The 72,089-nt window shown below is 46.6% G+C and overlaps 1 protein-coding gene across 7 annotated transcripts; it reads left to right on the top strand.

Moving 5' to 3' along the window:
• Positions 1-15,992: 15,992 nt before the first annotated feature.
• LOC119229926 (plasma membrane calcium-transporting ATPase 1-like) lies at positions 15,993-71,443 on the top strand. Of its 7 annotated transcripts, none has more exons than XM_062563932.1 (22): positions 15,993-16,519; positions 33,780-34,183; positions 42,012-42,209; positions 42,302-42,559; positions 42,739-42,864; positions 43,399-43,524; positions 45,705-45,740; positions 50,756-50,929; positions 51,702-51,916; positions 52,041-52,283; positions 52,370-52,611; positions 52,698-52,935; positions 53,275-53,454; positions 53,555-53,642; positions 53,738-53,844; positions 55,303-55,494; positions 56,944-57,157; positions 57,236-57,447; positions 57,873-57,980; positions 59,228-59,410; positions 63,733-63,822; positions 66,253-71,443. In XM_062563932.1, the coding sequence occupies exons 2-22, from the start codon at positions 33,988-33,990 to the stop codon at positions 66,478-66,480; spliced, it is 3,654 nt and encodes a 1,217-aa protein (XP_062419916.1). In that variant the 5' UTR covers positions 15,993-16,519; positions 33,780-33,987; the 3' UTR covers positions 66,481-71,443. The 7 variants fall into 7 exon arrangements, with proteins under 7 accessions (XP_062419916.1, XP_062419914.1, XP_062419913.1 ...); XM_062563929.1 differs by having other exon boundaries at positions 15,994-16,519; positions 63,733-63,946; positions 66,253-66,392; XM_037490760.2 differs by lacking the exon at positions 63,733-63,822 and having other exon boundaries at positions 15,994-16,519.
• The last annotated feature ends 646 nt before the right edge of the window (positions 71,444-72,089 follow it).

Below are 72,089 nucleotides of genomic sequence, written 5' to 3'. Positions count from 1 at the left end.
CACACGGCCTGCTGTAAGTATGAAAAATATGTTTGGTTTTCTTTTTCATTTCAAGCAGCTCACAATAAAAGAACGTGTTGTGCGATGAGTTCAGGGTCCTTTAAACGAGCTTTAAATGTACCGCTTTACAGGCCCACTGTGCAGCATTCCCTATAGGCACATGTTAGCAGGAAGGGAATCGAATATTTATAACTGTTCTTATGTTTATATCTATATAAGGAGCAGGTCTTCTTCACTGACTCCAGAGAGAGAGACTTTCATGCTTTCACTTCACCCGAAGGCCTCGCAGCGAACACAAAAAGAAGAAGAAGAGTGATTATCTGCTCCCTGTGCCCTCCAGAGGCCGATCGATCATCAGATCAATGGCTTATTGGTTCTGAGATTGAGCTTAACGGTGGTGGAGGAAGTATTCACTTTTAAATACGTTATGTAATGCTCGACATCTCAAAACTTCATCCGTTAATGGTGGATTCATAGTCTTAAAAGTAAAAAATGGCAAAACAATTATAACTAGTTGTGTTAATGTTGTCAGATAATTGTGTAAGAATTGTCACTTAAAATTAGCTTGAAATTGCACTGTACAATACTGGAGGGAACACACTTATTCTACCACTTTGCTTCTCTCTGCATTCAAGGGAAATACATGAATGCCAATCAATAAAGAGAAGGTTTTATGTGACCTCGTCTCTCTGTTTGTAAACTCCATGCGTCCTCGCGCAGGGCGGCGTGGAGAGTTTTACATAAAGGTTTAAACTTTAATATATTCACAGCCAGAAGAAGAAGGAAAAGGGAAGGCATGCAGAGTAAGTATGTCTGGAAGGGCACTCGTGTCTTTTATGTGCCTTTTCTTCACCCCTCTCCCCCGTCCTCACCCCCTCAGCTCCCTTGATCTCTCTTTAGTCTCTCCTTCCTTCACAGAGAATCATTAAAGCTCAGATAAGACGGTTGGGCTGAATCAGAGGGAAGCTGTAGCTCCACGTTCTGCTGCTTCACCTCCTCTTTTCAACTCTCCCTCTTGCCTTCTCTTTTTTTTTTACCATCTCATTAACATTTACATTCGCTCTTCATCCTCCATCGCGCCGTCCCGGCTCTCTTCCTGCAGAAAGGCTGCGCAGGGCGATGAACCCAAGAAAAAAAACCTGCATTAATAACTGCTTTCATTTTTCTCTGGGCTTTGATCTGGAGGTTTTGTTTTTTCATGGTCCTAAGGAGAAGAATTAAACGTCATTTTGGAAAGTTGTGAAGATGTTCTGCACTGCGCCATTGTGTATTAGAAGGTGAGACAATAATAATCATTGATGGAATTTGGGGTGATTTGTTTTTGTTTTTTTTGTGTTATTTTTGTCTTTTCAAAATAAACTTCACAGGAAGCTACATAGGCACCAAGGGGATTTATACTTTTGGTACATAATTTTATCGTTCAAGAACAAATTGATGTTTGGGTTCAGATACGTACTCAAAATGGGATTCAGAGTTGCCGAGTCACCGGTCTGAAGGAGTCCTGAATCCATTTTATTTGGTTAACAGGGCGGGTCGACTCACCGGTCGATCCCTGAGAAAGAGCGCTCTCTTCCTCTCCTCTTTTCGCCATTCACGTGGTCCCCCAGGTTCTCTCTGACACGTTGCAGAACTGTTCCCCTTCCTCCTCATTCTCATCCCGCTTCCTGCTCTGTCCAGTCAGCTGTTGCTTTCTCTCTCTCTCTCTCGCCCGCCTATCTCCCCCCCCTGACAGGTAATCAATGAACAGGCCGCCGAGGGAGAAGAGGCCTCGGCTCCGGCTGCATGGATTTCCAATGCTACTGTCGACCCAGTATAGTGATGGAGGGGGGGGGGGTTGGCACTGAAGCGTGCCACAGAATACTAAACGTACCACTCTTTAGTGCTCAGACGCACCCTCGTGAGCGGTGGGTTGCGACAATGCGTGGGTCCAAGCTCAAAACTGTATAGCTATTTCATCTAAACTGATGTGTTATTCATATTTGTATTTAAAATGCTCTTTTCTATATTTCTGTTTCATAAATTTTGCAGTTCTGGCATTTGTGGACCCAAATAACACAACTTGACAAAAGACCTGATTCTGATAATGAATGTGATTTTTACAGAATTTAGGTTCCTTCAACAACTCATTTTGTCTGAGTTACTGGCTTTGTGTGTGTTGTCATGGATACCTATGAACTGATTAGCGTAGTTTGGTCAGATACAGACTAAGGTACTGTACTTAGGTACAGTCACAGGTACTTAGAAAAAATTACATGCCAGCCACCTAGACGAAAGACTTGATGTAATTCCGTTGAAAGAAACTTTCGTTCTATTTTTTTCAATAAAGAAATATTAATTTCTTATTTTGTTAATCTCGCTGCCTTGCGAGGTCGAGACGGGTCCTCCGGGGATTTCACATAAATCACATGCATGTTTCCGTTCATTTGAAAAATAATAAAAGCCATGATTGGTTCAGGCTGCGATGGTTTCAGCTGCTGGACACAGAATCAGCAGCTGCAGTCAATTTAGACTAATTAGTGAGCAGAGCAGAGCGTGAGCTGCAGCAGCAGCTCATTCGTCCTCTTCTCTGCCCCCGAATCTACAAAAGTGCTTTTCTTTGCAGCTAAAAGTGAGCACCTGACATTTAGAAAACCGATGTACCACCTTTTATCTGTTCTTTTGACCTGCCAGCTTCATGTAGCACTAACACCTGGATACTTGGTGTGATTTCTGTGTGAGCTGAAGGATTTGGTTGAGAGGTTATGGCCACAGCATTAACCTTGTTATTCATAGTACATCTAAGTCAGATTCATGTATTGTTTAACTGGCTTTCATCACTAGATAATATGAATCATTGATAATGTTAAAGCTTGATAATGCATGTGTTAGCTTGCACACTAGCTAGCTAGACACTTGGGCTATAAGCTCAATTTTATTTACAGTAAATAAAACAATAAAAATGTTATGGTTAAATTCTGTTTGTATGGATGAAAATGAGAGGAAAGATCCTCTTCCCACAAGATGTTATATTCAGTTCATAATAGGGCTGTCAAAAGATTTAAAAGGATTAACTAATTAATCGCACATTTTGAAATTACATACATCCCAGCAATGGAAATTCCCTCCATTACATTGTGAGTGTTTTTTGCATCCGTCCCATCCTTAACGTAGAAGCAACTAATATTTTAACTCTATTGGTAGTCTTTTTATTGTGCAGTTTTTAAGAAGAAAAAAAAAACATTCAGTGACCTCGTGAAGAAACCAAACTCATTGTTCCTCATGTGGACAACGTTATTGTGATTTGTTGTGCCACAGAGATTTAATGCCTCGCGTCACTGGACAGATGTGGCAGGAGGTGGATTGGTTGCCCCCCCCCTGAGACCTGAGTAAGAGAGCGAGGACACAAGGTCATCCTTCACTGCGTGTCAGTGGGCCTCGCGACGAGTTGCCTTTGGAAGTTGCTGATCGTCAGAAGATGCCGAGTCAGCTGCTGTTAGTGTTGCGGCGGTGCGCCGCTCCGGGCCTGCAGAGGCTGATGGAGGTTGAAAAGCTGTCTGGTGTGCAACGTGTCAACACCTCCGTCATATTCCTGCAAGTGCGATGAGCGACTCACGGCTCCATCACATGTGCCAGCCCCCCCCCCCGATGACATCACGCAGGTTGCGAACAACTACAGACTATAATTGGCCATGAGTCCTTGACAATTCATGACTCAATGATAAGCTACTCCGACCTTTCAAACAACAATATGGTGTAGTTTGCTCAGAGGAACATAGAGAAATGTGTAGTGCAAACAGTGATGGACCAAGCATTGACCCCCGTGGCGCCCCGGCACTAAAGATTCCACAACATTTGTCACAACAAAAGTTTTGCTTTCAAGAGACAAACAGTGAACGTTGTAATCTATCTTTGGTGTCATAATGTTGCTGTAATAAGCTCGGCCTCCTGTAGGAGACACCAGCAGGACCCGAGACCGAGAGCCCCGCTGCTGCTTCTCCTGACTCACAGCCCGGAGGAGATGTTTGTGTGAATGAGACCTTGTAAAGTGGGAACTGAATAGAATGCAGTCACACACATTTACACACACACGCACGCATGCACGCACGTTCTTCACAAACTTCCTCGCTGCTGCAGAGCGCAGATATGATTTCTCTATCGCTCCACTCTTCTGTCAGCTCCTCGGGCTGGAGATGGGTCTAGTGGGCGTTATTGATCGGAGGAGCTTCATCACCCACACTCGGCAACAAGCTCGGCAAAGGTCAACAAAGGTCACGGAGTCAGCTGTGAACCGTGAATACATTCTCACTTTATTGACTTTGACTCTTCTCTCCCAATGTTTCTAGCGGTCAGTTCAGATTTTAAAAATTATTCGTGGGCGTCGGCAGCACGTCAGAGAGGAAATGCTTTCAGTAGTATTGATGGATTACTGGTCAAAAGCTTGTTCAGCTACTACAATGTACAAACCCTTTTGACTTCATAACCCATCTGCAGTACTCGAGTCTACTTCAGTATGGAGATCCTCTAGAACCTTCTGGGTTTTCTTGTATTTTGACTTGGAATCCTTTATCCTCACTCAACCTTCATGGTTGTTCACCTCGGGACGCGGGTCCCTCTCTTTGGTGTTGTGACTTTGACCTGTCCCGGGCTCATTGTTTTTTTGTTTTTTTTTGCAATTTCCATTCCTATCAAATCTGTATTTTATACAAACACATAAATCCTGCCTAACAATTGGTTTTAAGGTCAGTAAAGACAAATAATATTTGACATTGAAACCTCCCAGGACATGATCTCGAGGGTGTCTTCGTCTGCCATAGATGTCAATACTGGAAATGAGACAGAAGCAGGTGTGTGTGTTCTGGCCACATGGGATTTTTGGGGGTGAGATCAGGTACCACTGGACATGATTCTAGTTTTTTTTTTTTTTTTACATGCTCTCTTCCATGAATTCAGACATATAAAAAAAAAAAAGCAAGACAACCGTCAACTCCCTGCTGTTTGAGCTCGGACTCTGAATTGATATAAGGGGTCTTGACGGCAGCTCTGCTTTGTTAAAACATCCAGAATAGTTTAAATACTCATTCCTTCTCTCTGCTGTTGCTTAAACGTTAAAAAAGAAAATGGGCCGTCGAGAAGAAAACATGTGGATGAAAAAAAAAACGTATTTATACGCCTATCCCAGATCCAACATATTAATTTATTCTTTTTTGAGGGGGGGGGTTGGAGCAGAGCTTTGATGAATTCATCAGCTGTGAACTCTGTGGGAGAACAGGAGACGTCTGGTGTAGCTGCGGGGCTGAAGAAGAAGAAGAAGAAGTAGACGCTGTCGGTAAACAAGCAGCCGGCGTCACCAGGCCCGGCTCCCGGGGCCCGCACACAGCAACCGGGTGGGAGCGTGTGGAAAGCGTAGAATAATTGTTTGTTTGCCCGGCTCCTCGCCACGATATCGAGGCGTAAAGGTACGACTCTGTCGTCACGTGAGAGTCTTTAACTTGTCGTGTGGTTGGTGTTAAAACACAACCACACAGATGTCAGATGATTGGCTACCAGATATAATTGTCTGTTTAAAGACCCGTAACTGGCAACTGGAAGGAGTGCACTGACTACTTCTAGTGGTTTTTATATACTGTTTGTTTGAGATTTTTCACTGAAAATAGTCGCAGCTGAAAACAAAACCATTAAAGCTGTGCGTGAGAATCTGGGGTTGTTTGTGTCACAGCCCAACTCACTACTGGGAAAGAGATGTTTCCTAACATTAACTTTAACTTTGAGCAGTTATTGAGTCCGGTTTGCCGGTGAGGTGTGCGGCTCATTACTCTGAAGGGGCACATTCAACCTGTGAATGAGCGACAGATTGGGAGGAATCTTTGGGTCAACGAACATTTAGGGACAAAAAAACAAATGAGCTGAGCGTCTGAGCGGTCATCAGTTAAACTGGGATCACAGGGCTCTTTCCATTTCTATTAAATGTGCACCGCAGTATTTTTACACAATATTCTCTGGATATTCTGGTCAAAGATACATTGACTGAATCCATCCAGAACAGTTGTGCACCTTTATTTAATAGTGAAAAGTGGTTATTAAATGAATTCCCCTTCAAAGCACATTCTCCTGCAGAACATTACCAGCACAAACACGACAGCGTTGTTGATCTGACAGGCGGAGGCTACAAGGCAAAGCACCAAGCAAAAAGAAATGAACGACAGCGGGTCAGAACCTGGATGAGCATTCCACGAAAAGAATAACGAGACACCAAAACACTGCACGTTGAGACAGGATTTTGCAAAGACTTGCATTTGATTGCATTACGTGTCATTTAGCGGACGCTTTCATCCAAAGCGACTTACAATAAGTGCATTTCAACCATAAGGATACAAACTTAAAAAGAACAAGAATCAAGACTGTTCATTTTCGTCAAATATGCCAATTTGCAACTAGCTATAGGTGAGAGCCATCGTAAGTTGAATTTAAGTGGTACAATTTGTTTTTTATTTTTCAGTCAAGGTCTATAGTCTGAAGAGGTGTGTTTAGTTGGCTCTCTGTCGTCCTGATTGACAGCACACCGGACAGTTGATATCGAATTCTAGTTGCATCAAAGGAAACTTTGGAGCTGCGATCCAAGCTTTTAATGTAAAATAAGAGCAGCGGGAAGCGACGCTTTGACCTCAGCTCCTGGATCATTTTTAACAGGGAAGTCCAAACTCATTTTTTGCTTCAGTTGCTATTGGTTACCTTAAACGTCTGTTTCTGAGCTTTTACACACATTTAACTTTAAAATGTTTAAAGCAGCTCGTGATCGAATCTGATCACTCCATCGGCTCCATCTAGCTGTCAGCAAAACCTTGTATCTCCACCCCGCCTCCTCCTTTAATAAAGCGCCACCTGAGGCCGTGTTCCACGCGGCCTCCAAGGTGACCTCTACAGCTCGCACAGAGGGTCTCATATGAACATTTAGTGGGTTGGAACATCATCTGACCTCCTTAATCAATAACAAGGGGAAAGAAAACATTTACAGGCCCCAACACCAAGTAGCTCCAGTTGAGTTAAATTTTGGTAATTAGGAATAATATGAACACACAATACCTTTGACGACGCATTCTGCAATTATTTAATATTTTGTATCAAAAGGTTTTGGGATCAGATCGCCTCTACCAGGTGCGGATGCCGCTTTTTATGGTCAGTTTTGTCTTTTCACTCGTCTTTATGTAACCGCACAGCTTTGTGTTGTTGCCATGGCGTCAATATCTGACACTCTGCTGCAGCGCCTACATGATTTAGGTGGCAGAGTCACATCTGAATCAAACACACTGTGTTTTTGTGTCACAGTGAGGGAGGAAAGAAACAGTGCTTAGATCGTGCATTTTAAATAGTACCACTTCCTTTGCATATTTGTATATAAGAAATACAAACACACACACACACACATGTTGTTTACATGACTTTCGGGGACATTTCATTAACTTCCACTGGTTTTCTTGAGACCTACCTGAACAGAAAAATCTAAATACGAGAGCCTGCAGATGAGCATGATGTGTCTCTTCCAACCCAGCGAGAAGTGTGGGTTTTTGGCTCAATACAATCAAACGTTGCCTGAGTCACTGTAATAAATGTGCAATGAATACAAATATTATAAGAAAAATAAACGGTTAAATTGTCCTCCAGGTTTGTTTCTTCCAAGGTGACCCTACACAACAAACAACAACAACAACAACCGTTCACAGCCCCATGTGGTTTCACTGCATCGGGTTGCCATGGTAACCTCTCGGGTCCAAGTTCACCGGCTGCCAGCCGTTGAGGGCAAGCATTTAAAAGTCTTCAAGGGCGGAGCAGTTTATTCACAGACCGGTCGGACGACCTCATCGATGATTTGGGGAATTTTATTTATTCAAGGCGCAGTTCTTCAATAAAATCGACTTGGTGGAAGGCAAAGTTTGGGTCCAAGCGAGGTCACAATGAAGCGTTTTGACATATTTCGACCTAGCATATTTTTACTGTACAAAACATTCTTTTACTTGATATTTCTTTCGTGTATATTCTGACTTTTTCAACCTAATATATTTTTAGGGCTGTCAGCATAAATGCATTAATCTTTGCGATTAATGTGGCCAAGATTATTTTAACGTAATTAATGTACCTTTGTTTACTTCCCGAAGTAAACCGGAAGCTGAACGGCCGCTAGCTGCAGTTAGATCGCAGAAAGCAAGAGGTTCGCTCAAGATGAAGAGAGCTTTTTGCTTTGGATGTAAAACAAAAGAAGTGTGCAACATACAGCGGAGAACTGTGCAGAGGAAGTCCTTCACGGGTCATTCAGAAGGGGGGTGAGTGGCAAACGGACCACTTAAAGCACCGCTATGCTAAGCTAGCTGCTAGGCTAAGCTAAATGGAAGAGCTGCTAGTTCAACATGCTCCACACCGTGGAATTCTGACCCAAGATGATCAAATGTGTGTAGTTTTGTGATAACGTGTATAAAATACACGTTTCCTAAAGTGATTGCTCATTACTTTTTTGATCTTTAGAAGAAAACAAACATAATAAATACCACATTGTAACAACAACATAATTCATTAATCAAGATTAATGAATTTCAAAATGTGCGATTAATTAGTTTAATCAGTTGATTTCTCTTTTTAATCAGTTGACAGCCCTCATTTTTAAACTTTTTTCCATGACATTTTTTATATTTTTATATATTTGTCACACTTTGACTGCATATTTAAAAACAATGTAATTGAAATATTTCAACATAAACATTTTGACCTAATATAAATCCAAAGTCCATAGCATCAAAGACCATGGTAGTATCTAAAGCCACCTTATACTTAAATGTTGAGGGTAAAAACATTGTTTCTTTGGAGTTAAGTTGAAATAAATTAAACGGACTGCCTTAAGATGGACCTACAGGATGGTGACATCATCGTGAGAGTCCCGAGTTTCACGTTACATAAAATATTCATTAAGAGAAAAACTGATAGAAAAAGAGATAACAAAGAGAAGATCCTCACAGAGGTGCTATCTATAGATCTCTGTAATGTCTCACATTAAAAGCAGCTGTAACAATAAAGCTCCTACAGCTCTCTTCTTCCTCTGTTGCTTTTTGTGGTTTTTCGGTGATCTTTTGTTTTTCTGCAGAAAAACCAGAAAACAACCAAAGTTTCAATCGTTACTGAGCGATCCCACCGTCGTAATGTATCGATGACAAACACGTAAGACGGGATCTCATTTCACTAAAAGAGCAGCTTCCATCCCAACACGTGTGCTGATGAATGCATCATGTTTTCTCCCTGTGTAATTAGAAAGGACCATCTGTGAGGAAGCGGAGATCGGCCCTGAAGTCACTCACATGTGAACCCACGGATTCTGACGTGATGAGCAACAAACCCGCAGAAAGCTTTGTGTTGCCATGGTTTCCCTCTATCAGCCGTCTCCTCCTATCGGGAGGAACGTAAACTTTCTCCTCGTGTTCCTGCTCTAACTCCCAGTCCCTTGGGGCTGACCTCATTGCTCAGGAAGATACACTAAAACCAAGTCTGGGGGGGGGGGGTTAACATTACAAAATGACTCAAAGCGTGTGTGTGTAGGTCAGCTGATTCTCTGTGTGGTTTTGTGCACAGAGACACACATTTTCTGTATTTTTGGTGTTTCTTTTAAATGAAACGTGGAGACGGATCAAAAGGTCTTCCTCGCATATGTTTCTGTCTCCCAGAGGCAGAAGGTACGAGTGAGGGCCTTGCCTTTGAGGACTATGAGCTTTTACCTTCTGGGGGAGGGGCCTGTTCTCTGTTGCTATGCTGTTTCCTCCTGACGCACAACTTTGATTCCAGTTCATCGCTCAGACCGAAGCTTTTTGAATTCACACTGTGGGAAGAAAGTGAGGAAGCGAGAACAGAACCTGAACAGTTGAACAGAGTGCAGGGTTGCTGCGTGTGTTTGTGTGTCCTCAGGTGTGTAACGCTCACACTGTTTGGGTTGTTAACTCTGTGTGTGTGTGTGTGTGTATGTGTTTGTGTGTCACTTGCTGCGTGGGTTGAATGTCAAATGAATACATCTCGTTGACATGTACAAAGTGTGTTTTCTTCTACTGTTGTGATATATGAGACTACATGGTCATTGTGTGAGTCTGTGCGTGTGTGTGTGTGTGTGGGAGCTGAGGTTGTGCGGCTGTGTGAAGTGAGCAATGGGGTGCAGCGCTGCAGCTGCTGTTTGCATGCTAATGCTGCGGCAGAGCTGGAGGACGTGGGAGAGGAGGGGAAAAGGCCAGAGCCCACCCACACACACACACACACACACACACACACACACACAGGCACGCAAAATCACAACCTGCGCTTCACACTTCTCCGGGTGCAGAATCAGAGAACAGCCTGGCTCTGTTGCTGCCTCATTGCGGAGCATCAGGAGGATCAAACCCACAGGATCCGCCGTCAGCCATCAATCATCCACCGGAGAGGAGAATTTAAGAGGCGTGATGCTTCAGTAAAAGTAGTAATTCGGTGTTAAAACACGGCAATTTGCAACATAGACTTGTAAATGGGAACGTAGCTTTAGTAAGACAGTGGTGGAGCAGGTGGAGGTGGGAGTCAGGTGACCGAGATCGACTGGAAGGCCACCTGGTGGACAGGTGGAGAACAGCTGTATAGAGACCGGCTGTGTTTCATTTTACAGTCGGATTTATAGGGCTGAAATAACGTGTCGATTCAATTCAATTCATTTTATTTTGTATAGCTCAAAAGCGCAAATTACAAATTTTACAATCTGTACACAGTCGAATTGACTCTTTTAACAATAAAAGCAGAAAAATGCTCTCACTGACCGACTCAATGAAAAACCTGACAAATACACTTGCTTCTTAAGGCAAGACAATCATTTATTCAGCCAAAAAAAATATTTTAAAAAACTACAAAAGAGAAAAGTTGAAAGATGAACTGTGTATGTTTTGTTGAAAAGTGCATCTCAGTTCACAGAGACGGAGGAGTGTTATTATGGGCTGTTTGAAGTGAAACCAGCTCCTCTTTTAGTTGAAACCCAGCGCCGCCGATGAAAGGTTAATGATGCAACCAGTGAGGAGTTCGACCCCCTCGGCCCCCCCCCCGGCCCCCCCAGGCAGTGGTAATGACGGGGTTGGACTGCATGTCAGGGACCACCTGCGGAGCTCCAGGCCGGGGGCGCCAGCCTCCCCCCCCCCGCTGCCCGGGGCGCGGACCTCTCTTCCTGGGAGTCGCCAGCTGCCTGCTGGAGCCGCGCCGCTAAGCATGATGGGAAGCTCGTCCAGCGGGTCACAGGGGTGGATGTTCGATGTGGAACAGCGTGACCTCGCATAGATTCAACCCTTTCGGTGGAGCGCGGAGGGTGTGATTGAATTGCAAAGATTTTAAATGTTTATGGTCACAATCAAAGTCATTTCTAATTCCAATGAGGCTCCGTTGACAGAACTCCCAGGGACATAAAAATGATGGGTATTTAAAAAAAAGAAACTGTAAGCCGTGACCGATGAGATAGTGCTGATATTGTTATTGGTTTTCTTTGGTGGTCCCCTCTGGAGCTGTAACGACTGAAAACAGGCAAGAATCCAAAACCACAACAGTGACAGCAGGTAGTAAAACAAATGTTTCTTCCAGCTCACAAAAAAAAGGGCTAAATCCAGGCAGGCGTCTCCCAAGCGGAAGAAGGATCGGCAGCACGGCTTCTTTTTGATCCAGAGGGAAGCGTCTCGGCGCCGTTGGACATGGCGTTGGTGCGCTTTGATGAAACCTCGACACCCGTCAGGAAGCCACAGCCACGGCGCTCACCGATGACGTTCCCGCGTTCCCACGTGAAGAGTCAGCGGCAACGTAACGGCGACCTCTCGAAGAACCTGCAGCTTCTGTTCCCGTCCGCTGCCAAAGAGACGCCAAGCCAACGGAAACCAACGGAAACCACATCACTGAAACATTTAAAAAACAGACTCTGTGGCATCCAGCCTGCTTTTTTGCTTCCTTCACGTATAGAATCTGAATCTGTGTACATCATGTTAGCAGGAGGCTCTGGAGAAGAAAAGGCCTTTGTGATCAAAATAATACAGATTATGTGAGAAGGTAGCCATGGATACAACATCCAGTCCCCCCCTTGTCAGTGCATATATGGAGAGATTTATGTGTTTCCACCTCAAGTAGTTGTCTAAATGCTGTGTGTGTTGTCAGATCGCTGCAGTGTAGGTGGATCCTGACCTCAGGAAGTCACGGCGTTACATAAGCGCCGTGGATGTGAATCGCAGCCTCCGTTTTCACAATTAACACGAAGGCTGAAGAGTTTCTCTTGAAAACGGCGATTCGATTTCGCTGAATTTCATTTGTCCGTATCACCGTTTTCACAGGAAGAAACCTGAGACCTCGCGAGAGCCGAAAGGTGTCGCCACGCGGTTCGGAGACGCGTCGCTGCGGAGCGACCCAGGACGCTCCACACAACCTCTTTCTCCTCCGTTTGACCTCTCCGGCCATGTTCCCTTCACAAAGGACGCTTCTGAAGTCGCTCCCTCGTTCCCTCGTCACTCGGCGGGTCGGAGAGGGACAATCGTCTCGCTCCGATGAGGGAACTTCTGAGGGCGTTTGATCTCAGCGCACGTAAAAGTCACGGCGACGTTGGCAAAGGAACATTTTGAGTCAGAATGTAAAGTGTTTGGGTGTTTGCGCACGCTGTAAAGTTAAATTAAAACTACATTTCTAAGCTAAATATATTTAATGCTGGCTAATACTACATTATCCCGAATGTAAATACAAAGTACGTTTATTACTTCTCATTAAACACCAATGTTTTCGACATCCTTCTTTTCATTAAAGTTGTTCATGTATGTGAGATTCCATCCCTACATTTTAACTTCTGCACTATTTTCTACATATTTAACGAGCTTTGCTGGTGGAGGCCCGAGATCTAAGGTTTCCATAGCCGTCAGCTTCATGTAAAAAGTAAAGAAAAAAACCCACTTGAAACAACAACATCCATGTAAATGTAACTGCACGCTATGTTACGCACATTTTCATATTCAGATCCCCTCCCGTTTATTATTAATAGCACTACTCACATATGCACATTGCTTATTTAGAGCTTAATGTGAGTCTCTAATCCCACTGAAGCACGTCGGCCTCCTCGTAAAAGAAGAACGAGATGTAACGAGATGTGAATCTGGAAACATTTAGAGGCCCAGTGAAGACGGTTCATCCTCCCAGGACACCGAAGAGGACTCGCTGACGCTCAGAGCCACGCGGCTGCGCATGAAACGTCGTCCCAATTCGGTTTCATTCGGATCGGGTGATGTTCTAGTTGTTGTTCTGTTTGGGGGGGGAAGGGGGAGGAGCCACAGGTTTCATTTCCACCGAGAGCAGGAGAGAGAGGAACTGATGTAAAAGCCGTGATAGACGGATTTGACAAAGGTCACGACAGACCGTTTTGCAGAGACTGGTGGGACTGGTCACATGTACTGGTGCAAGAGGAACCCATTGAGTGGCGAGCAAGTGCTACTTGTGCGTTTCTTGATATTTCCATTTTGAAGCTACAGGTTACACTTCAACGCCTCAAGTAAAGCCCTACTTACCAGGCACTCTTTACCCGCAAGGCCAAACAAAATATCACATCTTACATTTGATTAAAGGCTGAGCTACACAGCAGCATAGAGCAGTTAAAATGATCCACACCTTGTGCAACCTTAAAGGGATGGACCCATGGATGCATCAATGAAGATAATCCAGTAACATAAATAGGACCCTGAAACGGATAATGAACTTTAATTCGGTGCTACATTCATCTAATATGATGTTGAACGAAGGACGTTCCCTGTGAGTTTTCTAACGCTCTGGTATTGAATTTTGTATTAAAGAAACACAGAGAATCCATATGAGACTGTGAGACGCTGCGCCTGTCAAAAAGGCATTTTGGGGGAATCTCAATTGTGTGCGTGTCGGTACGTGTGCCTGTGTGTGTGTGTGTGTGTGTGCCTGTGTGTGTGTGTGTGTGTGTGCGCGAGCTCCTGCTGCCTCTGAACCCATGAACAGATGGAGAGGGGACGTTTTTGCCCTGAACTCCGCCTCTCAGGACATTCTCCCTGCAGGCTCTGGAACACCTCGAGCACCTGCTGAGACGCTCTGGACGGTCGGGGTTATTGATCCGAAGGCCCATCCTAGAAAGGGTGCCCAGATAAAGTCCTGGTGCCCCCCCCCCCCCCTCCCCACCCTACCAACACAAACAGAAGTCGATGAATACGTCTGACGTCACGCGTGTCCTCCCGGCGGTTTGTCTCTGAAGGGTTGGGTGATGTTCGGTGGATGTGAGACTCAGCGGGACGTACTGACAAAAGATACACAGGTGTGTTGTGACAACAGTGAGTTGAGGAGGGAGTGTGTGTGTGTGTGTGGGGGGGGGGGGGGGGGGGATTACTCAATAAACAGATCCTTTGCTCAGGTCAAAGTCAAAAAAGACACTGTAAACATACCTGCATGGGAAAGGATACGTGTGTGAAAGTGAGTAAACAATGAAGAATGCAGAAAAGGGTTTGCTGTTGATTATTATCATTTCATTTTTTATGGTATTTTATTTTGAACCTAAAAAGTGAAAATGCATGTCTTGTCCCACCATCAAAATGTCCTTCTCGTATTGAAACTAACAATAAATTCCTGTCATTCGACTCATTAGAGCAAAAATCCTATTTCTTTCAGGCAGAAACCTGAGACACAAATCAATACAGCTGACCACGTGGAAGCTGAAAGTTCATTCAATTAATAGCAACATTTATTATTAGTGAACACCAATCTTGTTTCTGCCACCTCAAAGCTCCCCCATGCATTTATTGCAGGTTTAATTATTACGTCTCATTGCATTGATATTACAGGAAATCCATTTGTTTTTTTTGGTCCAATCATTGTGGAAACTATGACCGCTTTTCATGTATTTCACTTTTTTTTTTAACGATTTAAATGTCTATCAATAGATCAAGTAGATTGAATGAAGAGAATAAAATCTTAAGATTATGAATCACCTGCACAGGCCGGTTGGCGTTGGGGGCGAAGCCGTTAAATGGCGGCTGCATCCAGCTCTCTGCCTCGCCGTCATTAGCATAGCGTGGGAGGCCGAGCTGATTGAGTGGCCGGTTGGCAGCCGGGGAAGAAAATTTCTTGTCAGATTCTTTGTTCATGTTCTGCTTTTCTCAGCAGACGTGAGCACCAACCTTCTCTGGGGGGGGGGTTTCGACTTCTCTTTCTGAGGTTAAATGTGAACTTTGCTTTAAATCATGCACCATATTTGTTATTACACATTTAAATGAGCGTGTAGCTACAACGTGTATCTCTAAATAATACTTTACTGTGCAATTGTGAATGAGCTTTATCTTAAATCATGCGTGGGCCTACTCAATCTCAAAATCAATTGTATTGCTTTTAAATTTTTATTCTTTTTAATTTCAAAATGTTACAACTTTTCTTTAACTATGGGAACTTAATCTAGATGTATTAACCAATGAAATATGATTTTTCTTGAAGTATTACATTCCAATCTTGAAATATTAGTATTTTAATTCTTAGAGAATGATGATTGTTTTCCCTCAAATTATGTAAACTATATTCTTAAAGGTTTTTCCTAAAAACAAAACAAAAACCCTAAACTACTATGTAATAGCGAATGAGATGGCACATATATACCAATGAGCCTCCATCAGTCCAGATCACTTTCCTTCCTTCCTTCCTTCTGGTAGGATGGGTTTCTTTTCCTCTAGTTCTACTCGAGTCCTTTCCTTGCAGCAGGACGCGTTCCTCCCTGTTGCAACGTGTCCTTCTACTCGATCCCTTCCTCGTAAGTTTCCTCGGCTTCTTTATTCCTCACCCCGTTGCTGATGTTCTCCTCAGCGAGTCGGGCTTCTGTTTCTAACCGCTCTCCTAATTAATTCACAGATCCACCTTAAAAAAACAGGCAATCCCGAGCTGGTCCCTCCCATCTGTAGCGGACAGTCACCCCCCCCCCCCCCCCCCCGCCCTCCCTTCTCTCCCCTCCCTCCCCGCTGCTCCACCTCTGCGAGCCAGGAAAAGGCACCGACCCACACTTCGGGTCCTTTCTCCGGTCCCTGTTCGAACGTGTCGGACCCTCGCTTACCGGACCGGCTCTTTGTTACCACAGCGCGCCCCCCTCCCCCCTCCTCTGCGAGAGAGAGAGAGAGAGAAAAGGGGAGTTTTTTATTTCTTCTTCCTTGAACCGGATTGATTGCGGACTGAATCTGGATTGTTTCCTTCCTCTTCGGGGAAACGGGGTTCGCTGCGGGACCAGAGTCGAGTCCAACAAACCGGTTTAAGACGTCGGAACAAAACAGAAAAGGGGCACGTTGGAAAGACCTTTTTGCTCCCCCCCCCTCGCCCCTCCTCGCCCCCCCCCCATCCGGGTTTGTCATTCATTTTTTCCACCGCTGCGGTGTCAAGTTTGAGCCCTGCTGGGGAATGGACGAACCCCTCTAAAAAAAAAACCTCCGCCTCCCCGACCGACACCGCCCGCAGGACAGGACTCGACCAAGGACCCCCCCCCACCCGAGCGGAGGTAACGTCTGGGTTTGTTTACCCCTCTCTCTCTAACTTTCGGTTCCCTCCCCCGTTCCCTCGCGGGCTGAACGACCAACTGCCGTTTTTTTCACCTTGAAGTGATTTTTGTCTTTCACCGCTTAGCAACCGGGTAAGTTAACGGTTACTCTGGCAACCGCGGACATACTCGCTCGCGTGTGTGTTTGTGCGCGCGCGTGTGTGTGTGTGTGTGTGTGGGGGGGTCCACAGGTGTGAACGCTCAGGGAAGGTGTGTGTGTGGGAGGGGGGAAGGGGGGATACGAGATTAACGTCCCACAGAAACCCTTCCTTCTACCGCGGTGCTCCGGCTGTCGGCCCGGTTGCGGAGCCGGCACGAGCCTCCCTTCAACAGGCGACGGTGTCTAGTCTCCATTCAGAAACACCTGTTCGACCCACACCGGGGGCACCGGGGGGGTCTGTTGGAAATGAACACATCTGTAGAGGCTCTTTATTTTGATGAAATATAAACTTTTAGCCATGTTTAGGCAGTGCTCGTGCTCGCCTCGAGCGTCTGCCGCCCCACACAAGCAGTGCGAATCCGGCAGTTAACTTCTGATTTCGGTAAAACCCGATCCGAACATCACCCCCCCCCCGTTCACGAAGGTGGCTTTGCCGTCCGTGAAATGTTCGCGTCCACGGCTCAAACGGAGGGGTGCTCTTTAAATGGGGAGCTTCTGAATGGCGCTGCGGCTCGCGCGCGTCGGGCAGGAATTGAACCGCCGGCGGTCTGGAGACATTCTCCCCCCCCCCCCCCCCGTCCCTGCACACAATGTCTATTTCTCATGGTAATACGAGCGCCTGGTAACTGCAGGACCCCGTTTTTCTCATCCTCGGTTCCTTTCCCGGTGTAGTAACTCTTGTCGTAACGAACACTGGTTGCTGCGGTTGTTGCTGGTGTTTTGACACAAATGTGTGTGTGCGCGCGCGCGTGTGTGTGTGCGCGACTGTCGTCACGAATGCGGCTGCTCCAGGGAGAGCCCGCTCGGCCCGTCGGAGCGGTTTGGCCACATCTTGCGGACACGCTGTACGTGGCGGGACTCCTCGCGCGGAGGGGGGAAAGTGGTCGTTAGCGAGCTCGTTCTTCATTCCGATCTAAACGGGCGTCCTGCTCCCGCAGAACCGATCTGACGTCACCCGCAGAGTCGGGCGGACGAGCGCCGGCGGCAGCTCTGCTCCATCTCCTCCTCCCGTTTCATCCATCTCCTCCTCCAACCCCTCCCTCTCTGCCTGGGTGTGTCCTGCCTTATTGCGTTAGGAAGGAGGAGGAGGAGGAGGAGGAGGGGGGGGGGGGATCCCGCATCTTGGCATCATGGTGACTCCTTCTCAGCTTGTGACCTCCAAACGAGGGCATTTGCTCCTCTGTTGTTATTTCAGCAGAAACAAAGAGCTCTTTGCAAAGAGAACCTGTTGTGACTCTGTTGTTGACTGGAATCCAAATGGAAACTGGCTTATTCTTCATTAAAATGTGCCTGACGTTTTCTCAGATAAATTCCTGGTATTTCAACGTGTGTGAGTCCAGGTCAGTCATGAGCTACCAAAGCGTGTCATTTCAAAGCATTCCACTTGTCTCGTGATGTTGGTTCATTAACGACGGACACAACAATTTGCCGTTCTAGCAGTATTGTCTGTGAGAAATGGCCGCTGTGCTACTTCTCCCTGAAGGTTAACGTTGTCATGGATTGGATTGTGGTGTATTAATGTTTCATGAAGTTAGCAGAGGTGGTCTTTGCTTCTGGCAAGGCGGCCTACACCCTCAATCACGAGAAGTGAAGCATTCGGGAAGTAATTTTTCAAGACAAATGCACAAACATTAGCCAACTCGCTTCTTCAATGTGCTGGTTTCCTGCTTTTCTCTTTTTATTTCACTGAAAACGTTTCCTGGTTTTGAGCTTTTGGTCAGACCCTTTAGTTCTGGTTAAACTGAGAAGGACACGTAGGGTTCACTATTCTGGTAGCAACGCGTCACTCACTAGGTAGCCCCGCCCAAAATGATACCCTGCTTTATGGTCCATTTGACTCTAATTGGACCATATTCTACTGAATAAACATCATGTTGCATTGAAGAAGACTTGGAACTAGAGATTGAGGCCATAAACTCATGTTTACTGAGGGAACAAATCAAGAGAAGAAGGGATTTTTTTTTTACTTCTACGGGACCAGAGGAGTCGCCCCCTGCTCGCATTAAGAATAGTGTTTATTTCACCAGGTCCCTATCTGTTTTGTTATCGAAGGCTGCCATTATTGGAATTTCGAATACCAGAATTTATAGTGCAGAAATGAGCTTTGACATAGCCCGGCGCCCTGTTCGATGCAGCGCACCGTGACACGCTTGACAGGATGACGTATAGGTATTTATCACAGACGGATGGATCCGATGTTTCATCACACGCTTCCAGGTAAACAACGCCTGAGCAGCCGGGCGCTCTGTTCGGGTCAGGCTCTTTGATTCTAAATTGGCCGACGTGAATCCAGATGTAAAGCAGGCATTGACACAGCTTCATTTCTCCATGCGTGGTTGTCAGTGGAAGTGGGTTTGTTTCACACGTCAGACCGACCTGCTACTCTGAGAACGGATCTCGGTGATTTACACCCTCAGACCTCAGATGGAGGCTCAACTACACGAGCGCTTTGTTTTTTTTTTCTATATCGAAAATGTATCTTGTTTAATTTAACGTTTATTTTGCGTGCATGCTTTTAGGTTTGAATGGAACATTTAATCAGTGTAATCTTTGTCCTGCAGAAAAGGTGGATTTCATTTAGACTGAATTCTTTTTGTTGAAGGTTGAAAGGAGACACTTGAGGCGTGATACCAGTAGTGAATAAACACTTTCTATCATTGACTTCTGCGTTTTGAGAAAATCTTCCCTCTGTGAGACGTGATCAGAATCCGATTTAACGCATTGAGCTTTAGAAAACAGTAGAACACAAGGGCTCCACAAGTCAAGAGCCGTAGGTAGAAATCGAAGATGGTGTAATAGAGAAAGAAAAATATGACATGTCAGTCTTTAAATATTTCCAGAATCGCTTGTATGATCTTTCTTTCTTGAAACAGAACTTCTTTCACATTTAACCTTCGTTAAGGCAGTTTATTTTACAACGTGGTCCCTGAGAAACTGAAGAACAAAATTATTAACGTATTACTTGTCTATTGCTAATCATTACTTCCCGGCTTAAAACAAAGAAAGGAAATGCTAACACACAGCTGAGCGGACCCGCCAAACACACGCCTGAGCTCATTCTTATTCATACTCGGGGAAAATGTGGAAGCCCCGCGGCAGACGGAATCCCTGCCCGGGATCCACATCCAGCACAGCGCTGTTTCTCACGCGATCAACTATTAATGGCCGCGTCCTATATTTAACATGTGGAGCTCTCTGCCCACCGCCTCGGTGTACGAGAGAGCTGTTATCGTCCTTCCATATCCACAGGCGAGAGTTGACCCCAAGCCAACAGAGACCTGCTGACTCATGACCCCGTGAAATGTCCGAGCTTTTGTTAAATGCTAATATTAATTGGCTCATTTTTGCTTGTAATTCTTTTTCCATGAGCATCCTGGCCCATGTAGGCACCAATCACATGTTATTTCGGTTGTGTGTGTACTTGTCTCTGATTGGCTGCTAGGTGTAGAAGTTTAGTGGACTTTTTCACTGCTCTCAGCATATTTAGCTGCAGTTTGGACACAATTTCCTGCCGCTGCTGCAATTTCAATTCAGCTCCTTTTCCTGAAATGTAACTATTACTTTTAAAGACTACCTCTTGATGCAAGTATCACAAAATATTCACCTAAAATACTGTATCCTGCAATTTTTTCTTCCTTTCATGCCCCCTCGCATGATCAAAGTTGGGTAAACATGGCAACAGCACTGATGCTTCGAGACAAACGAAACCTCGCAGCGCGTTAAACTGACCTCAAACCCACTTGGTGGAGGATTTTCTCTCGGTTTGATGATTGTGATTAACTTACAGAACAGCTGTCTGCACGCTTGTGTGTGTGTGTAGTTGGCAGGTGTTCGGTGGGTGGATTGTGTGTGTGTTTGAGAGACACACAGGCTTGAGCAGCAGGAAAGACGTTCAACTGCAACATTCCCCTGAACCCTTCAGAAGATGAACTGAATTAAGGAGCTTTGACTCCATCAAATCCAATTAGCGAGAGCTTGTATCATTTTCAAGTAACAAGAGTCATAAATAACTGAAGCTCAAAGATTCATTTTGGATCTGTACTCGCCTTGGAGGCCAGACTCATTTGTTTTTATCGGTGGCCTAATTCATGGCGCCAACCTGTAGCTGCATCGCGAGCAGAGGGCCCTTTGTTTGTACCACGTTCAAATGTAGTGGGAAAGCACAGACAACTGACACAAACCGGTTGGAAGCAATGAGCCGAAAAAGCAACAATTAATCTGTAATAAATAAATCAAAAGGCATGTGCTGCGGCTGTGTGATCCCAGATGGGATGAGGGTGCGGCTGCTCGACGGTCTCACGCCTCCTCCCCTCTGCAATAAGAAGAGATAACAACAAATTCATCAGAAAAACAACGAGAGGGAGAAAAGGAAAACACAAAGCAGCCACAGACTCAATAATGTCACGCTTACAACGAAAATCCAGATTACAGCGGGATGTTAAAGATGGGATAAAAATAGCATGCATCTATGTGCAAGTTATTATCGCGAAGATCCGGAATCCTAGAAGTTCAGTTCATGTTTTGCTCTCAGTGCTCCCTAACTTCCATCTTTCTCATCTGCTGAAGGTGCTGCTGTGACACGTTGATGCGTGTATGTGTGTGTGTTTGTCTTAATCCCGATAAAGCTGTGGGTGCTGAGAGGTGTTGAAGCTTTTTGTGAATGTGATGATCTGCAGTGAGCTGAGGTGTGTGTGTGTGTGTGTGTGTATGTATTTGCTGCTCTGTCCTTGTGAAAATTGATTGGAAGATGATTATTATCATTCAGTTTTTGACCAAAATAATCTTTTTTTAATATAGACCTCCATATATACATATGTATTATGTGTGTGTGTGTGTGTGTGTGTGTGTGTGTATATATATATATATATATATATATATATATATATATATATACATACACACAGTCATATCTCTTCAGTAGACATAGCTTTGCCCATAAGATGGAGCTGCAGAGAGATCAGTAGGGCGACAGCAATGAGGGGGGGTTCTTTCCCTTTTATTTTATTTGTGAGCGCACGGAATTGGTCAAAGGAAGTGAGCAGATGGAGGGCGGAGGGCGAGCCAACAGGAAGTGAGGGCTCAATGGTTTTCTCATGTTGTGTTGGCAACACTCAGGATTTCACTTCCCCGTGCTATAAAAACCCAACAGGTGCTGTGCGTGTGTGTGTGTGTGTGTGTGTGTGTGTGTGTCTATCTCTGCGAGTTAAAGAGGCCGCTCCCATGAGCCTGAGTCAGGTGAAAATGGTTCCGCTCTCCTCTGTCCCTCTGGAGGCGGCGTGTGTCCACCAGGCAGGCGTCTGGTGTCCCGTCGGGGGTTTCCTCCGCTGTGCCTTAGTGGCGGGTAAGAAGCTAGCCGCCATGCTAACGTTCTAGCCGGGAATGTAGTGTGTGTTGAGCTCCCGCGTCCTGCTAGTCTACTGAGTGAAGTGAAAGAGGCCTGGGGTCGCTCTGGGTGGGTGGGCCTTTTTAAGGTGTTGTGTGTGTGTGTGTGTGTGTGTGTGTGTATATATATATTTTTAAAACTTAACTTTGTCACAATGCATGTTGCCCTTCGAGCACTGTTCAGTTTCCGAGGCATCGGCTCCACACTTTATGATTCTGTGCGTCATGTTGTTGTTTGTTTGTGTTGCCTGTGCACCAGATGTGTGTCAAACAGAGAGGGAGGTACACACATTTTTCAGGAACCCCCCCCCGCCCCTCCTTCCCAGTGCATTTCAAATATTTCCAGACCGCAGATGGCATACATGACATTCATCTGCGTGTTGTTTTGGAGGGTGTAGCCATGGTTCCCTGAGGCATGAGGGCCGGTCAGGAGAAGCGATGAGTCAGGATCTGCATCACGGGGGGGACCCCCAGCTGACAGTCAGTCCCACTTCCTGTTTCACACCGCAGACACTGGGACTTTCTATTTATTTAGTTTTTTCTTACTTGCCATTCTGTCGGTGTGATGCCGAGCTGACCGGGAGCTCTGCCAACACACACACACACACACACACACACACACACACACACACACGTGTCCCAGCCCCCGTGTTCAAGACGTAACAAAACATGCCAGCTGCTCGCTCTTGGAGTTTCTGCCTCGACGATGCCGGGATCGAGGACTTTTTGATCTGGGCTCGGGCGCTTTTCACTCCTTTTCGGGCCTCGGCTCCGTGGGATCACGTGCACAGTGAAACTGAAGTGACTTTCCATTTCCAAGATCACAAAGGGGGAGTGGGTGGAGAGAAGGGTGGAGGAGAGGCACGTGAGAGCCGCGCGCTCCGGTCCGTACGGCGCGGTTTCCACGCGCCTCCGAATGTGTCGGGCTCTTGTTCTGCTTGCACTGGAATGAAAATGTAGAAGACAACGCCAACTGGTCCCGAACTAAGAGCGTGGACGTTTGTCCCTCGAGATCCGCGTTGATCTGCGTGTCCACAACGAGTATTGTCACATGCACGAAGACCGGATCTGCCAGAGGTCCCTCCGGTTCTCAACAGGCGTTAAATAAGATGGAGGCTGAGCTTTATTACTATTTGTCACTAAAGTGTGTTCAACTTTCAAAACCAGCAGAGAGTGCAGAAAATAACCCGACTGCACTGCTGCAAATGAGCACCAGACGCTTCCTTTGTTTCTTTGTCCTCGCTCATGACGGACTGTATCTCACTTTGTTTTTAAGTAATAACATTTTAATATATTTACATCATTCAAACGCTCTGACTTGTGCCACCTCTAGAGACCTAGTTGTTGCCGAGGATCCTCAAGCCCAGCGAGAGAGCAAACCTCATCACATTCCTCGTCTCGTTACGCCCCTGTCGCACCCAGCTGCTCTCTGATTGGACGGTGAGATACACCTCCTCCCATCCGGCCACATGAATGGCCGCTTGTGTTTTCCTACTCGGCTCTCCGACACTTATCGCTTCGTATAAAGCCTGAAATGTGCCACGCGTTTACTTTGTCCGACTGCGAGGCTTTTGGTTTCCATTATTTTTCCCCGTGCTGGATGGATCACTAGAGGTGTTCACACTGAGGAGATGAGAGGAGGCCCTCGACTGGGGCTGAGAATCTGCATGAAGTGAGAGGGACGGATCCGTACCCGCGTTGTGAACACAAACAACAGGAAGCCATGGTACAGCCTTGCCCACTTTGCCAGGAAGCAGCAGCCTGAGCGGCTGGGGCCACGTGGAGGAAACAAAGGTACTTTAAAAACGCTCGGTGCCCGACTGCTGCTATTTACATAAAGAAATATCACCAAATCACAGCACAAGGACACGATGCATGCAACCTACTCAGCTTCAGTGCCACTGTGTTTAGAGATCTTCAAATCATCATTAAATGAGATCAGCTTGAAAAGCTTGATCCTGATTTGACCCTCAGTCATGCGACATCAGATGTCCCACCTCCGAGGAACATCAGGAACGTGAGGGGGCCGACAGTTGGTTCCCCGAGGAGTTGCAGGAAGGAGAGGATGTTGTTTTTATTGATGGATTCATTGATTGGATCTCCACTGTCCACCGAAAGGCCTCGTTCCACTAATGTAATTCGTCACGATTACACTTTAACAGCTGGATCTTCATCACTAGGCCATCAAACAACAGTTTGTCTCCTCTAAGACAAAAGGGTCGACGCAGCATAGCATTTCGATATCATCGTGTCTATATTGTACCTGTTCCCGGGTGGCACCTGACCTTTTTTTTCCGGCTGTGTGGGTAACCTCAGCAGGAAGTTGCAGTCTTGGTAAACTGCTAACAATAAAATGTAAAAAAAGAAGACCCTCTGCATAACTTGTAATGAAGGAAAGTGGTCACACACCTCCGGTCGGAAGCAGCTGTTTGTTTTATCAGCGGCAGGCGGCCGAGGAGCGATTCGTGTCAATAAAGTTTGGTGAAAGAGAGATTTGATCGTGCCTTTCGGGCACTTTGGGGTGTCGTTCCAGAACTGGAGAACAGACGGTGAGACAGACTTTAAATCACAACTAACGAGAACGGTGGCTCCTTTAACAACACCAGACATGTTTAACACAAGTGTGAGAGAGTTTGCGTTTGTGTGTGTGTGTGAGAGAGACACACACACACACACACAGAGTGTCTCTCTCACACGTTAGATAACAGCGGCTGTCTGCAGCTCGTTGATAAGCGGGGCACGGCGACTGGGACACGGCAGCCTTTTCCTCCTGAGGTAAATGAAGAAGAAGAAGAAAGTGAAGGGAACGTCAGCGCCGCCGTCTTCCTGAACAGACGACGCGTCTCACACACGAGACAAGTCGGGGTTGGCGGTCTGAGAAGTGCACGACAAAGTGTGTCAGCTTCACGCTTCTCTTTTTTCCTCTGCTTGTCGGGAGTCAGGTGACTCTCCGGCTTTTAAGGCTATTAATCTTAATAACTTATTCAATTCATTCTCTGGGTGAAAGGGCCTTTTATTCCAGTAGTTCACTGGTGATCTGGTGAACAGCTTCTTTATGGACAGAACGAATTGGGGTGAACCCCCCCTCCCCTTTTGACAGGAAGCCCTGAGGATAAACTCCTCCTGTGTACTGTGGGTCATTACAACACTTCAGGTCAAACCAGAGTCATTCACAAACAGCTGTTGGAAGCAGCTTATCTGGTTCTTTATGAAGAGTAGCCCCCTATTGGCCTGCCCACATCCCCAAAGTCCATTCAAAGACCAGGACCCCCCCCCAACCCCCACCTAAGTCCTGAGGTCAGGTCAGACATGTAACTGCAGCAGACTCGGCATGTCACGCTTCTGGTGGGGGTCATAAATAGGAACTTTTGGTTCAAAATGGGAACAACATTGCCATGGCGCTGAGGAAGGAAATTTAGCAGAATACCAATTTCCTCTTTAAGTTATTTTCTAATGCTAAATAGAGGAGAAAGGTGAGTCAAGGGAAAATCCGACGTGTCGGAGCGAAGCCTCGGGTGCTCTTAGACGAGGTCGACTGCGACCCCCGGGCTGCAGGTGCTTTTTTTCACCTGGGCCACATCAAAGCCGGGACGCCCTGCGTAGCTCGTTAGCCACGGGTGCTAATTGGGTGGGTGTTCCACCTCACAGATGCTGACGCACTTCAAAGGCGCCCCCCTTCAAAGAGCACGCAGGTCAGAGTGGGAATAGGAGGAGGAACTTGTGCATAAATACATTTGAAGGTGATTTGACTGCAAGGGTTCCAGTGTTGGAGACACTAGATCTTTATGTTAAATACTAATAGTTCAAGTCATTAGTAGCTGAGTTTATAGTTTATTGAACTCTTACGTCAAATACTGTGTGACCCGAACCACGTTGTCACATGTTCCACGCAGCCGTAGCGTGATGAATGAGTACATGGAGGCTTTTACACGGGGGGGGGAAAGGCCTCAATGCTTAAACACAATAATGAGACGCCTCCAGGCATATGATCGTCCACGGCTTTTATTGTGAAAGGTGGATCTGGTTTGAGCTGCCTTTGTCAAGGTTGAAATGGATAACAACATAACAGCTGCAGCCTTCCGACTCTTTCAGCCACAGTTTGTCGCACCTGTTTTATGACTTTTAAATCTCCGATCTGGAAAGTCAGTTCAATTCATGTCATGCGATGTGATCCGGCGGTTAATGCCCTCGCATAGTTTTGACACGCTCTTACATCACTACGGTGTATAAACTGTAAAAAGGGTCCCTGCAGAAACCCAGTGGACGGAATTGGTTCCATAAAAAAGGACAAACATTAAAGGTACGCTGCTCTAAATCCTTCAACCACCGCTGTGGGATTTCCTCCATCCAGCCCCGCAACAACGGAGGCTTTCTGTCCGACTGCACAGTCACACCTGGGGGCCGCCACAAAGAAGCCGCCGCAGGTGCGTTTGGCTGGATTTTGGGTTGCGATCGGTGTGGATCAGGACTCTGCGCCGGAGAACAGACGGAGCTTGGGGCTGTGAACCGGATTATTAAATCTCCGGGGGCTCTCCAGATGTTGCTGCTCCGCTGGGTTCCGCTCTAACTTCTCCCCCCCAGAGGCGTCCTTGGGATGAAGGGCGTTCCGTCTCCTTTGGTCCCCCTGAGTTTGCAGTGTGTCGGCGCTCGGGAGGTTCAAACTGCTCCTGCCAAAGTCCCCGGCCATTGTGCCATTTGTAGGCTTTCATTTTGAAGCAGGAAATGTAGGAACCGCTGGGTTTTTTGTGGAAACTGAACCCGACCTCCGGGACAGGATCTTATCTCTCATCCAAAGCGGGCGAGGGCCAGCTGGTCATGTGGTCTGACTGATCCGGAGCAGGATCTGGTCTCCGGATAGAACCCATTCGACACGCCAACTCGCGTGTTTATTGTGAAGTTCTGGGCTGTGTGCGGACGGTGCATGCAGACGTGTGCAGATGACCAAGTTTAAGTAACGATGGCCCCGAGGTCCTATTTGGAGGAGGACAGATTCATTTGATGTCACACGGTCTCAAAACATTCCAGAGTTTCACTCGTTAACAAGAAGAACCTGAAGATAAACCACGTGGCTGTTGACAGAAACAAGGAGCCTCTATGTCCGCTGCAGAGAGGGAAGAACTAAAGACAGAGGACGGTTCAGCTAAAACACACACACACACACACACACACACGCACACACACAACACTACAATAGACAGTGGGACTTCAGGTTATGTAAACTGTCAAGTCACCCAGCCACTCAGTCAGGAATCCCAGGTATGAGCTCCCTACAGGAAGCCAAAGTCTGTGTGTGTGTGTGTGTGTGTGTGTGTGTGAATGAAAACACATCTCTGTTGTGTATCCACTGGTCCATCAGTCCGACCAGTTTGTTGTCTGGGACAATGCAGGACACATTAACAATGCTGGGACAGTGTAAGAAATGGACCACCTGAATAAAAGAATACAGTTGTCTCTTTGATCCCTGGTAGCATCTGGTAGATCCAGTACGCAGGGAACAGGTTAGGTGACGGCATGGGAGGGACTTCACAACGTATTTTAAACACAACCTGCTCTAATTGTATTCTACCTTCTCTTCTCTCATCAAACACTCATCGGTCCCCAGTCGTGACTGTTGTGCCTCTGTGAAGTGTGTGTTGTCTCCCGTAACGCGGTTTCTCAGTCGCTGGTCCTCTTATCTCCTGACTGCGTTGCTGTCACTTCTGCTCTAATCTGCATCCTGTCCCGTAGTGAATGGTCCTCCACGCGCTCTTGTTGTCCTTTGTAAGATTAAAGTGACAATTGTTGTTCTTGATAGTCCAACTGGCTGTGCACAGCGGGCTGAAACACCAAAAGGCTCCAGGATCACCAAGCTCTGACCGTCCTGCTGCATGCGACGAGGTCACCATCGATAGCCACAGGATTGAGATCCACCCTTTATGTTCTTAGTCTTCGGCGTGTGTTCATTCACACGAAGCTGCTCGTAATCCCACTTTCTTCATCACGTTGCCCAGGGAGGAGTGTTAGAGGAGACATTGATCCCCGGGACACTAGTTGAACCTGGAACAAACTCCCACTCCCCTCAGGAGGCCTCATCGATAGTACGATCGAAAGTCAAAGCTCACTCTCACACGTTTTCCATTGACGTAACGCGAGATGCATCCGTTGAATCCAATAGAAGCGATCAGAACACGCGCCTTTTCCCCGACCTTCTCGTGAGAGCAACAAGAGGTCTTTTGGTGCAAAATGCACACAGACAGAAGTGTATGTGTGTGTGTGTGTGTGTGTGTGTGGTGGAAGGCTCAGACTGATTCAGGATGACCTTCTGTAATTGTCCAAACAATAAGCACAAACTGAACTGAGACAAACAGCCGTGTCTTTGTGGATATGTCCCGGAAATTAAGCCTGGACCGACTTGGACACACTGTGTGTGTGTTTGTGTGTGTGTGTGTGTGTGTGTGTGTGTGAGAAATGACGCCTCAGTCTCTGCAGTGTGGGGATTTCCTTTTTCCACCCTGGTCACATGACTGCAGATATGGGGTGTGGTCTCCTGCATTCCTGGCTTCTCTCACTCTCTTGTTACTCGATCTGGCGTGCTGCGACACTTTCTGTCTCCCCCCCCCCCACGTCCTGGTCTGGACCTGACACAATCACACTGCTGCACACATAAACACTGCCTCAGTGTCGGCGGCTTGACGTTCTCTGCATGAAGAAACGTCCGTCTGAAGTCTGGGACACGATTCAATGTGTGTGTGTGTGTGTGTGTGTGTGTGTGTGTGTGTGTGTGTGTGTGTGATCTGTTGCTGGGTGCAACAAGAAAAAAAAAAGTTCCTCACTGTGTGGAGGGTGTGGCCAGCATTCAGTTTGCTGTGTGTGTGTGGGTGTGTGTTTGGAGCAGGGAGGTGCAGGCTCCTGCTTTAGTATGCAGAGCAGGTGTGTCTGCAGAGGCAGAGAGGAGGAAGAGGAGGGAGGATACCCGCAGCTGAATACGACATAACGGAGAGTCAAACCCCGCTCACCCCCCTGTAGTCTGCAAATATATCCCGAAAGTTGTCGTACGGGGCCGTCGGCCTTAAGCGCTCGCTCTGCATCTTCCCCATACGTGGCGTTGTGACCTCCGGGCGGAGGCGTGTCCCCCGCCCCCCACCCCCACCCCACTGGCCTTGGGCTGATTTTTTTCTTGTTTGCTCATGTCCCAGTTTCATAACCGCGTGAGGAAGGAGACACAGATTAGTGAGCAAAGTGTTTTGATAAGACGCTGTATTGTTTACAGCGGTGGAAAGCCTCACCACACACACACACACACACAGGCCGTCTCTCACACTCTCATACATGTAAAACTCATCACCTCTTTTCAATGTTTGGGGGATTCGTTCTCCTGTCCAACCCTAAGATGTCTGTGGGGATTACGTCAAAACGTCTTCCTGGCTTTTATTTCCAGAGCTTTTCGATCACATGACACAGGCGCCGCTGTTCTTTGACTATCTCACTTAAACGTACTCCTCCAAGTAGCCGAGATGGCTCAGCCAAGTTCATTTCTTTGTTTGATAGGATACAGTGACTCACTGTCCTAAGCGTGGAGGTGCAGTCCCATGACCGCTGGTGTTTGCTAGCCACCTGCACTGGTCATAAGTATTTATGGATTATTTATTGATAACAGCAGATTGACGCTGCCCTCGCCTTTGAAGGCTTTTGAAAGAAGCCACATCCTTCCCTCGTAGGAACAACATGGCGGCCGTGATGGCGGCCCGCGTGACTCATTCTGCCTCTTGGTTTTGTTTAGCTGAACCAAACACACACAACGTGCTCCTCGCCGAGGCGGATTCTCCTGAGAAGTGATCACGACCGAAAGGGCGTGTACACATTTTTTTTTTAGCTGTTTAGCAGAAGTTTTCTGTCCAGACAAGGAAAAAATGAAACAAAATATAATGAATCTTGTTTCCTTTGGAGCGTGAAAGGAAAACCCAATGACAATAAACAGTCGTAAACACGGGAATCTTTCCATCTCCAAATGACATGAGCACAGCGTGAAACAGGATGCCTGCTGGTTTATGGGGCGAAACAGCACACGCTCACACACACACACACACACACACACACACACACACACACACACACACACACACACACACACACACACGATTTGGAATCGTTTCTGATGAAATCCAGTGAAGGAAACCCAACAGACAGACCCACCAGGTCCAGGATTACTGACCCGCAAACATACAAATCAGTTCCTTTCTGGCTTTTTATGGGTCACTTTCTGCACACACACACACACACACACACACAACCACACACTCACAAGCTGAGTGGTCAGACACATGATGGCGGCAGTGTAATTTCATCTGGAGTCCATAACAAACCGATAAGATGGACAGAAAACAGACACACTGTCCCTCACACACACACACACACACACTCCATATATTACGCTCCGTCTATATATAGAGGCGGCTGAAGTCCTGACATCACTTCCTGTCTAGCTTCTGTAACTGGATTGATTGTCTTGACGGGCGAAGGGAAGCTCTGGCTGGAGAACAACAGCGTTCGGTTCTCATGTTCCTCTTGGGTTTCTCTTAGTTTCATTTGGGGTTCCTCTTGGGTTCCTCTTGGGTTCCTCTTGCGCCATTTGGTGTGATGTTCTTGTCTTTCTTGGATTAACATAAGAGTGTCGATATGAAAAGGATTTTAGATGAGCTCATTCACCTCATTGTGATGTGGGTTTAATTAAGGAAGACGTTACTATACGTAAGGGCTATTGTATTTCTTCTTTAATTCATAATGTCTAATTAACAGAAACTATACAAAGAATTAATGCAGAATATATATTTGAAATAGTTTTGGCCTCAACTTCAGCACAATGAAATGATTCAAACTTCCATATTGTGGGACAAGTACGAACGGGAACATTTCTGCCAGAGAGCAGCGTGTGTTAGCATGAATGTGTGTGTGTGTGTTGTTGCATCACCACTTCACAGGATCAGAAACCAAGGTGGATTCACGGCACCAGAGTTTAGGGATTTAAAATAAGGAACCCCAGAACGAGGAGGTGGTTCTTCAGTGAAGACATTTCTCTGTTCGGGTCGTCTTGGGACCGTTGAATAGACTGTACTTGTACGGCGCTTTTCCAGTCTACGACCACCCAAAGCGCTTTAACACTTCATGACATCATTCACCCATTCACACACTGATGACAGGAGCTACCACACAAACACCCATCAGGAACATTCACACACTGTAGTCACAGCTACAGGAGCAATGCTGGGGTTAAGTGTCTTTCCCAAGGACACGTTGACATGCAGGTTGGCCGGGCCTGGGATCAAACTGACAACCCTCTGATTGGAGGACGACCGCGCTCCCCACTCACCCACAGCCGCCCACTATTTAGTCAGAATAATAATAATGATCGTAAGTATTCCCCTGTCGTACAATTGTATCTGATGCCACGTGTCTAGCAAAGCATTGAGTGAAATTTGTGGCAGAGCTGCTGGAGCGTAAATGTGTGTGTGTGCGTCTTTGTTATCAGTGTGGGTGTGGGGTGTTAGTTAATCACACATTTGCTTGTTAAAGCATAACAGCCACACACACACACACACACACACACACACACACAGTCACGTGAAGGGCAGGAAAAGGTGTGTGTGTGTGTGTGTGTGTGTGTGTGTATGTGCAGAGCAGGTAGGTATGTATATACAATCTAAAGGTAGGAATGTTCTTCTTTGGACTGATGTGGGTGTGGCAGGGGAACAAACTCTAAAGGTGTGTGTGTATTGTTCATGTAACTCCACCTCAAATCTGCCCACAGTGAGCAAACGTCTAATTCACCTAAAACTAAAGTTCTGGTTCGCTTCAATCCTTTAGTAGTTCCTCTACAAGTTTTAAGAAAATGCATATATTAAAAGTTAAAAAGTACTGGACACAAGTACCAAAATAAAAAAACTTTCATTTGGGCAAATGGGTCAGATTTATGGGCTGTTACTGATGCTTTTATGTTCATCACCTAAATGTTGCAGCTGGTTTTAAAAGAAATCTCGTATTTATTTTAGTTAAATGTCAATATTTGCCTCCAAAATGTGAAATAAAGTAATATTAATGTGGTGATTAAAAATGTGACTTATTTAGGAGCAGCCAGTTTTACTTCATCAGATGAAGCAGCTATAAGTAACATTATTTACACGATCCTGTCATTATTTCCATTAACCATGAGCTAAACCATTCATGTGAACACCAATCCTTCATGTGGAATTATGCTCCTATTTGCTCTATTTTAATGAAATACTCCTTCACTCCCTTCCTTGTAGTGCCCGCATAATCAAACAATCCCTTTGTCTATAATTAGCCCCTTCCATCAAAATGACATCAGCAACTATTTCCTTTTCATCACGCCGCTCCAAATATTATAGAAGCAGCCTTTGGCTATTTCTTTAAATATTGTGTCAAGTCATCTAAAAGATAAGAGGAAAAAAAAGAAGCAAGTAGTGTAACCGCTTTAAGGAAAAAAACGCCCGTGTTACATATTTAATGTTTTCCACTCTACTCTTCTCTCTCGGGATCACTCAGTGTTTGCCCCCAATTTGAGAACCACTGACCCAGTGTCATCAGCACCGTGACTCCAGCCCTGACTGCACTCTAACAGACTGTGTGTGTGTGTGTGTGCGCGTGTGCGTGTGTGTGTGTGTGTGTGTGACGGAACACTAAACACAGAAAAATGGGGGACAGCCTTTGAAGTGCACTTACATAATATGTGGTGATGGGCTGGAATGCCACTCTTTGGCCTTGCGGACACACACACACACACACACACTGAGCCTGTGTGGCTCGATGCTCATGGGCTCACACCTTTTGTCTCCATCATTGTTCTCCTCCTGATTCCTTTCCTTTAGTTGCTCTTGGGGTTGTTTTGTAAGGAGGACGACCATAAACTGCTGACCTAGCAGCATGTTGTTTATTGAGTGCGGTAGCAGGGACAACTCACTGTAATCCCTCATACTTATTATTCTTTTTAATTATTGTCCTTCGGTACAAAAGTTTGGCACGCATTAAGAGATTGATTTTCCAAAAATACAATCTCAGGAAGAACATTAACGGGGGACCGAATCCCCCATCTTATTTCGTTTTTAATGGAAGCGGGGGTTACGGTGAGGTGCGGACATTACGGGGGGCGGGTAGCCACACTCTTAAAATTACTGCGTAATTTTCTAGTTTTGTATTACTGTTTTGAGTGAATTACTATTATTTCCACCTAGCAATCAAAGAGATTTGAGTTTTTCCACAGCTCTTTTGCTGCCTTTTTCTGACACCTTTGTTAAAGTTGTTACTCTTAATGCGGTTGGAAATGAAGGCATCTGTTGTTCTTTTCCCCCCCGGTGATTCACACGTTAATTGTGAAGAATGAAATGTGTTTCTCTTCGTAACCTCAGAACAGACGTTCATTGACAGCAGCAGATATTTACCAGCCAATCACGTGTCTCAGAGGAGCTGCCCAAACCGTTAATCCGTTTACATCCTTAACAACCTCAGTGATTCAGGGGACGCGGAGAGTAAAAACTCTCCTGTAATTGGCCCAAATAGTCTCCCTGCTATCAATTAGTGAGAGTCGGAGTCTTAAAACTCATCAGTTTGCCGTTGATGTTCGGATCGTTTCCTGTCTGGGTCTGCTTTGTAAAAAAGCCTGTTTTCCTGTTTCTGTTTCCTCCGCAGTGACCACAACATGTTTACTCCCGTGTTTCCATGGTAACCCGAGCGGAGCACGCACGTCCGGGTCAGGAGTTAACCACAATACCCACAATTCCTGTGAACTGAGCGCCCGGTCTGACGCTAAAAATCGAATCAAATAGAAACACTTGAGAGGAATAAGGAACTTGGGAAAAACAACAACAGCAAAGACCCCGCCGTGAAGAGGACCAACATGGCCAACAACACGGCGGACCACCCTGCGGGGAACTCGGTCGCAGAGGGCAACCATGACGGGGACTTTGGGGTGACCGTGATGGATCTGAGGGAGCTGATGGAGCTGCGGAGCGCGGAGGCGGTCGGCAAGATACAGGAAGCGTACGGAGACGTGCAGGGCATCTGCCGGCGCCTGAAGACGTCGCCCATAGAAGGTGAGACGCACCAAAAACACTCAAAGTTCAAATGTTTGGACATTAAAACGCCCACATTATATCAGATATCCCGTGTGTGTGTGTGTGTGTGAGAGAGAGACAGGGAGCTGTGAGGAGAGGCACCCCGCCCCCAGTGAGCTTTTAATGGTTGAAAAGACGTTGCAAAATGGTTTAAAAGTGAACGTTTTTAATACCGTAAAATGTCGTCCTCTACTTTGTGCTATGGCATTATTTCATAGTTTAAAAAAAAGTCCACATTTGTACGTTTACCACCGATATTAAAAAATCACGTTGTAAACGGGTCTAAACATAGACGTTATTTTAACGTCTTTTAAACGTCTCTTCAACGCTGCTGCTGGAAACGAAGTTACATACTTAGTCACAGTTGTCATGACAACAGCCCATAACAAGGACAACACATTTGATTAATTTGTATTTATTAATAGCAATATAACACTATACAAATAACACTTTTCCTATACAAAAACAGAATACAAAAATAAAATATATTTTGTGTAAATTAACTACGAAATTTTAAGTGCAGCAACAACATGGACAAGTTAGTTTAGAATTATGTGTTTGTAGCCCATTTTTATGAATCATTGGAACTTCATTCAGATTCTGTAACAACCTCTGGCTCTGAGTCACTTGAATCGGGATCGTATACCTGAAATCAGCTCCCTCATTGTCACTCGATGATTCTTTGTTTAAAGGGTGTCAGAATGCGCAGAACACCCCTCAATTGCAGATTCCTCTAGTAAACATGTTAATTCGATTTAAATTATTTAATTTTGTTCAACCCAAAATCAAAAATAAGCCTCAGGGAGCTTTACAGTCTGTAAACATACAACATCCTGTCCCATAAGCATGGCATCGGCACAGTTAAAACTCCCTTCAACTGGACAAAACCTGAGGGAGAACAGCGCAGGAGTAGCTGTGTACAGAAAGAACAACTTAAAGATGTACAGTACGTTCAATTCCTACGGAATTATTCAAATATTGAGAGTAGTACGCCAGGTGTAAGGCAGGACAACAGCAGGGACAACCTCCATCAGATTTAACCTCCATCCACAGGAACCTGTGAGGAGGGAAGAACAAAGACTTTAGGGAAAAGGCCAAGTTTGTAATTTGGGTTTATGATGACAGTGATAATAATAATAATAATAATAATAACAGCAGGAGGTGTGTTAGAACCCTTATTTATAGATTGTTTACTTATGGCATTATAAACGAGATAACAATTCATCTGCAACTTGTGGCATTTCTGGAGTAACACTTCCAGGTATAAATTTCCAGTATCATACTTTACAATGTTGCTTTAAGCATGCAGTAACTTACGATGTATTGGGCCAGCTTGTTTACACGCCTCAACTTGTTCAATTTAGCCCATACAATCTGTTTAGGCCGCGTTGCTTTAAAAACGTATTTTCTATATGAAATGGGAACGGCAATAATACGATATGGGTACAGCAACCACCTAACGCATTAGCAACAACAAACACACGGAAAATACTCTGTGAGATTTACTTTTGGTCCAGTTCATGTTGAACGCTAGCATGCTCCAAGCTAGCATGCTAACTAGCAAACTATCTGCGCTAACTAGCTTACCAAAAATAACAGTCTTTCCCGTATCGAGTGGGCAGCACAAGTAAAATAAGTTTAAAGTTCCAGGCGTGCTTCATTCTAACACTGACGTACTTACAGAGTAATTGGAGCCGGTAGCCGTGGTTTTATCAGCCCGTTCACGTCGTTCTGCTCCCGGACAAACGTCCCTTCGGAAGCGTCAGAAGCTGCGCATGCGCGTCACAGATGTGAGCAGAGCTACGTGTTTTCAAGTAATGTTTGAAACGGTCCGCGTTATTATGTCCTTAAAGCATATTCTTAACGGCACACAGTCTGTATTTGCATATTCATTACGTTTTAAGAAAAATCATAAATGCGTTGAAATTACGTCTTTGCGTAGACCAAGTTCATTCATTATTATGATGATCTTAATGATAATATCGTCTCTCTTTCAGCCTTACGTTACGACATGAGACATTATCAAGAAATGTACCCTTTTCTAGCACGTTGATGTTTGTTGAATTGCCTTCTTAAGCCCCCCACAGATCCAGTTTTTAATATGAATTTGAATCTGCAGATTTGTCCGATAAAGGTGGTGCAAAAAGAAGTGGAGTAGAAGTGCAAAGAGGATTGAAGTGGAAGGACAAATATCTTGAAATTGTGTTACGGTGACTGTAGCTCAGTACTGAACACACCCACAGTTGTAGTGGTGATTACGTAGAAACACGCACACGCATATCAGGAGGTGATTGTGTGTGCGTCTTTAAACATACCCAATAACACAAACAGACACACACTCCTTACTTTGTGTGCATGGGTGAGCAGTTTGCTTTTCCATCCGAGCCTCACGTGACAACTGTAAATGGCCGACATGCTGCTGTTTGTTAAACCCGCCCCCCCTTCATCGTGTGTGTGTGTGTGTCTGTGTGTTTGCTTGCAGCCATAGGCCCATTCTAGGATTGGAATTAGTTCCACCCCGTTCCCCTAATGGCTCCATAGATCATTGCTCTGTTCCATTTAGTAATCAGAGGACAGCTGTAGTCCACGCAAGAAATTACTCACTTTAATGAAGAAACTCTAATTATATTTTTACAGCATGGAGGGATGGAAGGAAGGGCGGGGGGGGGGGGGGCGCTGAATGTAAGGTTTAGGCCCAACACACACAGACAGACGGAACTATAGTGATATGGGACATTAGTCTCAATCTTCTCTTGGCCGTTTCCTTCACCTGATCCTGACCTTTGACCTGGTCTTCACCTTTTACCTGAAGCGTCATGTCCTGATTAGCTCGGCGACAGAAGCGCTATGTTAGCAGTTAGCGTCTTCTCACAGTTCCATTTGGCTGCCTTTGTGTCCCGGCTCTTTGCTCCGGCTGTGATAACGAGTCGTCTCTTCTTCAGCTGCTTTTGTTTTCAGTCTGTAGAATCAGCCACTGATCGGATGCCAAGCTCACTGGTATTGTTCCCCCTGACCAACACACACAGACACACACACATAAACACGAGGCTCAGCTGCTGCCGCCCCCCCGCTGGTTAATGCGTATTGATGAATGAGTCTACTGCCTCTGTGGAGGTCATTGATCGTCCTCCTCATCATTTCATAATATCTGTGTTCCATGTTGAGAGGACACGTGGCCTGTGGGCAGGAACCACACCGCCAGATTTAAACTTTATTTAAACAACACCTGGGAGACCACGGACAGCGCCGCCCACCACGCCACTCACCTGTACCTCGGCCAATCAAGAGCCCTCAGGCTCTCTGCAGATGCATTAAGCTTATTATTATTATTATTATATAAGACATACTATTTGGCTCACTTTACGCTGCAGACTTTCAGACTTGCAGAAAAGATGACGGGAAAACATCATGCTGTTTATCCTCCAAGCATTGTATACACATGCATCTCCATCTACAGCTAGCATTAGCGTTAGCACCAGTAACTTGTGTGTATATCACACTGTCCCGCTGTGTTCGTCCTGCATTAAATAGAAGGAGAAAGAGGGGGATGAATGGATTAATTAAGAGGACCAAATGCAACAACACAGAGCCAATAACGAGTGCAATCAGTCAGCGGTGCTCAGTTAATGGATAATGAAGACGACGGGTTAGAGAGAACAGAGCACAAAATAAGAAAAAGTGATGTATTGTTTTATCTAATTAAACCAAGATATGTACAGGAGCAAATCATCACCCCCCCCCCCCCCCACACACGCACACACACACACGCCAGTTGAAGTAGAGAGCTCCTTATAGCGAGGGAGAAAGACACAAAGACATTTGACGATCTTCACGTCTGCATCTCCAGTGAACTAATAAAGAGACATTATCGTTAGTGGATCTCACGCTCTGGAATTCCCTCCTTCAGAAACCTGAAAGGAGCTGAGAAATAAGTAAATAAATCCACTCATCCATTAGCTAGAGCCACTTCTGCTAGAGGGCCGATCCCAGCGAACATTTGGCGAGCGGCGCACTACGCCAGTCAGTCACAAATCTGAAATATATGGAAATGATGCTGTGTAAATGGATTCAGTTTTGTTTGCCGGAGGATTTATGAAGCTCAGTGCTCGCGTCATTCTGCAGAAGAGGATGTGAGCGTGGGGGGATTCTGAAGATGGAGCGAGCGCCGCCATTCTCCACCCGCTGTGTCGGCCTGTAAATGAAACTGTGAAACCAGTGTTCCTTTATCAATCTTCCTGTTGCTTCCTATAAAAATCCCACTGCATTTCAGTGTTATTACGCTACCTAAAGTTATAACAAGGAACTTTTAAAACTGATCAACAGTCTCAAATAGATTCGGATTCCTCTACATGACCTCCATGAGTCATTACACCTTCTGGGGGAATATTGCCTTCTTTCTCTATTACTCTTACTGCTAGTCGCAAAAATCTGATGATTTACAGCCTGCAGGTTCACTAGAAAGCTCAGACTCCGAGTTCTATTTGTGCTGGAGCGATGTCTACAGTTTGTTTTATTAGAAAAAAGATTTCCTATCGATGTCTGCATGTTGACTGTCTGAGTAGATTTCAGTTAAAACTTTGAGAAAAGCTACAGTCTTGAGTGCAGCCTACAAACCGTGCAGACTCGCTGTTATAATCCTAAAGCCAACACAGAATTATTTTGATAATCCAGGGGAAAAGTGGTTAGCTGGTTTTCCTTTGATGGACTTTAGGAATTGTGTGTTCCCATCTTATTTGCCTCAGCCGTTGTTACCTTACATTTAGCTGTAACATTGCATGTATGTAGCATCGAGGTACATGATGGGGAGGAAACGTAGTTGCAGCTGGGAATAAATATTTTTGTGGGCCAGAAAACAGAATATTTCTATGTCCAGATGGTGAAAAGAGTCTTTGGGGATTTTGGAAATACCTCCAATACAGCTGTAGGTTTTGTTCCTTTTTTTTTCTTTCAAAGGTCACTTGGGATGTCTTTGTTTGGGACTGAGATCCTTGAAGGCCAAAAGGTGTGTGTGTGTGTGTGTGTGTACATGAATATGCATGATTAATGTGTCGTCACACATCGTTGCATTCTGAGAAAAGACTTGAAACGCAGAAAAAAAGCCCAGCAGAACGAGTTTAGAATAATTCCCCACACTAACTGGGGAGAACCAGCTGAGAGGGACGGCCTCTGTACTTTCTGCGTTTCCGTGGTTACTGTGCAGATTTAATCCGATGAAGTAATTTCAAACCTCATTAATCCAATATTACATATAACATACCATTTTTTATACTGCTGCAGAACAGCATATTCTATATGCTTGTTTTTTCATCGTGGATACCGGTCTTTTAAAAAAAAAAGTCTTGAAGAGAATTTCAGGGCTGGTTTTAGAGCCGAAGTCCATTTCTGCTGCTAAACATCTGTGACGCTTTAATCTGCGTCTCCGCCGCTATGTTCTAGTCTGACGGGAGCTTTCAGCATCAATCACAGGCTTCAACATTATCAAACCGGACTTTGAACTGAGCCACGGCGTGATGATGACTCCGACAACCGGTGTATTTTTAAAAAATCTCTGTTTGTGCTCCAGCTCGTCACGTTTCTCCTCTGAAGCCTTTATTCAGTAAAGTCTGTTCAGGTTCTCTGTAAATACGGAAGCGCAGACGTTGGATTTCTCTCGTATCCAATTTGATTATGTCCCCACAGATAGCTCCCTCCCTCATCTCACCTCCTTTTATACCTCCTCATCTCACATCCTGTCATCCCTTCATCTCCTCCCGCTCTCTTCCCTCAAAACTCATCTCGCTTCGCTTTGTCTCTCATCTCTTTCTCGCCATCTCTTCTTTCCTCATCTCTCCTTATCTCAATTTTCACATAATAAAAGTATAATTTGCCTCGTCACCCCTCATCTCATCTGTTCTCAAGTGATCTGTATCTCCCGTTCACCCCGAAGGCCTTCATCTCCCCTCATTGTGTCCCCTCTCCTCCCCTCCTCTCGCCCTTTGTCCTTTTTCTTGCCCCCGTCCTCTCATCTCTCATCCCCTCCCCGTCTCACTAAAATGTAATCTCGCCTCACATGATCTCGTTTAACGTCCCTCATGTCCGCATCCCACTTCCCCTTCACCTCAGCTCGCATCCCGTCTCGTTTCGTCCATCACGTCCCCTCCCTTCATCGTGTCTTCTCACACCGCAGCGTATGGTTTCATCTGGTCGTACACACGCCGCGCCTCACCTGAGATCACCTGGTACCTCATCCCACTTCTCCTCGTGTCCTCTTGTCTCTGTATCTTTAAGTCAAATGATGAGGCTGTCGTGATGAGCCCACCTCCACCTCGGTGTGAGCTCAATACTTGAAATGGCCAAAAAACATTCACTCGATTACTGCCTCCAAAAAGACAAGTGACCGATGGTTAAGGAAGAGAAGGCGAGCGTCATGGCGGAAGGATGGAATACGAGGCCTTTATTTAGAGACCTGTTCACCAGAGACCCCGGCGGTGCAGTCTGTTGACATTCAGAGCACGTTCCACTGCACATCTCCCACTTCCACCGAGGAGCCGCGGCGGCCATGTTGCCGCCCACACAGCCGGGCAGAGGGGCCGACGGAGGTTCTGGTTCCAGTGACAAAAGGACCCGACTTACTGAAGGATTCGTGGAAGCGGTTCTCCTGCAGACACGTCACTGGGCTCCCAGAAGCTGCTCCGAAAATCCTCCGTGACTCCTTAAGTCAGAGTGAAGGTTCATCCGTTGATAATGAACAAACCGAAAGTTGGGTTTCTTTGATAAAAGAGGAGAAACTAAAGATGCTCTGCTCCCTTTGGAGGCATCTTTCTCTCGTCTGTATGTGGAGACTGAAGCAGCAGAGGGACGTGAGTCACTGCTGGAAAATGACAGTCACAGCTCTGGAATCAATAACTCACGGATACTGTTTGGTCTTCAGAGGGCGGCTGGTTGAAAAAGACGTGTCTGCAGAGGGACAGGAAGCGTAACTACAGGCCAATTTTTTAATCATTATTTATTTCTAGACATCTTGTGACTTTTTAGGCAGGGGTACTGTAGTAATTACTCCATTTAATGTTTATTTAAATCTACGTATTACACTTACTATTGCTTTCAATTATTCATACTCATTAATAAATTTTATTGTATTCATTTGCAGCATTTGTGCTTTTTTGGTGCTTTTTTTTTTGTAACTGGGTCTCCAGACAGAAAGGAGGAAATGGTGAAAATGCATCATTTCTTTGGGTGGAACAAACCTCTGTTGGTGATTTTCCTAAATAAATACTGCATATGGAAATACTGCAGTCTTTTTCATGGCAACAAAAGTGGGTCATGTTGAAAACTACTGTTTATGAAACTCAGTTGAATCTTTTCACAACTATGGAGCACATTCTGCGTCCATGGCTGTAAATTGCAGGGAGCTAATCACACTTTCAGTAAAGATTTATTTTTTACACGATACAGTTTGAACCGCAAATCTAGGGATAGTGATTAAATATTGTAAAAGTTAATAAGCAGAGGAATCCAGTGGTTGTAGTTTTTCAATCATTAGGTTTGAACCGGTCATTTCCTCCTGTATTGTATTATATTCTCTGAGTAGTTAATACAGCGATAATAGAGTCATATGATGAGTGTACTGTAGCTTTTATCCTTCACCTGAAGGTCGACTGTCGCGCTTTGTACTTCAACAATGTCAGCTGTGCAGATTTATTCATTTTACTCAGAAGACCTCTTGCTGAATATACTTTTCTACTCTTTTGTTTACAACATCGACACAGATTGGTTATCCTTCCATGTCGACGTGGTTATTTACGCGCGTTTACTTTGGCGTCCGCAGGTCTGTCCGGTAACCCCGTGGATTTGGAGAAACGCCACGCCTCGTACGGCCAGAACTTCATCCCCCCCAAGAAGGCCAAGACCTTCCTGCAGCTGGTGTGGGAGGCCCTGCAGGACGTCACGCTCATCATCCTGGAAATCGCTGCCATCATCTCGCTGGGCCTGTCCTTCTACCATCCACCAGGGGGCAACAGTGAAGGTCGGCGCAGTCCGAACCCAGAGATACCACCATGTTGTCTTTCTGTGGCGGTGGGCGTTTCGATTTCAAGTATCCTGTTTGTATTCCAATAGCATGCGGCGAGGTCGCAGGCGGCGTGGAGGACGAGGGCGAGTCCCAGGCCGGCTGGATCGAGGGCGCCGCCATCCTGTTCTCGGTCATCATCGTCGTCCTGGTGACGGCCTTCAACGACTGGTCCAAGGAGAAGCAGTTCCGCGGGCTGCAGAGTCGCATCGAGCAGGAGCAAAAGTTCACCGTCATTCGCAAAGGCCAGGTGATCCAGATCCCCGTGGCCGAGATGGTGGTGGGAGACATCGCTCAGATCAAATACGGTACGACGCCACGGACGCCAGGCTGAGACACCGGGTGTCAATCACTGAATGTTACATTTTTATTAGTATTATTATTGTTGTGAGTTTTACTCTGAACTGTTGATGGAAAATACACAGAAATGTAATACGTTTAAACCCCTGTATATAATGCGTGACCCCTGTGACCTCTGCGCCTGCAGGAGACCTGCTGCCCGCTGACGGGATCCTGATCCAAGGCAACGACCTGAAGATCGACGAGAGCTCCCTCACCGGGGAGTCCGACCAAGTCCGAAAGTCTCTGGAGAAGGACCCCATGCTGCTGTCCGGTGAGCGCCCCCGCCTGGTCTCGTGGACGGACTCCGATGATTCTCTTAAACAAACGCGCTCGCAGACTCTTTGATTAATGCAATTAATGTCGTCCAAGCTAATGTTCTCCAAGCTGAAGTACATGTCGGGAGTTTAGGGACCTTGTGTTTGTTCTTCCAAATATGTGGCCTCAATGATGGACAGACCTAGTCTTAATCTGTGGGATTAGTGGGACAATCAGACATTCTATGAGACTTTTTAGCTAACTCTTCTAGGAGCGGCTCCTCGTTATTCAGAGTTTGTTTGGAATCTTGAAGCTGTTGAAACCTGCTCTCTTCCTCTCTCTCTCTCTCTCTCTCTCCAAGCCTCAGAACTCACAACCCATCTAGCACCACATAATGTGGCTCATTAAATATGTTAGCGAGAGTCTTGGTTAATTATTGAAATACGCAGCCGGAGAAAAGACGATCCCCCTGAAATGCAGCCAAGCAGCAAAAATATTAAAAACCAAAGGCGACCCGGTCGTGACTTCCGTCTGTTGACTCCTCCCTCAGGGACCCACGTGATGGAGGGATCCGGCAGGATGGTGGTGTCGGCCGTTGGCCTCAACTCTCAAACCGGCATCATCTTCACTCTGCTGGGCGCCGGCGACCACGACGAAGAGAAGAAGGTCAAGAAAAGTAAGACTCGAGACGAAGCCGAGCCGCCGAGGCATTGAAATGTCCCGCGAGGACACTTGGTGTGTGACGTGTGTGGAGCAAAGGGAGACAACTGTCATCGTGTCAGCTTCTGAATATTTCTGCTCTACTGTTTGAACAGTGCAGATTGGAAATAGTTGCACGTTTTTTTTTGTTGTTTTTTTATCAGCTGGTGTTGATTCGAAGCCCCCCCCCCCCCCCCCCCCTCCACCCTCCACCCCCCCCTTGTCTCTCTCGCCGACCCGGTCAGCAGGCAGAGCTCTTCCAGTCCGGGCTGATGAGAAGGGTCTAACTGTGGATTGTTATTATTGAGCTCCAATAGATCAGTTAAGTGAATAAATGAGACCACGGATGAGTTGAATGGACTGATTAAACGGCCCTGAGCGCTCACTAAGCCCCTCCCCCTAAAGTGGGACTGTCCAATCACAGCTCGGTGGTTTGGATTCCTCCCCGTGTTGGAGGGGGGTGAATGGGGTTGTAGTCTGCGTCCAAAGAGTTAGCCCCACGCTTACAACCGGACATGACAAATTACAAAAAAACCCATTGGCTGGTCCCCTGAATAAACACTGCGTCCTGGTCTCATGTATTCACGGTAGTTTTTGGAGGTATCGATGTACCTTCCCCTCGTAGTGTCACAGAGCAGGAGGATGCAAACCAACAGGCTTCTGCAGTCGGCCTCTGTTACCTTTGATTTGCTTGTGATCACGCTAACGCACTTTTTACTCACGTCTTCTTTTCTTTATTTTGTTTTTGTCTGATCATCTGTTTTACTGGCTAAAGTTTGAGTTTGTCAGGCATTCATTGTCGACCGGCTGAATGTACCAGCTCAGCGGAGAGAGACACTCGGGTTTACGCCTCCAGTCGCTCACTCTAAAAACCCAGTGAGGAGTTCCTAGTGAGGAGGACCATAGGACCCGCTTTCACATTCCTCTCCAATTAGACCGAAAATGAGCAGAAGGAGAGAGCATCTCACACATGTGGCATGACATAATACCTTCACAATCCCCCCCGAGTCCCACCATGATCATAAATTATCCTCATTTTCAAAAGTATTTCCTCACTTTTGATTTTTTCCAAGTGTGAAGCTTTAATGAGTCCTCACAAAGACAGGCGCAGAAGAGCGCACACTGTTGTGTGTCTCTTGAGTCTCCGCTAACAGCAGGCGGACGGCACACGCCACCGTCACACAAGGCTGCGTCAACCCACCTCACACACAGGAGTACACACCAAAACAAGACACGCAAGTGTCCATGCAAAGTCACTTCCTCTGGTTATCTCACAGATGTGTCTGTGTGTGTGTGTGTGTCTGGGCAAGCAGTTCAGTAATCAATCACAAACCACCAACTGAATGTCAAACACCTGTGTGTGTGTGTGTGTGTGTGTGTGTGTGTGTTTATGTTGGCTTTGACGTTGCCAAACCTCCTTTCACAATAAAAGCCTGGCGCTCCCTATTGGGGCCATATAATCTTGAAGGAATCTCTTGCTGTTAAGTTCAAATGATCCGGAGAGTAATCCTCTGCGCTCCAAACGTCGTACCTCATTCAATAGTTTATTTGCGTCCAAAACGGAAACATTTACAGTTATGAAATCACCTCTTTTTTTGAATGCTGACTTTTGAGTCGGTGGAAATGGATCAATTAAAGTATCTTTTGTTGTGATTGGACCAATGAAGCGAAACTGTGGAGAGATGGAGCTCGACATCTAATAAAGAAGCAGAAACGGGAGAAAATTGCATAGAGAGGAGTTACACGGATCAATACTGATGATTGTAGATCCATGTACAACACAAACAACTGCGTTAAACCAAATAAACAATAAGATAGTGTGTACATGTACACAAAACATTGTGTTCAATCAAACCAATTATGTGTAAATGTTTCATGTGCCATTCTTTGACATTCATCAAATATCTGAATCAAATTTCTATTCATCTTTGATCGCAGATATATTGATGAATTAATTGGCTCTGCCGTGGCGTGTCTCTCTCCTCTGATTGGTCCATTCCTGCCCACAGCACGCACACACAAACACACACACACACACACACGTGCGCCTGTGGGTTTCTATCAGTTTGAATTTGTGTTCTCCCTCAGTTTGATTTGATCTTATTTTTCTTTTGAGTCATCTTATCAGCATTCCGCCCTCTCTCTCTGTCCGAACAGGTAAAAAACAAGGACCCCCCGAAAATCGCAACAAAGGTAACCCCTCCATTCATCCATCTGTCCCTCTGTCCCTCCATCCTTCCTGTTACTCACCTCCTCCCCATCCTCCACTGAGCGGCAGGAGGGGAATGTCCAGTCCATCTCTCTCTCTCTCTCTCTCTCTCTCTCTCTCTCTCTTGCTCTCTCTCTCTCTCTAAAGGGGGACGTTCTCTCGCCTTGCTTTACCTGTCAAAGGGTGCAACTCTCAACCTTCAAGTCTTTCACAGCCAATCACAGCGTTCACAGTTGGGGCAATAAGCGGATTGTGTTTGTGCCGTCAATTCTGAGAGCGTTTGGAGCAAAAGAGACTTTTTAAAACCACATTAATTGTAATTTGTGGAGAAATGATCCGAGACTGATTCAATTTGAGAGAACTCAAACGTATGTTCTGCTCAATAAGTGCACACATTTCATATTTTTCATGCTGCCGCACAACAGTAACTAATAGAAGTGATTTGCACCACTAATTGAACTAACTTTTTTTTATCGCCAGCGATGCCTCCAAATAATTAAAATCGTTGATGGAGTTGCACAAATGATTAATTTTCACTTTTCCTCTGAATTCTAAATGTATCTGAGGGAGAAATGATTATCTATTATTATATCTCATTAGTATTGTTCTGTGCTATAAAAAAAAAATCATTCTAGAGGAACTACTTGAATCAAAATAAAGCCTTCTCTTTGGCAAAGTTAGCCAGCTAGCTAAATTATTACCTGGCTTGTTAGCCAGCTAGCTAGCTACCGGGACAAGAATCATTTCTCCACAAATTATAACTGATGTTCTTTTATAAAACCCAAATGTCGGATGGCGCTCTGAAACTGACACACAAATGCCAATGGAGCGCAGCAGTGATCTCACATGCAAGTGTGACCTCTGCGGTGTCCTCCAACTGGCGACGCTGCGTGGAAATCAAGCGCTCCCTCTGTGCTCCCCTCAGACTTTTTGCATTCGAGGGATTTGACTGCTGTGTGCTTGTGTCGATGACGACATCGCTGCAACCTCCAAACCCGACCAGCCATTCGTCCTCAATGTCCCGTGTGATCCAACACATGTCCAACTACCTCTGCAAGCTGTCTGCACACGCACACACACACACGCACGCACACACACACAGCTCCCCTCCTCTCGACCTCCTGTGGTTTGAGCATCTGCTGTGGACAGAATGCTTCTTGATGTACACAGAAACACACACTCCTCGCTCTTGGATGGTCATCACACTTTTACACGCGTGAATAAGTCTCTGAGCTGCGGTCTCGGACGACCTCCACCCATGCGTGCGTGCACGGCTTTAATTAACACCTAAGTGAATTCAATAGCCGAACAAAGATGCACATAATCTGTACTGCAACGCCCTTAACTCAGCTTCAACGGATATTTGATGCAGTTAGTCTTTTTTTTAATCATTTATTGTGTCAGATTTATGTTTTTATCAGTTCTTCTGCCCCCTAGTGGCTAAAAAAAAGTGTATCCCCCCCCCCGGCTAGTTATCGCTTTCTACTTTGCTGCATTTGTATCACTCTGAAGTTGCGATCACTTCCTGCAGATGTTTCACTGTAAATGCTTACTTGGAGAAATGAAGTATTAAGGCTTCAATTTGGGATCAATTTCATCTAGAAAGTCTAGAAATCTCAATTCAAACCAACCAAAACCAGCAGATATGGTGTTTTCCATCGAATGAGACGAGCGCAACAAGACACACAAACATAAGCCGGCACAAGCTTGAAATGTGATTTCAACAATTAATCATTTATCAAAATGGCTGCCAGTTCATTTTCTGTTACAAATCAACTAAACGTTTGCGGGGGAAATTATTCCCTTTGAGCTGGTGAAAAGCTTTTAAAGGGAATAACACAACAACAGCGATAGAGATAACAGCAAAGGAGATGCAACTGGATGAAATAACTTAATTAGTGATGATAATCATGAGAGCAGCGGAGTGGTGAAATTACTGTTGCGTGCTTGTGTTTGTATGAACAACAAATGAAAGAAGAGCGAACAAGAAATCAGGGAAGCTTCTTTAATCTGTGCACTCAGCACGGCAGAGTCCCCCAAACTCTGTTTTCATTCACCTTTATGTTGCCTTCTTCTTCTTCTTCTTCTTCTTTTTTGCCCAATTACTTTTGAATTGGCAGTAATGAAACTTCCTGCAGATGTTTCACATTAAAAGGTGGTATTTGTTCTTTTGCTGCTGGAGGGCTTTTTATGTGAAACATCTGTGCAGGAGGAGGTAAAAAAAAAGTTCCAGTTCACCCCCCCGCCTGTTGGCACTGTTGATAAGGGTGGGGGCCCCTGGCTGAGGTGTGTGGGAGTTGCACCCTTGCAGTACTAGTGGCCTTCTAACCCCCCCTCAGCCTCTCTAACGGTTGCCTCCTCGCAGGGCGTTGCTCAGGACTTCATGCTGTCGTCTGCCCCACCCACCCACCCTCACCTCCACCCCCCCCGTGGTTCCTCCGTCTCCTGCAGCTCCCACAGCCTCCACCACCTCCACCTGTCTCTCTCTGTCGTGGTTCTGCATCGCTGTGGTTCTTTACGTTTCTGGGGTGATCCTTTGAGTTTGTCTTCTGTTTGTTGACTTGCTTTCTTTTCGTTCTTTCTTTGGACTGTCCAGACGCCCCCCCCACCCCTCTGCCCGCCGTGCGCTCTCCCATGGTTCAGTGCTGCGCCTGTTTCCAGTCCTGTGGTTGGTCCGTGGGTCTCAGTCCTGTTGGTGTGAAGCGGTGTCAGTTAGTTCTGTGTTGTGGCTTGTTTTCAGAGTGGACCATGTGCATAAAGCTCCACAGCTTCCTGGTTTGACTCAGAGTGTCTAAATGTCACGTCGGGGTCATTTTTTTTAGCAATAAAATAAGAAGAAGGAACCGTCTGATGAAGCTGGGTGAGGCAGTGGCTGTGGACTTTGGGGATAGAGGTGTGCAAAAAAACACATTTCACTACATGTTGAATCATTCCGCTTTTGCTCCACCTCCAAAAAAACGACCTGTCGATGTTTTCAGCAAAACACAAAGGCCGATTTCTTTAGTCAGACATTGAGCCCGATTAGAGAACGTTTCCGAGTCCTTCCCTGCATTTCACCTGATGGGCACCACCTGCTCACGAAGGCGTACCTCTGCGAGTTGCTCATTAGCCTAATCACTGCTTCACGAGGCGACCTGCTCTGCTGCATCCGTGCAAATCTCCCTCAAGAGGCAAAAGGAGACTTTTCACGATTCAAGTCATAAACTAGCAGACAAAAACACGTGAATAATTTCACAACTTGTGCAATAAAGAATTATTGTCTTGGACTTAACTCCCTGACGCTTTAACTTTATTACATCACTTTTATGATGCCTTTTATGTTCAGGTTTTGTCTTTGTCCCCTGTGTAAAGAGTAAGGACACACTATGATGTAGTCTAGTGCAACACAACTCTATATATGACTTTATTATTTGATCCCAGCCAGAACGGTGGTATTAGATTGCTTTAGATCGTGCAGGTATTTGTGCAGCTGCGCTCAACAACAAAGAGAAATGACGGCACCGAGACAAGATGTAGAAGAAACACAAGCCAATATAAGAAGACAAGGTCAAAGACGCACACAAATAGGGATTAAAGGGATTAGGACAGTTGAGGAACTGGTCACGTCTACATCGGCCCCTTAGTCCAAACCCCTTAACACTTTATTAGAGGGATGAAAACCCACTCACTGACATGCAAAACACATCTACATATAATAATCAGGCTAATACCATTGAACCCTCACACTGTACACAAAACAACACAATAAGCCTCTTACACTTCTGTCCGTCTGCACATGAAATAAACAACAGGCTCGAGTGAAGAAGCGACCGTATCTTTCTTTTCGTTTGTGTTGCTTGAGGACCGATGAGTCAGTTTGAATACATCTAACCTTCATTAACACCCCCGAACACTCGCAGATTAGTTATTATTAATGACTTATTATGCTTCCAGTGAGCAGTCCCCCTCGAGCAGGGTCCAATCTGATCTCCACAGGCCTCAGCAGGTCATGTGACAACAGGAGCCGGTACCCAAATCTCATTCAAGTCCTCTTTGTCATCCAGGAATCTCGACCTGCTTTATGTCCATGATCTGTCGGTATCGTTGGTTCCAGCAGCGACCCGCCGTCAGTTGATCAATGATCAGAACAACAATTTGTCTGTTTACGTTCCTCCGCTGTGGAATAAGACAAACCGGTGATGTGGGGGTGGGGGGAGGTGCTGCTGTATTTGGCAAAAGAGGATCCGCACTTCGGTCCAAACGGGACCCGCAGTTTGTGTATGCAAATGAGCAGCAAAGGCTTCACAACACGGCCTCGTTCCAAAATCTGATGTGAAACAAACACAGTGTGTGTGTGTCTGCGCGCGTGTGTGTCTACGTGTGTGTGTGTGTGTGAGACAGCCCCCCCCCCCCCCCCCCCTGGTTAAATCTGTTGTATCTGCTGTCCTCTGTTCTGTCTGCTGCTCCTTCATTACGAACTGCTGCTCCCAACACGTCTCTCTGAGAGCTGGACCTTCCTCCATGACCTGCTCTGTGATCATGCATTGTTGAGACAGACAAAGCCTCACCGTGTTGATCCAGATGTGAAAGCTTGTGAAGATGTCGAGGTCTCTCCTGAACTCGTCCGGTCGTTTTTTATCTTTCTGAACCTTTAACGTTTTCTCTGCCTCTCTGCCCTTCACCCCCGAACCACTCCTGCTCCCTCCTTCTCTCTGTGACTTATTATTATTTATTGATTTAATTCATTTTGTCCACCGGTCCCGCCTTCCTTCCCTCGTCCTCTGCTCCCAATCATCTTAAAAACTTTCCTCTCTTTCACCTTCGATTTCTTTAAATACTCATCTGCCTCTTTCACATTATTTCATCACCCTCCTCCTCCTCCTCCTCCTCCTTCGTCCTCACCTCTTCTTCATCACAAATCTTTCCCTGACCTCTCCTAAACCTCCTCCTTCCTCCCGGTCCTCCTCTTTTTACCCAAACCCACCACCTTATCAACCCCCCTCCCCCCGCCCCCTCCCAGCAAAAACCCAGGACGGCATCGCCCTGGAGATCCAGCCGCTGAAGAGCGACGAGGCCGCCGATTCGGAGGAGAAGGAGGAGGTCAAGGCTGTGAAGAAGGTCAACGTGACAAAGAAGGAGAAGTCGGTGCTTCAGGGCAAACTGACCAAACTGGCGGTGCAGATCGGGAAGGCCGGTGAGGAGCACACGCGCACATCGGCTTCACATGACGTCTCTGCACCTGCGGGACATGTTTAGATCAGCACAAAGGCTCCGAGCTCCATCAGAAGAGATTAGATATGCAGTAAGCAGAAATGTGTATTCGGCACTCGCGTTTAGTGCAATACACACACACAATCACACACAAGCACGCAAGCACTCTGCAGACAACAATTATGTATCTAGAACACTTGAAGTGGCAGTAATAAAAAGTGATGAGGGGATTGCTCTTCCACTAGCATTTCCATCAAAGCGTCACAGCAGTGCATGATACTCTTTAACCATGAAGCATGAAGAGATGTGCATCACACGTGCTGATTTTTATCTGATCCTATTCTTATATTGCACCAATGCACCCAGTCAAATTCAACTGTATTTTGGTCAATAGTTCTACTCATGTAGCAGGTTGAACTTATTGGCCTTTTGCTCCAGTCAGATCGACGTCAGTGCGTTTTACGAGCCGATAGCCATGCAGACAGTTCAAAGTGCCTTCAGCAATCAGAGGTTCAACTGCAACCTTTTGCAAACCATATGTGAAGATGTATTTTGCATTCATTTGATAGTTGATACTAAACAGAAATAAATCATAGAGAGAAAGCAAAAAGCTGTGAAACTCAAAATTGAACCGATTGTGATTTCACGCTTTACGTTTTTAACTTGCTTTGTTTCCCTGGAGTTATGACGTGGCGTTGCATATTATGGCAAAACATATTGTCAAAACCAAGCTCATTGCTGCTCCTCCTCACCAGGACTGATCATGTCGGCCGTGACCGTCATCATCCTCATCCTCTTCTTCGTGATCGACAACTTCGGGATCCAGGGTCGCTCATGGGTGGCCGAGTGCACCCCCATCTACATCCAGTACTTCGTCAAGTTCTTCATCATCGGCGTGACGGTGCTGGTGGTGGCCGTTCCCGAGGGGCTGCCGCTCGCCGTCACCATCTCTCTGGCCTACTCGGTCAAGGTGAGCGCGGTGGGGAGCAAGGGGGATTGTGGGAGATGTGATACTAGATTGATGTTTCGGTCCTTTTTTAAATTTCACCCTTGATGCCAAGTCGTGTCTCTTCCCTCCTTCGGCGTTATTCTAGAAAATGATGAAGGACAACAACCTCGTGCGTCACCTGGACGCCTGCGAGACGATGGGCAACGCCACGGCCATCTGCTCGGACAAGACGGGCACGCTGACCATGAACCGCATGACGGTGGTGCAGGCCTATCTCGGCGACACGCACTACAGGACCGTCCCCGAACCCGACGCCATCAAGCCGGAGACCCTGGAGATCATGATCAACAGCATCGCCATCAACTCGGCCTACACCACCAAGATCCTGGTGAGAACCGCCGCGCCGCCTAAAGGTCACTGAGGGGCAACGCACGTTCTGAACGTTCACATTCAGACCGCTCGTCTCTCCCTCAGCCTCCGGAGAAAGAGGGCGGCCTGCCTCGCCACGTGGGAAACAAGACGGAGTGCGCCCTGCTGGGCCTGGTGCTGGAGCTGAAGAAGGACTACCAGCCAATCAGAGACGAGATCCCAGAAGAGAAGCTCTACAAGGTTTACACCTTCAACTCCGCCCGCAAGTCCATGAGCACGGTGCTGAAGAACGCCGACGGAGGCTACCGCATGTACAGCAAAGGAGCCTCGGAGATCGTCCTCAGAAAGTAAGGAGATCAACTGAAGAGTATTGATCTGCATTGATCTGTATTGATCTGGGGGCGGCTGACATTACTCCTCCTCTTTTTACCAGATGCTCCAGTATCCTCGACGCCCAGGGCCAGCCTCGCAACTTCAAGCCCAAGGACCGTGACGAGATGGTGAAAAAGGTGATCGAGCCGATGGCGTGCGACGGTCTGAGGACCATCTGCGTGGCCTATAGGGACTTCCCCGCCGCGGCCGGAGAGCCCGACTGGGAGAGCGAGAACGACATCCTGAACGACCTCACCTGCATCGTCGTGGTCGGCATCGAGGACCCCGTGAGACACGAGGTACATAGGTATATTTTTACCTGTGGTGTGCTTTGAACATGCGGTGTATTTAATACCGCTAATCGGTCAAGGTGATCCTCTTCTGCTCGGGTTGAGTCGGAAATGAAGCTCAGAACGAGGAGAACAAAGAGGACATGGGTGTAACCCGACCCGTCTGACTGTGCTGCTCATGATTGCATTAAAAGGAAAATGTGCTGGTGAAAACACTCGGCGGCCCGTGACCGAGTTCGAGATAACGGAGCCGAGTGCTCAGTGCAGCGAGCCGCTGTCCGAGGTGTTAAATGAAGCCTGCTGCTTCCATGTCACAGAGAACACAGACGCCTCCTCTCCCTCCTGCAGGTGCCCGAGGCCATCGCCAAGTGCCAGCGCGCGGGCATCACCGTGCGCATGGTCACCGGGGACAACATCAACACGGCCCGCGCCATCGCCACCAAGTGCGGCATCCTGCTGCCCGGAGAGGACTTCCTGTGCATGGAGGGCAAGGAGTTCAACCAGCTGATCAGGAACGACCAGGGAGAGGTGAGCAGCGAGGTCACGGCTTTCCTCGCCGTGGCTCCTTTCCCCCCCCCCCCCCCCCCCCCCCCGGTACTCGGTACGTAACGCCTGTGACGTCCCGTAGGTGGAACAAGAGCGTCTGGACAAGGTGTGGCCCAAGCTGCGGGTCCTGGCTCGCTCCTCTCCGACGGACAAGCACACGCTGGTGAAAGGTGGGCTCCTCGTCTCGGCCTCCTTTTTATTGTGCGACGCGAGGCGGTTTGTAAACAGCGCTTACGTGGCGGCTGTTGTTGTTGCTGTTGATCAGGTATCATCGACAGCCTGGTGGGGGAGACCCGGCAGGTGGTGGCGGTGACGGGCGACGGCACCAACGACGGCCCGGCGCTCAAGAAAGCCGACGTTGGCTTCGCCATGGTAACCGAGCCTTTTCTACTTTTCTACGTCCTCCCTCAGAAAGAGAAACCCGTCGAGTTAATTACCTTTCTAATGCAGCCCTGAAAAGGTTATTATCTCTGAGCGCCAACCACAAGGACTCTTTGAGTTTTAATGCCGTGGCGTCATTAAGCTGTGAAATGGAAAAATAAATCAATTAATGTTGAGCCTGGATGCTCATCGGGTCCGTGAGAGGGGCGCTGGTTCTGCCTGTCGAAAAAGGCACTTAAAATCCCTTTACTTCACCTTTAGTTAAGAAACAAATATGATAACTATGATATTGAATATGAACCCGATAAGACATTGTCTTCAGATTCTCTCCATCATCCCGTCCTTGATGTCTGTGTGATGTTTATCAAATAATCTCTCTTTCACATCCGGGTCACAGATCAGATGATCCCTCATATCAGTCCTTTAAATATTAAGTATCAGTGAGTTTTATCTCCTTTCATGTTGGCATTCCAGCTTGTTTTTCTTTTTACTAATTTCTGCACATTCTCATCTCTCATAAATACTGTTTGAAAACATAAAGCACTCAGTATGCCAAATGAGGCCTGACATAGTGTTTCAATTTGACCCGCCGATCGAAGAGAAGCAGTGATAAAAAAGGCTCTGTGGGGTTCAGATGGTTCAGAGTCGTGAACCAGCAGCAGCTTCTTGCTTTCATTTTGCAAATACAGAAACAAAGACGGTGAAATCTGATCCGGCCCACAAGTATTAACAGCGCTTTGTTTCCCCCGGCCGAGCACGAGGACAAAAACATGAATCATTGGAGCATCACGAGCCTCCAGCTGCATCGTTCTGTTGAAAGGAAACAACTTGGTGTCACAGCTGAGGGGTTAAAAGTCAAACCAGGACGACTCCCCGCGTCTGTGTAGCGTTGGATCCGCGCAGCCGAGGCAACGAGCCAAAAAGACAAAGACGAACGTCCCCGTCTCCAATTTATGATGCAGAAACACTTATTTCTACTTCCCTTCCTCAAAGTTCACCTCGCGACCCCTTCGAGGTGTTTGTCGGATATCAAAGACGCTGAATCCTTCGTTTCAATTTCGTTCCGCCCTCATCACACGTCGCCTCCGTTAGAGGACTCATGGCTTCCAACTGAGGATGAACATCTTTAAAAACATCTCACAAATGAAAGTACCGCTGTGACTGAAGTGTTCCTCAAACAGGAGGATATTTTTAGCTGTGTATTAATCGACATTCGGTACTGAGACGAACCATCACGACCCAAATCGCGAGAGGCCTTATCTGGAGCTTTTGGAGGAAAATCAATTAAACCGTTACGACCCAAAAATACAAGTTTGTGTGTAAATAAAATGTTTCTGAACCGTTTAAAAAATAACTCCCTTTTGGAATAAGTCTGTGTTTTCGTTGCACGCATGTTATTAGAAACACGACACACTGATACTAACACCCAGGACCTGTTCTCCTCGTCAGGGAATCGCCGGCACAGACGTGGCCAAGGAGGCGTCCGACATCATCCTGACCGACGACAACTTCACCAGCATCGTCAAGGCCGTGATGTGGGGGAGGAACGTCTACGACAGCATCTCCAAGTTCCTGCAGTTCCAGCTGACTGTGAATGTGGTGGCCGTGATCGTGGCCTTCACCGGCGCCTGCATCACGCAGGTGGGCTGAAGGCGGAGGTCACGGGGTCACGGGGTGATGGTAGTGATGGTGGTGGTCACTCAATTACATCAAGAAAGTTTGCATTTAATGCGTCACTATTTTTCAACTAAGAAAGGATTTTGCCTTCTTAGATTGAAATTATTTTTATGTTCATGGTGATGATTTGAATATCGGCAGCTCTTTGTGTCAGCGTTATTTATTACTCTAGATCCCTGCAGACGCAATAAGAAACAAGAAAATACCTCTCAGAGAGCAGGGGATTTAATGCATACGTTGAAGCTTTAAAGGAAACAGAAAGCATGGGCTGACTTCCTGCAGTTGAGATATAAATTCACATTCTCCACCACAGAGTTTAAGCTCTAATATCAGCAGGTGTAAATGTGTCAGGTCCCTGTTGTCAGTCAGCTGAATTGCGTTTGAATGCGAGCGTGAGCTGTGCTCTCTGCTGGTGGAGAATCTATTTCTACCAAATATGAGCTCAAGCTTGTGCCTCAATGGTCACTTTGCACTTCTGTCAATTTATTTTTGATCTCCACAGAAACAAAGAAAAGCGATTTCATTTTCAGACTTTTTTTATGTTCCCATCGAAGCGCTGTGCCGAGGCGAGGAAGCGGTGTCCCTGTTTTTTTGGGGGGTTTCATAATGCGCCTCGAATCAGAAAATCGAACTCCCGACACAATAATAAAAAAATAAAAAAGTTACACACGGCTGTGGATTAATTGAAAGGCTCACAGCTGGCAGGACAGATAACTAACTGCGCTACAGAGTCCCGAGCACAAAGTAGGCTAAGATACAGCCTGAAACCATGGCAACACGTCACCATCATAATCCTGTGATGCACAAGGCTCAGCAGGTCCGTGGTCTCTGTGTTCATGCTCCCTGATCATTAGAAGGCGCTAAACAGATGTGTGTCTTTATTGTGTGAGCAGAGCAGGTTTCAGGTCTCTGGTTTGCTGTCAGAGGGGGTTCATTCCCAGTGAAATGCTTTTATATGCATTTAAGTCAGTCCAAATATATATTTTATAGATATAATTGCTTATTATTGTTGGTACGTAACATATTGTGAACGGCAGCCGCTCTCTATTTTTATTCATTCAAATGTCTGTAAAAGCGTTGTGATAAAATTCACATTTTATTTTAGTTGCTTTTTATATTTGATATCTGCAAAGTCTCATCACTTACCTCAAGTGATGTTACCTGAGTTTTTTTTAAAAAGGAAAGAAAAGACCTAGGGATTTGAAGTGAGAAAAGAGGAGAAGAAAATGAGGAAGGGCGTGATGTGACAAAGACGAAGCCGTTTATCGTCAGCTGATGTTCGATGCCGCATCTTTTGAGGAGAATATTTCCTAAATCAGGGGGATTGCTAAATCATACGCACCGGCCGTGCAGCAAAGCGGTGTTCGTGACCATGTGCATCAAACTCCTGACCTCCTCCTCCTCCTCCTGCAGGACTCCCCTCTGAAGGCCGTCCAGATGCTGTGGGTGAACCTCATCATGGACACTCTGGCGTCCCTGGCTCTGGCCACCGAGCCGCCCACCGAGTCGCTCCTGCTGCGCCGGCCGTACGGCCGCAACAAGCCGCTCATCTCCCGGACCATGATGAAAAACATCCTGGGCCACGCCGTGTACCAGCTGGTCATAATCTTCACGCTGCTCTTCGCCGGTGAGGAATCGGATTCTTTTTTTTTTTTTTTTTTTTTTCTTTCAGAGGAAATTGAGATTTCGACTCTTTGTTCCTCAGGCGAGAAGATCTTCAACATCGATAACGGACGCAACAGTCCGCTGCACTCGCCGCCGTCCGAGCACTACACCATCGTGTTCAACGTGTTCGTTATGATGCAGCTCTTCAATGAGATCAACGCCAGGAAGATCCACGGGGAGAGGAACGTGTTCGAGGGCATCTACAGGAACCCCATCTTCTGCAGCGTGGTGCTGGGGACCTTCGCCCTGCAGGTGACGCTTGTCCTAAGTAGATTGTCAAAGGCTCCTCGCTCCGCCCTTAAACCGGGTTTCCCCCGAAGACTAGGCTCTCAATTTATCCAGAAGCCTGCTGACAAACAAACAAAGCGACAACCTGAGAACATAAACCCCCGGGGGGAGGAGCTAATGGTGGAATCTGCCGATTCGATTGATCAGAAGAAGATCATGTGTCATGATGTGTTTTTAGTCCCAGAGGAAGTCGCTGCAGCTTTAACGGGCCAGAGATGGTTGTCTTTGTGTTAATATTCACGAAGAATGAGCAAATATACCGTTTAAAGTTGGGGGCTACCTCCAGCGGTGTGTGGCTCTCTTGTGTGTGAAACAAACAAACATAAACTAATCGTGATGAAGCACTGTAGCTCGGCTAACACCCCCCGCCTGCTTCTCCTCCTCCGCAGATCGTCATAGTTCAGTTCGGAGGGAAGCCGTTCTCCTGCACGGCTCTGACCATCGACCAGTGGCTCTGGTGCGTGTTCATCGGCGTGGGAGAGCTCCTCTGGGGACAGGTGAGACCAGAACCAGAACCACAGGGGTTCTGCTCTTGATCTCTGTGCATAACGCACGGTGAACGAGGCGAGATGGGGAGGGTGATAAGGGGGATGCACGAGGTCTGAGGCAGCAAACTGTTGATCTGTCACACTGCTGCCGCAGCGTTGCCATCACGACCATCGCCATGGTAATGAGCGCGGCGCATGAAAGCAGCGCGACTGCTGTTTACGAGCGCCGAGGGAAAACAAACCCAGCGTGTCGGTCTCTGTGTGTGTGAGCTCACAAACACACCACCCAGTGCACGATGCTGCTCACACACACACACATAGGCGCAGGCTTAGAAAGCTTACTTTATATAGAAAAAGAAGTTGAGGCACAGGAAGCCTGCTGGGTTCATTTGGAGGGCAGAGACTGAGAACAGAGGCAGTGAGATGCTGACAGAAACAGGCTGATCTGAGGTCTGTAATTTATTTAGCTTCTAACGAAGAGAAGGTGACACAACTATAAAAAGCTGATGTGCAGCGGGAAGCTGGCATCTGATTATTGATAAAATAATGAGCCAACATAATTATGATGCAACATTAGAAATAAATGAACAGAGCTCAAAACAGAAAAAACTACTCCAAGCTTTTAGGAATCAAGGTTGTCAAACTTCCTTTTATGTTTATGAGAGTTATTAGAGAATATTGCACTTCTTATGTGAGACTTAAAGGGACTTTATTAGAGCTCAGCTGAACAGTTGGAAGCTTCAAAAACATTCGAATCCTTTTCTCTCTCGGGGACGTCTGTTGAACGAGGCGTTCAGTCGCAGATAAAGATTAGACTTCACTTATCAGTGTTTGCCTTTAATCATTGAGCAGCGATTAATAATCTCCCTTCCCATGCTGGAGAACTTACGGTTGTTAAAACCGACTGTAGTAATTAGCATTATACTATTTGGATAAATTGACTGTAGGGTTTGGGATTGGTTCATTTCCAATAGCCCCAGACTGTTGTTAAGTGGAAATGTGTAAAGTGGTTTGTTGGACTTTCTTTGGACTTCGTTGTAAATACGACGACAGACACATCTTTGAGTCCCTGAACGAGGCCAGCTCCAGAATCACCGAATCCTACATTTCCCATAATGCAACTGGACAGCGCGGCTTGGTTAAACCTTCACTTTGGCTTCACAGGTTGTGATGACCAGCGAACTGAACTCTGTGTGTGAAACCGGCGGATCGATGCCCCAACCGTCCTGTTTTTTGTTTTGTTCTTTCAATATCAGCTGATCTCCGCCGTCCCGACCCACCGCCTGAAGTTCCTGAAGGAAGCCGGTCACGGCACCACCAAGGAGGAGATGCACGAGGAGGAGATGACGGAGGGCGCCGACGAGATCGACCACGCCGAGATGGAGATGAGGAGAGGCCAGATCCTCTGGTTCAGAGGTCTGAACCGAATCCAGACGCAGGTATGCCCGGTGCTCTGGCCCCCCCTCCCCCCACTGATATCCAGTTTCCAAGGTGGAGACAAGTGCCTTGTTGTGTGAAGAGAACGGGAGGAAACATCAGTTGCCACGGTGACACAGGAAGGAACATTTTTGGTTTGTTTGCTGTCAGTTGTCTCATTAAATTGTTTGTTCAAACCTGTTTGGATAAATTTCTGATCGCTGTCATCTGCAAAAGAAACGTAAAAATGCAGCCTCCTCCTCCTCCTCCTCGCCTTCATCCTCCCAAAATCAAACAAACATCCCGAAAACGGCGGCAGGTAAAGAGCTTTGTTTCATCAGGACGCCGAGGAGAGAATACATTTCCGAGCTGGAGTTTGCTGTAGAATTAGATCAGATCAGACACAAAGTCTCAGTGTTAAATGTGAAGAAAAGGGATAAAAAAAAAACCCTGTTTCTTCCCGAGGTGAAAGTTAAGACCAAACATTTGCTAATCTCACCACATAATCCAAACGTCTCAGTTTGTAAGAAAACTTCCTCCACATTCAATCCGTTAACCCGTGTTTGTGTTAAATTGAATCACAGTGTCGGATCAACGGGAGATTTTTAACAAACACAACAATCGTTGTCAAGTTTCACACTTTTAATGCAGTGGGGGACAAAAAGCTCACTGGATATTTATCTTCTTCACCCAGTCGGCGCCAGGCGGGGGGGGGGCGAAACTGACTGTTGTCTGTGCATATGCACCAAACAGCAGCTCAGAGTATTCGGCTTTACGGAGACCCTGAATGGAGTCCTGCATGGGCCTCCAGTAGGGGGATCCATAGTCCTATTGAGAGACGTGGGTGACGATGGAGATAACTGGAGAGGCGTGATTGTGAGGAATGGCCTCCCTGATCTGAACCCGAGCGGTTTTTGGTTATTGGACTTCTGTGCCAGTCACGGATTGTCCATAACGAACACCATGTTCAAACATAAGGATGTTCATAAGTGTACGTGGTACCAGAGCACCCTGGGTCAAAAATCAATGATCGGTTTTATAATCATCTGATCTGATCTGAGGCCGTATGTTCTGGACACTCGGGTAAAGCGAGGGGCAGAGCTGTCTACTGATCACCATCTGGTAGTGAGCTGGGTCAGAGGATGGGGGAAGACTCAGGACAGACCCGGTAAACCAAAGCGTGTAGGGCGGGTGAACTGGGAACGTCTGGAGGAGGCTCCAGTCCAAAAGATTTTCAACTCTTCCTGTGGGGGTAGGGGACATTGAACCAGAGTGGTGCATGTTCAAAACGTCCATTGCTGAAGCTGCGGCAGTGAGTTGTGGCCTCAAGGTCTTCAGGTGCATCAAGGGGCGGTAACCCTCCAACCCCGTGGTGGACACCGGTGGTCAGGGAAGCTGAAGAAGGAGGCCTTCCGGGTTGTGAGATCCGGTGGGTCTCTGGAGGCAGCTGCAGTGTACCGACAGGCTCGAAGGGCAGCAGCCTCTGACGGCGAGTGTGGGAGGAGTTCGGGGTAACTACGGAGAAGGACTTTGGGTCGGCACCAAAGTGCTTCTGGAAGACCATCCTGCACCTCAGAAGGGGGAAACGGGGAACCATTCAAGCTGTGTACAGTAAGGATGGGACCCTGTTGACCGCCACTGAGGAGGTTATTGGGCGGTGGAAGGAACACTTTGAGGAACTCCTGAATCCAACTACTACGCCCTCTTTGGTGGAGGCGGATGAGGGATTTTCATCAATTTGCCTGGTGGAGGTCACTGAGGTAGTCAAACAACTCCGCAGTGGCAAAGCCCCGGGGATTGATGAGATTCGTCCAGAGATGCTAAAAGCAATGGGTGTTGAAATCAGGAATCGTTTATTGCCATCATATGTCGGACATATATGGAATTTGACTTGGCGGTTGGTGCAAGTACGATAATGGGCAACAGACAACGTAGTGCAGGAATAAGATAAAAATATTAAAAAAATCTATGCTATGGGTTAGTACGCTAAAGCTATGAGTTAGTAAATTAAGAAATAAAGATAAAAAAAAATAAAAATAAAGAAAGTACAGAAAGTTACAAGTGAAAGTGACAAAGTGTATGTGCATGTAGAGAGCATACTTGCTTTTTGCAGACAATGTGGTCCTGATGGCGTCCTTGGTCTGCGGCCTCCAACTCTCACTGGAGCGGTTGGCAGCGAGTGTGAGGCGGCTGGGACGGGGATCAGCACCTCCAAATCTGAGGCCATGGTTCTCAGCGGGAAACCGATGGATTGCCTGCTCTGAGTAGGGAATGTGTGTCCTTACCCCAAGTGAAGGAGTTCAAGTACCTCTTGTTCACGAGTGAGGGGAAGATGGAGTGTGAGCTTGGAGAATCGGAGCAGCGGGGGCGGTGTTGCACTCGCTTTACCGCACCGGTGTGAAAAGAGAGCTGAGCCAAAAGGCAAAGCTCTCGATCTACCGCTCGATCTTCATTTCTACCCTCACCTGTAGGTCATGAAGGATGGGTCATGACCGAAAGAACTAGGTCACGGGTACAAGCGGCCGAAATGGGTTTCCTCAGGAGGGTGGCTGGCGTCTCCCTCAGAGATAGAAGGGTGAGAAGCTCAGTTATCTGTGAGGAGCTCGGAGTAGAGCCGCTGCTCCTTTGTGTTGAAAGGAGCCCGTTGAGGTGGTTCGGGCATCTGGTTAAGGATGCCCCCTGGACGAGGCCCCTGGGAGGTGTTCCAGGCACGTCCAGCTGGGAAGAGGCCCAAGGGAAGACCCAGGACCAGGTGGAGAGATTATATCTCTGGGACACCTTGGGATCCCCCGGTCAGAGCTGGTAGAGGTGGGAAAGGGAGGTTAGGGGTCCCCGGCTGCAGCTGTTGCCCCCCGCGACCCGACCCCGGATAAGCGGTTGAAGATGGATGGATGGACCCAGTCGGCTTTGGAGCTACAGCAGCGGCGTCTTACCCAGTGACTCATCTCACAGTCTGCGGCGCTGGTGTGTGTGTGTGTGTGTGTGTGTGCGCGCGCGCTATCCTCCTCCTACAGGTTACACTCACTGAGCATTAGCATGTCCACAGGCAGTCCTATTCAGTCCCCATTGGGTTCATTAGCCTCGATGCTAACACCCACATGCAGTAACAGCCGCCGACACTCTGCTCACACACACACACACACACACACACACACACACATTCAGAGCAGTAAAATAACATTTACCTATTGTGGCTTCAGTTTTTTCAGTTGAGAAAGACTCAAACTAAACTTCATCAGGCAATGTTCTGAACGTATCCATTCAGAAACAACCTATATGGTTGTATATATATATAGATATATATATATATATTATCTACATATATAGATGTAAAACCAAGAGACAGAGAATAGTGGCCACTGGATTAGTCAATAACAAACTTTTCTTTAAAACATTACCTGAAACATTTTTTGTAGAAGCTGGATTTCCTAAAATCTGAATCTAACTCAATGACACCTTGATAACTCCTCCTGCTGATTAGGATCGCGTGATGCGATCAGAAGCCACTCAAAGGACGTGTCAGTAAATAACCTTCAGCTGGCCTCCTTGACGCCCGCAGGGCGCCGCGAGCAGAGGAAGTGATGCGAGGAGGAAACTGAAATCTGGTCTGTCTCTCCGCCGCCAGACATGCTGCAGAGAAAAGAGGAAGCGCTCTCTCTCGTCCCTCCCTTTCACGTCTGTGTATCTGTAATATCAGTCTGACATCCTCCTGGGAGAAAGGGAGGATGGAGGAAGGGAAGATGGGAGGATGGAGGGGGAGGCGAACGAAAGGCTGCGAGCTAATTAGGTTCTTATCTCTCCACGCTCCTCTTCCTGTCCTCCTCCTCTCTAATCCTGGCGGGCAGCGTTGCGCCGCTCGACGCCTCGACAGTCGCACACACTGGGGGAATAATTGGTACAAACTTTATCAGTCACTCCAAGTGACACGTTTTCCCCTCTTTCCGAGGTGCTGTATTCAAAAAGCTCCTCATTCTCTCTCTCTCTCTCTCTCCTTCATCCCTCCGTCCCATCCGAGCTTCTTCCTGCTCGGTTTCTCACTGACTGAATGGCGGCTTTCTCTCTCTCTCTCTAAAAATCTCCCTCTCTCTCTCTCTCTCTCTCCCTCCATTCTCTTACTTTCTCTGCGTCCATCAACTTGATGGGAAATGTCTTCTTGCTGCACAGCTGGCCTTTTTGACTTCTTCTTCTTCTCCTGCTGCAGAGATGACGTACAATTACTGACCTTCAAACCCCTTCAAAAGCCTCTTTAAACCCCCCTGCAGAAGCCCCCCCCCCCCCGTTGTTCCCTCAGTCCTGTCACCTCGCTCTGCTCTCTAACGCTGTGTTGTGGCTGTCCTTCCTTCAGATGGATGTGGTCTATACCTTCCAGACGGGCCAGGCCCCGGTGCCCGGCGCCCTGCGCCGCCAGCCCTCTGTCGTCAGCCAGCACAATGACGCCACCGCCGCCAAAACTCTCTCTAGCCCCACCCACGTAGGGCTTAGCTCCTCCTGCTCTCTCACCAACTCGGCCGGGGCCCCGCCCCCTGCCGCCGCCGCTGCTTCCTCCTCCGCTGCAGGCAGTGAGTCGGTGACCGGAGGCCAGCTAACACCTCGCTTCACCCGGCTGGACTCTGCTCTTTCTGTTTTTTCTCTGTCTGCATGACTCACCGACACTAAAACCGCGTCTCTGTCACCTGTCACCTGCACATCCTGATCGATATCTGATCAATTTATCAATAACCGTCTGGGGAGACAGACAGTAAATAAGGTCTCAGGAAGTCTAGTTGTTACAGGACAGCGCTTGAGCTGTAGAAACTGTCCCCCACCTTTGAGTCTAGGAACCTCTGAGCAGTAAAGCATCGTATTAGGATTTTATCATCATGAATCCCATGAAAAGAATGTAAAAGTGATCCACTGATGAAATAGTATTGGTAAAAGGACACTTGTATGGATATGGGTTTCACATATATGGGTGTCTGATAAGTAGCTGGAGTCAGGGCTTGGTTAGCCTAGCTTAGCATAAAGACTGAAAGCAGGGGGAAACTGCTAGCCGACCTCTGAAAGTTTCTGTTCCAATCCAGAAATGAGATTGATCTACACGTTTTTTGGTCTTTCCGTAATATAAAGCTTTATTTCATAACGCATCGAAGATTCACTCAAAGTGAACTTGCAGACAGCTTTATCACCTGATCTGTGTTTCCATCTCTGACCCCCACACTGTGCTTCCTACATCACCTTCCTCCCGCAGCTTTTTGCCTCCATCTTAATTTGCTTCTCCCCTTTTTTTAATTATCATCACTTCCTCCTCCCGCATGTTGTGGAGATTCAGCCTCTTGAACACGTGTCTATTAACCCTGATGTGACTTGCTGCCCCGACGAGTCGACAAAAGGTCTCAACCGTTGGCCGGCGAAAGAAGCTTAAAAAAAAAAAAGAATCCTGCTTTATTTTCCTTATTTGTTTTTATTCTTCTTCTCTAATGCGGCAGCCTGGGCACCAAGATAATGTTAAGGGTTAATCCTGAGCAGGGTTAAATCTGTCAGGCTCAGCAAGTCTCTCATGGTTTAACAGCCAGGAGCTTTTAATGTGTGTGTGTGTGTGTGCGTGTGTGTGTGTGTGCGTGTGTGTGTGATGGTTGCATGTATGCTCTTAGCTGCAGTGCTCTGCCTGCAGCTCTCGTGTGGTTCCGTAATAGAGAGCTTTGAACTGCAGGGTTATTAATTATGATGAAGAGTGTCTGCTGGTGCGTATAAATCAGTGTGATCAGCTGCCGCCTCCGTGGATTCATGAAAGAGGGACGACTTAAGGCAGAGAGAAGAGAGCGGCTAGAGGACAAAACGATTCTGGCTCCGAGTGTGATTATAAATACTTAACAGTGTGCATGTGTTTGTTGTTTTTCCCAAGTGTGTGTGTGTGTGTGTTTACGCTGTTGTTTAATGGTGACCGGGATGCTCTGAACGTCTTCTTTTTGTCGGGGGACACAATCAGGGCTGAATATTAGCAGCTAAATCGAGCCTAGCCCAGAAGTTTTCACGTGAATAGTCTATTTATGCATAATTCTACATACATAGGAACTTGATGAATTGGTTCATTTGCAGATTAAGACATAGTCCAATATTTAATACTATCAACAGGGCTCTTAAGTTGCTTCATACTCAACGTGTTACTATGTTACATGTTACGCCCTGTTTGTAACTTCATTAAATGTAAAAGGAATCGAGTATTCGGCCTCCAAGTGGAGAGTTGAGCTCCTTTCGCATGACGACGTGCAACCAATTAAGACAAAGGCTTAAAAAAAGAGCTTATTTCTACGGAGCGCTGAAGAGGGAGTCATCGCGCTTCTCTCTCATCTTTTGTTGCTAAGGACAAAAGCAGAAGAATGAACCGACCCCATTTCAACGAGGAATCAAAGACCACAATACTTTATATTTAAACTTTATGTAAATGCACAAAGTGCCACTAAAGGGAGGACTATATATATATATATGTGTGTGTGTGTGTTTGAAATTGAATAATTGAGAAATTGAATAATTAATAATTGAGAAATTGAATAATTGAGTCTGGCATATGACAGTCCGTGTTTGACTCGTGTGTGTGCGTGTGTGTGAGTGCGTCTGTGTGCCGTTGTGGTTTGATGCCGCGTTCAGCCGCCTGCTGCAACCATTTATTTTTTGATGTTTGGTGGCCTTCTTTTAGTTCTCCTCCATGTCCTCATCCCGGCGACCTCTTGTGAACGTTGTGGTTTTTTGTTGTGGTTTTTTGCACTTTGTTTGCCTGGATTCAGAAGCTCGACCTCACATCCCCCCCCATCCCCCTCTCCCCCTGCCTGTTTGACATCCCCCCCCCCTTCCCCTGGCCCCCCGCTGATGTGCTGTTCTCTCGTTGCAGATTAAGGTGGTGAACGCGTTCCGTAGCTCCCTCTACCCGATGGAGAGCCCAGAGTCCCGTAGCTCCATCCACAGCTTCATGTCCCACCCCGAGTTTGTCCCGCAGTCCGAGGAGGAGGCTCGCACCGTCACCGAGGAGGCCGACCCCCTCCCCAGCGCCTCCTCCGGGGCGGGGGGAGGAGGAGACCCGCCCGCCGCCTTCCCACGGGGCCACGAGTCATCCATCTGAGCTGCCCCCTCCTCCTCCTCCTCCCTCCTCTTCATCAGCATCATCTGTCATCCCACCAACTGAACTGCCGCACTTAGGATGGAAGTCGCGCCGCATCCCGTCATTCTGCACGCACACGCAACACGCTTCACATCGTCTTCGCCCCCCCTCAGTCATTTCCACCACGTTGCGTCTTTCATACTGACTGTGGCATCGTTCTGCCTGTAAGTTTGTTCCTCCACCAACATCACGCACACACACACACACACACACACACACACACGTGCATCAGAGGGCGGAGTCCCTCCCTCTTTGTCGGTTCGTGTCTGTTTTCTACTCGACGATCCCTTTGGAAAAGCTTTGTGGCTGCGTTGGGACTCGCAGCAGCACGCCGCGTTCCCGCTCAAAAGACGGCACAGAACTTGTCGGCGAGCGCCGTGTACATAAAGGCCCCCCCCCTCCCCCCCACGCGGCTCACAGCGGGGGGGGGGATTGGGGCGTCCAGTGATCACAAGATTTTTAAGGCAATTGCAAAAATGTAACCTTTTTTGTTTGTTTTGTTGTTATTTTTTTTGTTTTGTCTGACGAATGTTAATCGACGGTCGATCCGGGCGCCCGAGAATGTCAACTGTTAAAAGAAATGTTCTTCCCTTTGTCGAGTGTGGATGTGTCTGCTTTCCCTTTGGTTTTCGGCTGCGTTGCATGCGGGAGGACAGAATGGCTCTCTGCTTAGTGGGGGGGTCGGACCTCATCTCATCCAGTCAGGGTTCTGGTCTCTGGTTCTCTCTGACCCCCCCCCCCCCCCCCCCCACCCCCCCACCACGTCCAGAGTGACGATAGGATAGGATGCATGTTACGTTTCACTCGTGTTGATCCGCATGATCTTTTAGGAATGAATAAACCACACGTGCGCGTCGATCTGCAGCGGCGCCTATTCAGAGCGACTTTGACTTCCTGTCCGTAAGGGATTCCACTTCCTGTTAGCACAACTTCAGTTCAGAAGCCGGACCGGACCAGCCCCCCCCCCCCCCACCCTCCCGCCCCTCTTCTGACAGGCTAGTATCAAATAAGACCAATCAAAAGTTACAACCTGTGACCGTGCCACTGTGAGGCGACGCCCCCCCCCCAACCCCCCCCGCTAAGCACTGCCCCACTGTGCCGCCAAGTGTAATTTGGGTTTAGCTCACTTTCCAACCACTTACTGCCATTCATCCCTTTGTCTCGTCAAAATAAAAGTCCCGCTTTAATCCTGGAGTTCAGTCCATTTCGCTGCTCATTGGCACCTGAGTGACGCCGAGCTGAGAACGCCACCCGGGGCTTAATTCCACTTCTCCTGGAGGCAGGATGTAGAATCCTCGCCGTGTGTTGTGGGTCCGCCTGCGGTACCGATGAGTCACAGTGCGGGACGTTGGGTCCGAACAGACAGGAAGTTGATGGGTCTCTGAACAGAGAACATGGAGCCTTGTTTCCCCCGTTTGTCGTAAATGAAACCGATGGCGTCCCACGGCCAGCCGCCAAGGAGATGTTTGATCATCACCAGAATCCTCGTCATCACGCGCCCCCTCCCACTGTGTTTGATCGGGGGGCCGAGGGGGGGGATTGATGATGTCAGCAGTGAGCCTGGTAATTCCTGCACTTCACTGTCCCTAAAAGAGGAAGGAATCCCCTTCCAGCCAGAAGCAGCGATGTGTGTACCCCCCCTCTTCAACCCGTGTGCTACTACTGCCATATTTCCAACGTTTAATCATGACTAGCCCCCCCCCCTCTGATGATCTTTTTCTATGTAACTCAGAGCCATATTTTATAGGTTGTCTGTATTGTTTTTTTTATCTCATTGTTATTGAGGTTTCCTTTGGGCTTTCTCAATCCTGACCCCCCCCCATCCCCCCGCCCCGGCCCTTTACTTCCAACACGACCAAAAAGCAAGCAGAAAATCTTCAGTCGTCACTGCCGAACCGAGTTTAAAGGACCTCTACAATGTTTACATGAAAAAGCAAGTGTGTGGCAGTCGGGCCGCTCTTCTCTCATTCGACCCCCCCGCCGCCCCCCCCCACCCTTTCATTCCCTTGCTTTTCCAAGTCTTACTACAGGAATGGGGAATCTTTCTTGCATGGTTTTCATATAAAATTCAATGTTTTGCTCATTTTTTACAACTCTTCTGTATTTTTATATTAAGTACTTTTTAATATTTTGGAGATATATGAATATATATATATATATGTATAGGCTGAAGAGTTTGGTGACAGTACAGTACGTGAATGAGATGGATCTAACGTGGACTAACTCTTTTTACAGCTCTAATATTTATGCCACGTGTGTCGTCTTGGTCACCCGACGTTAGGGCTCAGAAACCTGCAGTGACTTGTTTACTTCCTGTCGGCCGCTCAATTGGAAACCCAACCGTCTAGTCTCATCAGCCCCCTTTTCATTCACTTTATCTAAGATGTTGTGACACACTACACGCTATGTGATTCCGCAGTTCTCCGACTACATTCGAGTGCAGCCGATGCAACATGAATACAGCTAACTGTATCAAACATTAAATGGGAGTGAATAATTATTTATCCAACCTCTGGGTTTCTTTCTCTCTGTACTTTGAAGCGACTACGACTGGTTTGTTTGAATGAATGGACTGACGGGCTCTCGAAGAGGGTTGACAGCTTTGAAGCGGTGTCAGGCCCCGCCCCCTTTTGGAGGGGCCGGGGCCTCCCAAAAGGGGGCGGGGCCTGTTGAGCAAACAACCTGATGAACAAAATCGTGCTGGCCCAAATCGTAAGAAGAGCTGATGGGTCGCTCTGATCATCCTCCAGGTCTTTGAAGTGGACCCCGTGAAAAGAAAATTCATGAATCTATGAAAACGAAATTCACAATAAACGGTAGAAAAGGATTTGTCCTCAGTTCAGATGCAGTTCAAAGGGAGTAAAACCCCCAACAATAGAACTGTAAAGTATGTGATTCCCTCAGCAAATAGTTTGAGACTGAATAGAAAAAAAGATCTGAACCCGGCTAGAATCCAGTTGAGCTGACATGGGCCCCAAACTCAACTCAACAGCTGACTTCCTGTGTCAAGGGGGGCGGGGTCTAATTGAGTTAATAAAGGCCGGGGCGGTTTCATTTCAGCCCAAAGAACAAAAGGACTTCTTTTTATTTAGACATGAAATCTGGACATTTAAAGGAGGCAGAGCCGGAGTCTTTGAGGAAGCCTTCCTCAAAAACAGCGCTACCGTGACATCACTTCCTCTTCCCGCCGTGTGCCTGTTGGCTCCAGTCGGTGACGCGTTGGTTTTTGTGGTTGAACTGATGAACAGTTGTGCTCCTGCAGCAGGTTCGATGTAAATATGGTCATATAAGGGGTGAGGGGGTACCTGCTGCACTGACAGATAGTGGGAGGGAGAGGGGCAGCAATCAGCCAATCATCACCCAGCGAAGCTTTGAGGCTGTTCTGCCAAAGTCGTTTCTTTTCTTCTTCTTTTGTTTTCATGAAGTCACACATCCCCCCCACCCCTCCCCCCACCCTCCCTGGATAAGATTGTCCCTCAGTTGAGTCGCCTCACATCTCACACCGGGTGCACAGTACCGGGCCGCCATCAGAGATCAGCAGGCGGGACTCTCGCCTCTCATCCAGACGTTTTGGACCACCTCCTCCTCCTCAGAGCCCCGCCTCTTTTCTTCAGAACAGCTTCCTGTTGTCGGATCTAAAGCGACTCTGTGGAGAACTTTTACGTCGGCTTCAACAATCCCAAAAAAAGGAAGGAAAAAAAGTTTCAAACAGACTGGAATATCACAGTTGGAAAAGTCATAACCACTCAACATATATATCTATATATTTATATAGCATCTCTATGTATTTATATCTAGTATAATTACACGTGTGTGTGTGTGTGTATATTGGATACAAATACATAGATGTGTATATGTATATGGTTTCTCAGTTGAACTTAACTGCAAAAAAGACTGAAAAAAGATTTGTTTTCTGTAATTACTCTGATACACAGTAATAGGCTGTTGGTGTTATTTTTGTATAAACATAATATCATCTATGTGGCATGCATGACATATATACAACAATTTGGTGGTTTAAAGCAATATGTCCAACATGCGATTGGTGCGATTGGTTCTGTCGTGTTTTGTGTAGCCTAAAGCCACTCCATGCGAAAACGTATGTGTGTGTGTATATATATATATATATACACATATATAAAAAAAACAAAAAGAAACTGCATTTGGATAAAACTAACTGTTGAGTATACGTGTTCAATGTTCTGTGTTCTGCATGTTTTAGTATGGAATGAAACATCCCAAAAATGTGGACTTGTTTTTACCAAATGAATCTCAAATACATGCCCCCAAACACGTGCAACATTGCACACATGCACACACACAGACACACACACAGACGCTCCTGTATTCACACTGTGAGGTGAAACACGCTGATCAAATTAAAACCGTGTGACTTCTGATGGATGGATTGATGAAAGATGGAAGATTGTTCTTTTCTTTTTTTTTCGTCGTCTCATTTATTCAGAAACTGAATAACTTTGTCCATCATCCTCCCAAACACAGACACACACACACACACACGCACGGACAAACACTGAGATTTACTGACGGTCCTGAACTCATCACTCACTCACCTGTGCCGTGAGGAGGAGACGACAACAGGCCTGAAACCTTCAGGTGGGCCTCTGTTCATCGGGTGTCACCATCTCACCAATCACATCCATTGATGTCTGTGATCCATCATCCTCCGGAGAGTCTCTGCTGATTCCAGCTTTTAGGAAAATGGAGTTTGTTTGAAAAGCGCCTGATCGCGTCTGAGCAGGACCGATGTTTGTTATAAATATGTCGGCTGATTGGACAAAACTTGAGTTTGTGCATTGGCGAGTTTATTTTGGCCCGGTGGTGAACATGGCTGCAACTAAAACATTCAGTTTATCTTCATGTGCGACGAATAAACGCAACACATCTTCTCATTTGAAGTGAATACTAACTAAAATTTATGTGATCTTTGCAAAAACATTTTTTTCCCTCCCAGGTGTTAAAAAAGTCTTCTGGGTTTTTACCTTGTCAAGAAGTCAAAGTCTAAAACAGGACAAAAAACACAAAATCAAGAAATAAACACCCTTATCTTTGGATTCCTATTTCTACACCTGAAATTTTTCAGGATGCGATTTGACACAACATACAAGATGTAAATCAAACAGATGTGGAGTTTTCACAATATATTTTATTTCTTTTGATGCTAGCAGTTTCCCCTCGCTTCTAGTCTTTGTGCTAAGCTATGCTAACCATGGTCGCGTCATATCTCTGTGCTGGAGAACAATAGTATTTCATAGATTGTCTTAATCGAGTATTTAAAGAAAAGTGAGCGATAACTAAGTGTTTGTTTTAGACACGTTAAGTCAGTTTTTTAACACAGCAGCGTTCTTTAAATTCAATGTAACAGATGATGACTTATTAGTTATTATTATTATTGACTTAATAGTTTTTCCTGCGGGTGCAGAAATGGCCGACGTCGCCGTGTGCTTGAATGTCAGACTTTGTTGTCACGTTAAAGTGCGTAGAGACGTTCACTGCGACCACGAAGCGTTTTCTTAACCGCCTTTTTGTCCTTTTGTTAGGTTTCAAAG

This window comes from Pungitius pungitius, chromosome 8, assembly GCF_949316345.1.
Source record: "Pungitius pungitius chromosome 8, fPunPun2.1, whole genome shotgun sequence".
Lineage (NCBI taxonomy): Eukaryota > Metazoa > Chordata > Actinopteri > Perciformes > Gasterosteidae > Pungitius > Pungitius pungitius.
The sequence above is the reverse complement of the archived record's forward strand: the minus strand, read 5'-3'. Positions and strand labels throughout refer to the sequence as shown.

Coding starts and splice junctions, on each gene's coding strand:
- LOC119229926 (XM_062563932.1), top strand. CDS start 33,988: ATGGCCAACAACACGGCGGACCACCCTGCGGGGAACTCGGTCGCAGAG. Junction 51,917..52,040: donor CTCTGGCCTACTCGGTCAAG/GTGAGCGCGGTG, acceptor GCGTTATTCTAG/AAAATGATGAAGGACAACAA. Junction 55,495..56,943: donor CCGGCGCCTGCATCACGCAG/GTGGGCTGAAGG, acceptor CTCCTCCTGCAG/GACTCCCCTCTGAAGGCCGT.